Genomic DNA, 60,948 nt, shown 5'->3' with positions numbered 1-60,948 from the left:
TGGCACTGTTAGTAGAGTTGCACCTTTCCAAACTCAAAAACTGATATGATCTATTGTGTGCTGAAGTGTCTTTGGACAAGAAACTCTCCTCTTTAAAGTTATTTTTGCTTGATCGTGGATGTAACATTCATGCTTGGAGCATGAATACAAATACCTAAAATCCCTTTCCAGAACCCGCTAAAACTATAAAAGGTGCATCATAAATATAGTAAATATTGAATGGAAAAACTGCAGCTGAAGTAGCTCAATTAAAGACAACAGAGTGGTCTGTGAAATTTTTTTTTAGCGAAACAAAAACACTCAGCCACAGCCATGTAAAAATCAAAAACAGATATTAGGGTTTGAAACACATTTAGATTTAACATGATATGTCACAGGTATGGAAAATCCTTTAGTTTTTAAAGCTTTCTTTTACATGTTATTGTAGTTAAAGCTTTTTTTATTAACAATAATTTGGTTTGTGCTGCCAGAAAAGCACACATGGGTGTTTTCTAAAGATGGCTTTTAGTTTGGTTTTATGGAAAGAACCTTTTTGCTTAGTCAAAAAAAAAAAAAAGATTGATCAAAACGCCATGTCACACAGCCACAAACGTTTTTCACATTTTCCATGTATGAAATTTCAGTTGTTTGAGATACGTGAGTGATATACATCATTTACAAGTGTTACTTGTCATTCGCTAATGTGCGCAGATGTCCATTAAGGGTTTTGCAGAACCTTTTTGTGAAATCAGTTTTGAGCTGTTCAAAATGTTTGGTCAGTTGAGAATTATGCAGTTTACATGTTTTTTTACATAGTTGTTATGCAATATTACGTGAATTTTACGTCATTGTGCGTGATTTTTGCGAGATGCGAACGCAAATTTGTGGTTTTCCACGACCGTTCCTTATACGTCTAACAGACTCTTCAGGCATGTACCACCGATGTAGAACTCCTACATTGTGCATTGTACAAATGCAACAATCAGTATGAATGAATTGTATTTAAAGAGCGCAATTATAACACATGTTCTTGTTCTACGTTGATTTACATGTTTTTTGCGTGGTTTCTTCGTACTTCTTCCTTGGTTTTAACGTGGTTCATTCAGGATACATCTGTGTAAATTTCACGTAAAGACCACAATTTTTCTTACTTTTTTCATGCATATTCATGTATGACCAATTTTCATCTGTGCAATATGTGCAAAATGTATGTAGTGGCTGTGTGACATGGTCTTATTGAAGCGTAGACCTGTGAGTATCAAGAGTATGGGTAAACATTCAAATCGGCAGTCATGTTCATCAATGACAAAATGTAGATTTGTCTGGGATACAAATTAATTGATTCCTGGACTGGATTGAATTCACTAATATGCAGATTAAGATGTGAAGCTGAGTGACATATTTGGCCCACAACTGATGTGGCGCCAATGCTGCATTGCTGTGTTTCAGTGCTGACAGCAATTAGCCAAAAAGCAATACTGTCACTTTGCTTTCCAAAAAGCATTTCACGAGAGCACAAATGCTTGAAACAAGATCTTTCCAATGAGTTTAGTCTTAGTGAAGAAGTGACCAGCTTTGACATTTTAGAAGGAGCTTGTTCCTTTGCGCTAAAAGGAAGCAGAAGAAGAGCTTTGGCCATTTAATCTTAACTGACTCCCTGTGTCAAAATTTGAAAAATAAAAAGATGGTTCCAGTATCAAATTCAATCGACATGATTTGAAGTTAGAGAAAAATTATAGTTTTATCAGAAATTTTGATCAGTAAGTCAAAGCTCTGCATACTCACCAACATTAAAACAAAGAGCCACTGTTGTCATTAAATGGCAAAATTGTGATATTCTTAATTTAATTTCTTCCAATAAAACCTGGATCTATAAGTCCCATTTTGCCTAAAGGAGTGATAGGAGAAAATGGAAAAAAAGGTTTTCAAAACAGAGTAAGAGGAGCTCTAAAAAAAAGACAAAAGCACAAGAGGAGAAAGAACAACATGTAAAGTCAGAGCGCTGGCGTGATGGAGTGATATGACATCCAGCAGATGTGGAGTGTGAAACAGATGCTGCTCAGTGGAGAGTGAAAGGCCAATGGAGCTTGTAGAACACTTAAAAAGGGCGGAGGCTGAATCGATTCACGCGCACACATTTATCTAACTATACGTGTGTTCACGTGTGTGTGTTTGTGAGTGACAAGAGTGGGAATGAGGAAGAAAAAAATGGAGTGGAGGAGGGTGAATGATAGAGGTGGAGAAATGGATCAGAAGAAGGTTGATTATTGCAGAGCACTGTCAGAATAAAGGCCCTGTGGGTGTGCTACAAACCCACGAAAGTGTCAGCACACACACTCACACACAAAACCATGAAGATGGAGATGCCAGAGTATAACACAGTTAAGTCCCCATTTCAACCCCCATTTGCCTGCTCTCCCACAGCTGACCTTCCTTCTTTCTGCCCTTGTTTTTCCTCCACACTAGTAGCCTTTTTGTTCTTCCCCACCACACCCCACCATCCAATCATCAACTCCTCCTGCCATTTTTCCAAACAGCTCCTCTTCCTCTTATTTTCCTTTTTTTTCCCTTCCAGTTTCCCTGCCTCTTCCCTGCTCATTTTATTACACTTTCTCTCCACATGTGAGGATTCTCTAGACCTTTAGAGCAGAAAATGGAGGGTAGTGGAGGGAGACGGTCATAGATAAAACTGAAAATCATAACAGAGAAAATGTCACAGACACACATGTACCACGCTGGGCTGCTTTTAAAGGCTCGATATAAAAAAAAAAAAAAAAAAAAAAAAAAAAAATCAACATATCTGCGATTTTAAGGGAATTGTTATATTAACTCCCCATGAAAAACAACCCCAAAGTGGTATTCATTCATGCATTTCTGAGTATTCCCCTAAAGTCTGCGCTGAGCACTCACCCTTCCCTATCCACAAACAAAAACCAGTGGATTCTGACATTGTGACTTGAAAAGGGGGATCAGCCCCTTCCAGGAAGAGTCCCATTTTCGCCCCATTTTCTCTCCACGGAGCTAGCGGTGATCAGCAAAACGCTTTTATTTTATATGCAAAATATGCACATCAATCTTTGCAAAGGTTTGGATGTTGTTTGTATCGCTGCTGGGACAGGTGTTCTATAAATCCTTTCCAACCATGAAATCTTTATTCAAACACTCACTGTGCATGCACAGTCTGAGATTAAGTCATAATTTTTACTTTTGGTAGATCACCCATAAATCCGTGCTACCGCCACTCTACAGTTTTTGGCAATTTTGTAACTTTAAGTTACATTAATTTGTATGCCTAATGCAATTATTGCAATGCTACATTTGTCAACTTAGCTCTGAACTTATTGGCTAGCTCACAACTAAACTTCTGGGACTCATACGTTTTTTTGTTTTTTTTTTAGATTCATATATTTATTCGATACAGGGACAGTGTATATCGATAAACATTCCTGTCAATATTTAGCCAAGGGGCTATTTTTCATCTGCAGTCCCTATGTAGATGTTAAAATCACCCTAAAAGATCAAAATAAAATTACAGATTAACATAATATTACGTACATATATTAAACCATACATTCAGTAAAATAAGCAGTTAACCTAAAAATAAATTGGCGATAAAACAATCCAAAATCAGACAAACGTATGAACATATAAACACAGACAAGAAAAGATGGTATACCGGGGATCGGTGAGAGGAGATTTACTTAGTGTTGACTGCTCTGATTGTCAATGAGTCATTTCTTTAAGTGTGTATTAAATCAATTATATGTGTTTAGATTTCTAATAGTTATAGAAAAAGCAGTCTGACAAAAACCCTTTTTCGAAAGGGAATGATACAGTCTCCTCTGGATGCGCTCCGAGTTCTGTTGTGACTTGCTGTCCGGATGTTAACAAACTGGTGAAGAGGAGGGGATGATGAAGCCATGAATGATTTTGTACATGAGACAGAGATTTGAAAATTTGAACCATGTTTCCCCAATTCAGTAATCCATGTTTTAGTAATATTGGACAATATTGGACATTGGTGAGCAATGTTGGGTTTCTTATCCAAAGTTTTAACGGTTTGTTTTTTCACACCCCACCATAACTCCGGGACAGACCTGTGTCCACAGTGCCTCTCTGTCCACGTGGTAAACGTTTCAAAATCTGCAAAATCCGAATGACATGAGCGCAGCGCAGAATAAGAATTAAACATTGGCTGAGTGGTTCAGCTCCAGCAAAATTTCATATCCTGCACCGCGCTCACAGTGTATCTGATAAGGTAGGACAATTGGATGGATATAACTATTGCTATAGTGCCACTAAGTGCTACAGGTATGAAAATGACACAACGCCATGAAATGGGCGGCACCCACACAGAGAAGGGCGGTGCCTCACAGATTGAGTTGTCTTGCTTCCAAGTAGGAAAATGAGCTACAAAATAACTAATGTTTTATTTTAAAAATGGTTTCTTAGTGTGGCAAAGGTGATGCATTGTCCTATATAAGGGTATAGTTCACTCTGAAAGGCTTAAGAACAGCATGATACAGACCCTTCTACCAAAAAGTGATGGTTTGCATGATGCATTTATGGCTTAGCATTTTGCTGGTCCATCAGTGATCAGAGCTTCTTCCAGCTGGTTGACTTTGCTGATCCTTTCTGCACGGATCTCATTTTTGTGTTTCTTCATGCTCAGATGTGTCAGCTTCCTCCACTGCCGATTTATGACATATCAACCAGCTGCTTCACTTCCTACTGTTTACTTTGTTCTTTAAGTAAATCTTTAATGTTTAGCCTTTGACTTTGCAGTCACTGCACTGTTGTGTAGCCTCTGATTTGTCTTTCCTCTTTCAATTCAATGACTTTTACAGAAGCACCTAAGAGAATGAGAATCTTTTGATCAAGCAGAGCCATTTCCCCCCTCTTTGTCAAGGCGGTGTTTAGTTCTGTGAAGAGCGCCGTCTTTTCCTTTTTGTCTTCCAATATTTTATTCATCAATGCCAAAATCAAGTGAATTCTAAACATGAGCTGCAGCAGAAACAAGCAGAACGGCTTTCATTTTTAGATAATGGTAGACGGAAGGAGTCAAAAAGGTTGAATTGTTTCTCTTGTTGTGGGATTGCAAGCGGCCGATGCAGCAGTCACACAGAACAGGTATTTTTTCTTTTCATCAGATGCCAGAACTTCACAGGTTTGATGGTTTGAGTTCCTTCTTCTTAGTTCACCAAACCTCTTTTTTGGTTGACCAAACAAAAGTCTTGTGGTTTTATTCATCGTCTTAATGACTCGTATAATGAAGTCAATCAAAGATTTACCAACATCAGGCAAAGCACTCTTCATTACCAGTCCCCAGTTTGGAAGTACTGGCATGGAAGGCTTTTTTAAACCCTTAAGGATCCACACTAATCCTCTTTTTATCTATTCCAAAAGCATTTCCTTTTTTTTTTTTTAAATAAGAATGTTGATGTTTTTAGTAGAAATTAATCTCAGAGTTGTTGCCTGTTGGCACGGAGCAAGCCCACCACCATTTCCCATCATCTATCTGTTTACATGCTCTCCCGCTGGCTTACAGCCCCTTAAAACCCCAATTTAATGGTGCAACAAAAATGACGAGCAATTTTAAGCTCCATTTTCTTTATAGATGTCTTCCATTACGAGAAAAATGCCACAAGAACATGTTAAAAACACCAAAAACAGGAGTTTGATTGGAGTGGGTCTTAAAGTTTACAACCTATGTTTTACTTGTATTTTAATTTTTTCTATGTGTTGTTTTCTGATTTTTATCTTTTGGTTGTTGTCTTTTTTACATTTGGACCTTGAGTCCGTTATAAAGATTCTATTCTATTCAAACAAAATAAATATTGTGCAAAAAATTGATGCAAAATTAAAAGGCTCAGATATAAAAAAGGAAATCAGTTTCATGTAGGCCAATGAAGCAACATTGCATCTTCCCAAAATCTGCTGAGAAATTTAAAACATTGTTGACCTAAAAGAGAAATTGCAGTGAAATGCAGAACAATGTGAGAAAAAGAGCTTTAACTGAAATATAAAACTGAGAACACTCAACTGTCACTAAACTCACTGCAACCCTTTTCTCTCCTTTTTTCCATTTCTTCTCATGAGAAAGTAATCAAAATCTGCATGAAGCTCCAGAATCCAGTTTTTAATATCCATTAAGATTATAATTATGATAAGGCAGAGTCCACCAGGAAATTAAAACACAGTATACTCAGTTTCCGGTCGTTCATTGCTCTTTCACTTTGTATTCTAATATGAGAACAAGAGGTTCAGTTGGCTCAGCTAAAGAAAACAAAACAATCTCTGCTGAAGTACCTGGGCTATAAATTACAAAATAAAAGGACAATGTTTTACGCTCTGACAAAGGCACAGGCTGAGGGAAACAGAGTTTTATCAAAAGAGGAGGATTATGGAAATCAGGATGTGATCTGTGGCTCAGTAATCCTTGCCGCAGCTAGCAATCCCATAAAAAGTGTTAGTGCGATTAACCAGCAGATTAGACACGTAGCCACGCACATATTTAACTGATTAAAATCCTTGAAAATCCAGACTCTTGGGAGGACTCACACTATTTAGGACCTGTGTTTGGTGTTAGCGCTCTCCTGCAGGATAATTATGGAAAATATGGTGTGATGCCCTCTTAATGTCTTTGCAGTCGCCAGCTAAATCCTAAAAAGAATAACGATAGAGGATTAGTATGGGAGTGATAAGAAGTTTTAATTTCCTTTGCGTCTTGATGATTGATGACTGTCTTTCTCATTTGATCAAATGCAAAGTTTCAGAGGGAAAATAAAGGTGTGCTCAGTGATTGGCCTCAGGAGTTGTGACTCAGAGTAGAAGTAATCAGAGTTTCTGACAGGCAAACTGTATTTTTAAACCACAGATGTTTGATGTAGCTTTGAGTTTTCAGGGATTTCGGTTGGTTCTGTCTTAAAAAGCTCAAACATTTTACAACCATTGCAAACATAACCTGGGTGAAGTTGCAGCTTTCATGGAAACAACAAAGATGGTGGCTGATGGTTGTACAGAAATTGAGAAAAATAAAGTTGATAAAGAAAATGAAAGAAGCAAAGCAATAACACACAACAAAGGCAAATAGGTAAGCAACATTTCAGTGATTATACCAATAGTATATTTAGAATAGGAGCTTCCTTTAGCTCATTTCCATGCATTGACACTGGAGCCGTTTGCCCATGTTTTACATCCTTGAATAAAAGTCTGCCTCAAAATAAACAGGAAATAAATTGAATCTGGAAAGTGATTGTATTTATCAATAGATGAAACAAGTCCTGGTACTCACACAAATCAGTTTTTCTACTTTGTGCATTTGTTTCCTCCGCAGGGGTGCCCAAATTCAGGCCTTGAGGACCGGTGTCCTACATGCTTCCAACCAACCTGCCATTGAAGCTCCTTATTGGCTAAGCACATCTGTTCCAGGTAATCAGCAACAGACAAGGCAGGTTTCCTGGGGGGGGGAGCAGGAGGCCAACCCTTGCGGCCTGAAGTGGGAAATCCCTGGTTTAAACTCTGGAGCAACATTTTGACCTCAGGTTTGGGGTAAAAATCATTGTAATGTAACAAGATGGACTTTTCAGATTCACAGATCAGAATTTTTACAACAAAGTAAAAAAAAAAGTCCAATTTAAATTTCAATTTATTAGTTTGTAGGATTTCAAGGGGGTCCTTGACATACAACAAAACAAGCAAATACCGACAGATACAGTTGAGCAAACTTTACATAAGTCAAAACAATGAAGAACTTAAAGTATACAAGGCAACGAGCAGGTACACATGCACACACACACACAAACACAGACATTTATTGCACTTCTTAGCAGTTAGTTTAAAGGTAAGGGAATAAAAAGCAGGAAAGAAATCAAATTCAATCAAAAACAGTTACATGAGTGTTGAAGATGTTCTAAACAGGCATTTTTAAATGCAAAGAATGAGGTTAAAGAACGCATAGATAGAGGAAGAAAGTTCCAGTCAGAGGGTGCTTTTTTAATAAAATGAATATTTTCCGATTTCTTTTTTGACTCTTGAAACAACAAAAAAGATTTGATCCGCATGACATAGATTATAAGAAGACTGAAAAGGAATTAGATGTCGTTTGTGATATTCTGGGTAACTCAGGTTACAAAATTTGAAGATGTACAATAGCCTGTGAAGTTGACGTCGGGAGGACAGGGGAAGCCGGGACATTTGCTGATACATTAGACAGTGTTGAGTTCTAAACGGACAACGGAGAATAAAACTACACAAGCTGTTATAAATAATAGCACCAGTCTGAGTATAGCACATTTTTAGCCTCTGACGTTACTGTGAATACAATACAAAAGTACATTAAAGTTAATTTTTTCATTTACATTTGAGGTTTCAAACTGGTTTAAGAAGTAGGTGTTGAATCTTGAGTTCCATGGCCTGATAGGGAGTGTTCCAACTTTAATCCCTCCTACTTAAAGTTTTGGTGATGACCGGGAATGTGATGACCTGAGTAACTGGTATAAAACATGCATGAAGGAATAAAATTTAAAAAATATTAAAAGTATTCACAAGGAAAACAGAGAAATCCTGCATGACATAAACCAGCTAAAACCATTTTAAAGAAGACAAAATATTTGTATTTACATTTTTTCTCCTGGGCTGAAGTTGGCAGCGAACAACTATACTAACATTGTCAGTTTCTTAGAACTAAATGAGGCTTGAACAAGATGTAGTTCTTAATTAAAGCTGTCTTGCTTCAGCAGGCAACGTCACAGCGGTTGCAGTTTCTCAGGGAGGAAGCTGAGATGATGTTTTACTGTCAGAGTACACACGTGCATGGGAGGGATTCTCTCTTTTTTTTTTCAATTATTCCCACTGACAACTCGCTTCAGGTAAAGATGCATATTAAAGATGGTGTGTACACACACACACACATGCACACAAATATGTACACACCTTTATCTCTGTCCTATTGAATAACTCTCTGATGCTTTCCATATTCCAAGCGAGGGATTATTACAGCTTACCCACAATCCCCAGCAGCTGATTATCCTGTGTGTTGACAGGACGCAGTTATGCTATCAGCCTTGCACAGCAGTCAGCCGCGTGCACGTGTGTGCAAGAAGAGAACAAACTAAATTCAGCATTTGTGTGTGTGTTTGCAAAACTGTACGAGACAGAAAAGTAAAGATTTACTCTATATTTACATTTGCACAAGTGAAACAGAGGAATGGAATAGTTTTTCTTCTGCAGTGTGTCAGTGTGCATGTGAGCAAAAGGAAGTGAAAAGCTCCCGTGTGCTCGTGTGTTGGCATCAGGGTTGCACACTTGTGTGCAGTAGTGCTCAACCAGGCAGGTGTTTGCGGTTGATACCTGCAGCTCCAGCAGTGCTGATCACCTCAGCGTGGCACCTCACCTTGGGGGAGAGACAGCTCTAAGCTCATTAGCACACACACTTTCATGCACACGCACACTAAAGGGGCTTCCTGAGGAATCTGGGGGAAAAAAAGAAAAATGGGAGGGGTTTGCAGAAAAGGGCTTAAAAAAGGAGGGGAGACAGTCGGTTCAACACAGAAAAAAGAGAAAGATGAAGGACAGATGAAGAGAAATAGAAAATAAAGAGCAAAAAAAGACAAAGGCTTTAAAAAAAAGGAGGGGGGATGCCTTAGTGAGACCAGGAAGGAGGAGACAGAAAAAGAGTTGGAAGATCAGCCTCTTCAAGACATCATAATAGGATCTAATAGTTTTAAGTCTTGGGTTTATTCATCCAAATTATTTCAAAATCAGATTTGATTTTATTTCACCTATATGTACTGTAAGTCACATACCTTCCACTGCTGTAGTTCTTGTATTTGTGCACCAATTCTGCAATTCTTTTTCATGTTGCATTGCATTCTAAATCAAAAAGCAATTCATTTATACACCACCAGTAGAAAAAGGCACAACTTAGGGGGCTTTAAAAAGCCAAATTAAAACCTCAAAGAGACTTTAAAACATGATGGAACAGAAATCACATTGAAAAGATGTTTTTATTGGTTTTAACATGAAAGTACTGAAGCTGTTTGCTGAATAGTTTTGAAATTTTCTTTAAAATATTTGGAGCTTAAAAAACAAAATGCAGCTCCTGGTTTTGCTTTCCAACTAAGGATAAAGAGAAATGAGCCGAGAGGTAATCAGGAAGGATTGTGGGACCTTATCACACTTTTGTCATGATATTTCATGCTCAGAAAAACAGAGCTTTCTTATGATTCTGGAAAAATTTGATTCAAATTTCCTGTGTTGACAACAAACAATTTTATTCTGAAAGACATGAACATTGTAAAGCTACTTGCTAACCCTACCTTTAACCTTTGTAAATGGTTACTGGCAGAAATGTTTGCATCCTGTAGATCTCTTTTTTTTTACAAATCCTTTGAAATCCAAAGTAATGGTCTTTCTGGTTTTCTAAGGAAACTCTAAATTGACCTTGATCTGACTCGTGATGATCATCTGTTGAACGGGAACGCTCTTGAGAAGACATAATTCAAACCTAAATCACGTGAGCCAAAGTACCTGCTGGCAGGTGCAGAGGTCTCACTGACAATTATATCAATAGCATCAAATAAGTTGAAAGTACCGGTACTTAACCAAAAGTACTTTTTTTTTAGCCCTGGCCTATTTCATTAGTTCCATTAGCTTTCCTTTTTTTTAAGATTCTGTTTATTAGATATTTTTCAGAAAATTTGTACAAAATGAGCCAGTTCTTAGTTTTTTTTTTCTTCCATTCAAAGAGGGTTAACAGTTTTGTCCACATGTTTTTCTGTGGCATGCTATTCCTGAAATGGCACTTACTGACTAGAATAATTCTTACAAACTGCTGTTTAGACACTGTTATTGTACCCTGTTTCTCACTGTTCTAGGTTTCCGTTCCTTTGCTGTGAGAGCTCGTTACTTCTTGAAATACTTGCATTTGTTAGTCCCACTCCCTGTCACTGATTTGTTCTGCAGTTGTCTCAAAACATGTGACCAAAAAGTGTGAGAAAACTTTGTAAAGCTACACACATTGTGGCACGCGCTCAAGAATGCGCTAAACACTGGTTCATGGACGTGCATTTAGCCCAAGCAGGGAGGGGCTTCTTATTTTTTACCTAATGTTCACTAGCGCATATCCACCATAGTTGATACAGGCTTGGTGCAAAACAGTGCAAATATCAAGAATCTTACTCCAGGCTTTTTTTCACAGCTCTATGCCGATATATGCAAGACTTAGTGTCATATAATTCCAGCCGGACAAAAACCTCAATTAGTAATTTCTCCTTCGTGATCAACATTTACAAACGGTTAGGATTTCTATTAATTAAAGAGCCATACATCGCCACCAAATCTATACCACTGGGTTGACTTGCACTTTGCGCTCAATGGTTGTGCATTTTGTACATAGATCCAAAAAAAATGGTCGTAGAAACTTGCGTAGCGACATGTAAATGCCAGAGTTTTGAATGTGGAAGCCTGAAATGCAGGCTTACATCGATTTTTCACATGGAAGTTGCCGTTTGAACGTGAATGGTGTGAATGTAGCTTAAAGGTCTGGTACTGACTGGAATTAAAACTGGGAATGTGACATTTTGAGCATGTAAAAACCACACAACATTTGTGCAAATGTCATGCAAATGTTTTTGCATGAGCATATCAAAAACTATGAGTACGTGGGGTAACTCAAAACCAATCGTCCAATTCCAACTCAGTGAATTTCAAGTAAAAATCGTCAACAGAAAGAGTTTTTCTCTCATATTTGTAACCTTAACTGGTTACAAGCAGTTTCACGGAGGCTAACTTTAGCCTTTTCAAATCCTGTAAAAGATGCTCCAGTGTTGATTCTCTGGTATTTTTCAGTCAAAAATCTAGATACTGAGTTTTTTAATGCAAGAAATCATCATTTTATAGATCAAAATTCTTCTTTTAGTTTATTTTGTCAGTTAACTGTAAAGAATATTTTATTGCCAAACAAATTTGGTGATGAATGGCATCGATTTGGAATCAAAACATGAATTGACTTGTGAACTTGCAAATGGAGGTCAAATAGTTTTAGTGTTGAGGCTGTGACAAGCCGCAGCTCTAAGGACCACGTGCAGGCATTTAAGGAAAATCTTTAATAGGCCTCATCCAGTGACACTAAAACTGATCATTTCCAGCCTGAAACACAACTATGAACAAGGCTTCACAAATCATTCTGACATACGGTACTTACATCCATACTGTACACATAAGCTGAGCAGTAAGCAGAGAGCACCTTTTTTGTGTGGCGTACAGATAAATAGGATTAGGGATTTGGGAGATTTAGTGGGAATAATCCCTCTATGTATTGGAGAGAAGCAGCAGTGGTGATGATTAAAGAGAACGTTGGGATTCGGAGCCCAGAAATCTCAGGATTGGCTGAAAACTTGGAGTGACATTTTTTCCATTTTTTCCTCCAAGCATCAGATTTTGCTCCATCACTGTGACTGCTGTAATTGCCACATAATTACCTCATTCTGTACAACATTTGTGCGTTCGTGTTTGCGCAAGTGTTTGGGAGCTGGGGACAGACAATTAGAGAATTATATATTCACAGTAATTAATCTGATTTGCAGTTTACATCAGGGGAGAGACATGGAGCTCGTCTGTTTGTTGTTCGAGTTAGTATTAAGCAGGGGATCGGATTCAGTTGTTTAATGCGCACTTGATTTGAACAGCTGCTGTGTTCTGCGCCTGCCTACACTTGAAAAAAAACAAAAAACCCTCCACTCATTTGTCACTTCTATTTCCTGCAGACATTTTGCTTGAGAGGACTACTTGCATCCATTCAGTGCAACAGCAAGCCGAAGATCAATGCAGAAACAACACACAAAACCTCTCTGCAGACGTGCACGCACAGGAAACGAGAGTCTCACAGTGTCAGAGCATCGACTGGAACTGGTTTCCATTGTGGTTCCAGAGAAATGTTTTTGATTTGAAAACAATGTGTTCCTGACTGTTAGGTGTGAGATTTGGTGAGAACTACATGAAGACATCCCACACACAGACCAGCTTTGACTTTACAAGTCAGACGCAAAAATTCAACAAGTTCTCTTGAAAACCAACTGGAAAAACAAGCCTGTGCCCCTTTGAAAAGCTGGTGGCAGCTTTGAATGGGATGTGCTCAGAAAAGACCACAGAAAGAAAATACTGTTAACCATAATGTTGTGGTTGACACTATGAATGTCAGGAAATTATATTATTTTTTTTAAACCTATTTTGCTTCATTTTTAACCCCTTAATAACCCAGACCCATTTTTCTTAGAATAAAATTATGTGTATTTTACCACAAACCAAGTGGACCACAGAGTCGATTTCTGATATTTTTCGGTTACAATGATGTCACCATGGGTTCTTATAGGTTAAGGGACATGTGTTAAGAGAATTTAGATTAAAACTGCATTACTGAGAAATTCAATTAAATTCAATTTATTTATATAGCTTAATATTACAATAGTTGTCTTAATGGGCTTCATACCGGTAATTACCGGTAAAGGAACAGGAAATCAGTCATAAAATTCAATAGGTAACTGCTAAACATAACTGAACAGTCTAGGCTAAACTGGGCATCCCTGCCCTTAGACCCTTCTTCTCTGTAAAACCTCAGGGATGTCCACATGAAGGAGGGATCCTCTCCCAGAATCGACAGGCGATTTACCAAAACTCCAGAAGGAGAATTAACTTCTCTAACTCTACAACTACACGTTTAAATAGTCCAGCAGATGGGCTTCATCCAGTAATAAAAATATAATAAAAATCATAATTACTACCCCAAAATTCATCACAGTGGGTGAGGTAAGGGGAGCAATAAGGTAAATATTCTCTGAAAACTAGTTAGTCTGCCAACAAGCCTGTCTAAAGAAGAATATTTTAATCCTAACTTTGAATGTAGAAACTGTGCCGGCCTCTCTTACATGAGCTGGGAGCTTATTCCATAAGACAGGGGCTGTACTTTTACAAATTCTAGGAACCACAAGCAGTCCTACATTTTGTAAACAAAGTGTTCTGTTTGGGTGGTAAGGCACTATGAGGTCTTTAATATAGGATGGGTTCATACCATGTAAGGCCTTATAGGTTAGGAGGATTTTGAACTTGATTCTAGAATCAACTGGGATCCAGTGAAGTGAAGCTAACGCAGGAGTGATGTGTTCCCTTTTGCTAGTTCCTGCTAACAATCTTGCTGCTTCATTCTGAACAAGCTAAAGACTTCTTAAAGAACTTTAAGGACGAGCTGCTCGCAAAGAGTTGCAGTAATCCAGCCTAGACGTAACATCTCGTAGCATAATTTTTAGATAGTATATTTCTGATCTTATCCCTATCGCGCAGGTGAAAAAAAATGCAGTTTTGCGAGTCTGTGATATGTGAGCCTTAAATGATAAATCCTAGTCAAAAAAAAAACAAGGTTTCTAACTGTGGAATTGGAGAATATACTTACATCACCCAGGGAGACTTTCTGAGCATACAGAGCATCTCTCAGGTTTTTAGGACCTAGTATTATGACCTCAGTTTTTTCTGGGTTTAGAAGGGGGTAAGTAATTTTCCTCCAGGTCTTGATGTCTGTGTTTCTTTATATGGTCAGTGGTGATTCAATGGAGGTGAATCAGGAGCAGACAACAAAGTGCTGTTTGAAAAACTTTGTTGCGAGCAGCTAGCTCCCTGCCCCTCTCCACTTGCAGACAAATAGATCCACATAGTGGTACATCTTAATTTTCATTGTCTGAACTGGCTTAAATCTGTAAGGCTGGATAGCCTCAATTTTGCTTTCCTCTTCTTTTTTTTTTTTTTTTTTTTTGCACCGGTAATGTTAGGTTGGGGTTTTGAGGGGCTATAAGATAGCAGTAGAGAACATGACAACAAAGAAATGAAGCTGACAAACTATTTGTGGTAAAAAGTAGCTGAAACAAAAACGAAAAAAAACAAGAGAACTTGAATTTGACCATCAGCAACATGATGTCCTCATTTCAAAATAAAAGTCCTAACACTAGAGCGCAAAATGTTTGGTCAAAGACTGGTCAAATAAAAAGAAAAATATTGTGTAAAAAATTTTTTAGTTTTTTTTAACTCATTAGCTTGAATCTGTGAATTAAAAACCCTAGGGGACTTATTTTCGCCAACTTCATTGCTCAGCTTTTTCCATGCAGAGCTATCAGAGTTGGATTATCTCGCTTGCTAAACTGGCTAGCCTTTCCCTAATTCTACTTGTGTGGAATAGATAGAAATTCACATCCTGAACGAATTTAGGGCTCGAGAGTTGAAGCTTTTTTACCCTCTGACTTGTGCCCTTTGTAGAATCGCTTGCAGTTTATGGTAGATGGCGTATACTTGTATAGCGCTTGTTTTTACCTTCCTCGAAGGCCCAAGGCGCTTCAGTCTCAAACCCATTCACATACTGGTAAGCACTGGCGCCAACCTTCCACCAGAGGCAAGGTGGGGATCAGCGTCTTGCCCAATGACACTTCAATGCATGGACGGGTGAGGCAGGAATCGAACCACCACTGCTGCACCACGGAGGCTATAAAAACCACTTTGATTTTTCCTGATTACATGTAAAAGACATACAAAAACTGTTTATTTCTAAATCATGTCTTGTAAGAAAACAAAATGTACAATTTTATATACAGACCAAAAAGGACAGAAAAACATGACAGAACATTACCTGCACAACTTTAAAATACTTTTAAAACAGTTTTATCTTGATCTTATAATATTCTTTATGTCTCTGTTCAAATGTGCTAAAGGAGGTTTTAGTTTTATTTTCCAATAGCCGAGCACTAATGAACTGCTAAAAGATTTGTAATTGGATCTTGTTAAGGAAGTGGAAATAACCATTTACACAATAAGACATCGAGTGTTGGACTGATGAAGGCAGGGAGATGATGAGGTTAAGACCTGTTGATTTGATGTGAAGGCTGTGTCATATAAAGAAAAAAAAAAATCACAGTATAAAAGCTACCAATGACCCATTCTTATGCTGACCATCCATCAGAGCCTGAAATCACCAGTGACATCTCAAAAACTCAACTTCATTAGAAGAAAATAACTTTTTCTAAACTGAATGCAACTAAGCACTGTTTTGACATTTGTGTGCATTGAAAAGACAAAAAAAACTTTCCAATTATTTGTACTTCAAAATACTTTTTCAAAGTCTGAAGTTGAAACAAAGAGCGTGTCTCAACTCAGAGGTTTTATAAAAGAATACCGTTAAACAACCAATCTCCCCTTTCTGTGCCTCCACCATCACATTTGGGAATTTTCAGAATTTTAGGCTTGTTTCTTCGTTTTCACCCCTTTAGAGAAGTTAGTATAAAAAAAAAAATTATGAAAAGACAGGAAAAAGTTGTAGGTCCCTGCTTGACTATTTCTGGAAGCGAATGTGAAGCTTTATATTTTCTGCATTCGTTCTTCACCCCTTATATTTTTTTTTTTTTTTATATAAAGTCTTGCTCATGTTTACAGATTGGCCACTTTGACGCTGGCTGAGAAACCAAATATTGGCTCGAGTTCATTCAAAGATCTGTATCCAGTCGCCTTTTTGTCACTAAACCCCCAACTGGTCGAGAAGCAGATGATCCAGAATCCACAGTTTTTCTTTGTCCGCTCCAATAATTTCCCTCAGATGTGGAGTCACGTTCACAGGCACAATAAATATCTGCAGGTTAAATTTAGCCTCCTTTCAGCGTCTCTGCAGCAGGCGTAAGAAAACAATAAATAAATGTCCTGGTAAAGTTCCTTTCTTCTTGTGATTTCTCGCTCCACGAGAAGAGTTCCATGGAAACATTTGTAGTAAATGGAAAGCATTGCTGCTTTTTTCCAAGGGTTTCAGTAGATGACTTCATAAACAGTGGCCTTCTTATCACCTGACCCAGTGACGATGTATTTGTCATCCACAGATATGTCACAGCTCAACACTGAAGAGGATTCTTTAGACTGAGAAAAGAAACAAGAAAAGAGAGAATCCCATTATTACCAAACACAAAAGTTTTTAATTACATCCGAAATAAAAAGTATTTGTCGTTATGTAAAGTGATATTTACATATCAACACTATGTACTTTGTAAAAAGTATTATTCATATAAATGATGACGTTTCTTAAGAAATAAAAAAGCTAAACAGGATTAACCTTTAAGTGATGCTTATGCACCGGAATCAAACTAAATGAGCTACTTTTAAACCAACAAATGCACAGGAGTCAAAGACATTATTCAGAAAACTCTTATTTTTATGAACCAATGCTTGAAAGAAACTGCATTTGTGAAAATGCAGAAAAATTAGGGGTTTAAATTGAGTTTAAATTAATCAATTGATTAAAAACAAGCAATATTGATTCAGTTAATTAATTCATCTATGTTTTTTTCTTCTTCCATCTTTTATTTAGTGTTTAAAGATAAGAATTTATTTTTATTTTTAGAAAATGTTGTCTTTGTTTAGTTTTAATCAGTTGTGTAAAAACTATTTTTCTTTGTCAAATAAATTGGTAAAATAAATTGTGAAATGATTAAATTAATTGCATTAATGCTCAACCCTGGTTTCATTTGTTAAATAATTTAAAAGACATTTGATTGAATGAACAAATCCGTTTTCCCAACCTGGAATATGCTGGCTCCATAGGGTGTTCTCCATGCGTTCAATAAGTTGTCCTTTCCGGTGCTCACAAACCATTTGCCTAGTGAAACACAAACACACAACAGGAGAAAAAGAAAAGAGAAAATGACATTTTCATCAGGAAAAAAACTTTACAGTACCGGTAAATAAAAATGTTTTGTATCGTGAGGAAAAATTCAATCACTACAGTTTCTTTATCCAGACATAAAATTTTAGGATACGTTTGTTTTGAAGAAGTCTAAATTGTTTGCACAAACAGTGAGACACTGGGCTGCTTACCACAGTATGCAAACTGTAGAGAAAGAACACAGCTCTCATGTAGGTGAAGCTGATATTTATCAGGCTTGGTGACATGAAGGACCTCCACATTGCTGCTCTCCATCCCAACAGCAAGCCATTCTCCTGTGGGACAGTAGCCCAGAGAAAAGATCTGGACAAAGGAGAGGAATTAGGATTAAAGTTTTGATTCGTAATTTACGCCCTGACTTTTAACACAGAACAAATGGGGGGAAAAAACTCAAATACCTGTGAGGTGAAGTCGTGCTGCTGCAGCTGCCGTCCCTCCCTCAGGTCCCAGGAGCGGACAGTGTTATCCAGGCCTCCTGTCCACAATTTGGTGCCATCGTTGGAGATGTCAATACAGCTGGCCCCATCGGTGTGGCCCTGGAATTGCCTGAGGGACACACATGCAAGTTCCATTTAGAAAGCATTGTTTGAATACATAGATAAATGGCTTCAGCTTTAGCTTAATCAAGTTCAGGCCGAAGCAAATGTGAGTCATATTTAAAGCTATCGATACAACAATGAGTAGCATCTGTTTTGAAAAGAAAATAAACCGAGTGGTTGTAGATAACCTCTACATAACTATCCATACCAGGCATAAGTTACAAATGACATTAACACTAAAAAACAGAAGCTCTGGGCAATAAAATCTATTTTTACCTGACAAGGGTCTGATTGTGTAGATCCCAGACTGCGATGTTTCCATCGCTGCAGCAGGAGAAGCAGACCTTTGAGTCTGGACTGATGGCCAGAGCGTAGCAGGCTGGTGCCGATGACGTCAACTCTGCTTTAATTCTAGGAGTGGGTGTGGCCAAATCCCAGATTGACAACGTGCTGGCCTCACCACCTACGATAAGCGTTCGACCATCGGGGAGGAGACGACACGAGCGGATGTAGTTATCCCGGTTCTGAAGAAAAAAAGGCATAGTTTATGAATACGTTTGTTTAAAATATTTTGTCTGTATCCATGCAACATAGTACAACAACAGCTATTAAAAATTAATTGAGTAAGAACTATAGAATGAAATACTCTTTAAAAAATGCTTAATGTGGCCATCATTTTGATTTGTAGCTTTTCCAGTGGCAAAAAGAGAAAAAAAAACAACAGTTATGAAGATAAAGAACCGTCAAAAGAAACAAAAGGCAGACTGTCTTCATCACTGTGAGGTTGTTTACCAACTATGCAAAAGAAATGCAAAGTCAAATTCACGTTGAGCTTGGAATCAACTGAAATGGTAATTTCTTACTTTATTAATACACATCTGTACATTGCAATGTGTTCAAGACAGAGAGATGCTTGTTTCCAGCATTTTCATCCTAATGAGAAGTGTTAGGCTAAAGGCAAAGTCCATGCCAACTCCTAATTAGTCTGAATGTTGTCCCTTGTCCTACACAACAGCATGAAAGAATTTAAGGAGTTCAGTTCTCCCAAATTCTACGTTCACACCGGGAATGTAATGTGCATTCTTGAACATGCATTTAGCAGGGATGGGCTGCTTATTCTTGTTCTTTTCCTACCGTTTACTAGCACAAGTCTTCAAACTATCATTGGAAGAGGTTAGGTGTGAAATGTCAAAGTGGAAATCTCACAGACTTTTTCTTTCACAGCTTTATTCCGATATATGAAAGACTTGGTGTCGTATCATTCCGGCCGGGAACAAAATGCAATTATTAATATCTCCTCGTGATCGATTTTCAAATGGCACTTGAATGTAAAAGGAACACCATCCATACGTTCCTACCAAATCAGATGTGCTGATTGGTTTGACCTGGTTTGATTTTCTAGCTTGGCGACACGTTTTGTACATGGGGCCTGAAAACATGAACATGAGTTTTTTTTACGTGGAAACAAAAAACGCGCATTTACAATGGATTTTTATAGGAAGAGATCACTTGAAGTCCCATTGCTGAGGACGGTGTGAATGTAGCTAAATAGTTTTGTCATTCAGACCAACTTTAAATATTAATTCTCCCCCAATTGTTTTTGAAGCACGCTCAACATCTGGAATCCTCTTAAATAGTACTAGCGCTGCACGATATGCGATATTATACCATGGTCTGGGTAAAAACTCGATTCTGATTGGCTGCTGGGTGTGCGTTAAAAAGTGAGATACCACAGGATAACTGCAACTGTGTTAAAAGAAGTTCCGTCATCTAGCTTAAATGTTTTGGATCACTGCGCCGGCTTCTTTAAAACAACCTTTTGCTTCATCATTTGGACAAAAACGAGCGGTAAGAGGTGAACTTTCTCTGAATTCATGCTTCAGATCAGCAAAAGCGACCCAAATCGGAAAAAAAGCCCACAATTAAGGACTAAAAACTGGTTACTATTTATTCCTTTTGTAAGTGACCATGGTATAAGTGGGTTAATGGCCTTCAAAGCATGCATTATTACTTTTTAACGTCTCCGCTTTGCGTCGGACGGTTCAGGCTTCCACGGCGTGCGTTTAAAAGTGATAATGCACACTTCGTCGGCCATTAACCCCTTACTCAGTGATCAGTATTACGTTGATGTTATAACTTGCGGTACCTGAACAAATAGCAAAACACCCAAAAACATCAATTCCATTTCACTGCAAAAGCTTAATTTAAATAAGGGTCAACATAACTTCAATCATACTCCAAATGACCGTATACATAGGAGGCTAACATCTAACATAAAAAAGATCCATCCGATTGGTCAACAACGTGAAGGCGTCCATCTGATTGGTCAAATGCATAAATGGATTTATTTGATTTGTTAAATACTTCATGCTGCCATAAGATTGTTTTTTCGCACTTATTGTAATTGTCGCCGTCTATTGCAATATGCATATTGCACAGCGTGATATCACGATAACAATAAATTTGCGCTTTATTGTGCAGGCCTAAATAGTACTTGTTCTTAAAATGGTCAATCACACAGTTGATAAATAATAAAATAAATATTTTCCATCAATGCTAAATAGACATTTTCAATGCTGTAACCAATAGTTTCACTAACCAGACAATCAAGCTGAGACACGGGGCTTTTGTTTCCTGGGTGACTGATGTCCCAAACTTTGACACAACCTTTTCCTCCCGTGTATACGTGCCGGGTGGGGTTGCTGATGGTGACAGCGCACACAACCTCTCCGTGGTTTAGGGTGTTGATCTGACGGGCATGGCGGGGAATTCCTGGTCCCACCAGAGCATCTGGGGGAAACGGGACGGGCTGCATTTGTCCATCGGCCGCGACATGAAATGAATAAGCACTGATAACACAAATGGGGAAAAAGAAGCGGTTACACATTTCAGAGTAAACATAGAGAGAAGCTAAATTATAGAAAAAGTACACTAACTGAATAAAATATATTTATTCATTACTTCTACGTAAAAAGACTTACGGTTTGCCACCAGGGATCCCTGTGAGACTAGGAGGCATTCCAGGAACCCGCATGTGAGGATGAGGGTCAAAACCAACCTTCAAGAGGGAACAGCAACAGTGACAACACAAAGTAAACAAATGTCAGTAGGAAATGAAAAAACGCTTACAGGATCATGTTGACCTGTGGAACAGAGCACTTATGAGCACAGAGCAAACAGATCCCCTCAAGCGCACACACCCCTATGAATCCAGATGACGACTATAGGAAGCTGCAAACACAGGCAGAGCTGTGTGTGCTGCAAACCCCTGCTCTGATTCGTACAGCAAGTAAACACACAGAACTGGGTTGCTATTAAGTGTTGCCCAGACACAGCTGTGGGTCCACTGAACCTATGTAAACTGTTTAATGAACACTGTGCAAACACAGTCAAGAAGGATGAATTGACGGGTTAAAATGCTCAGCAGCATGCACACTTTTTGAGGAATATTCCAGAAGAAGCTATTGAAACTTTATTCATCCTCTAGTTATTTAAAATACAGTGGTATTTTCAACCACTTCTTGCACTCAACACCCCAAAGAGGCCAATAATCAAACAGAAATAGTTCAAAACAAAACAACAGATACTTGTGATTAGAATAAAAAAGCACATTTAAAGCACAATGAATGCACAGTGGCATTCAATTGTTCTTTTTTTTTTACTTTTCTAAATTATATTTTAAAATAAGCATTACCCAGTTAGCAAACAAAAAGGTTTTTGAGAAAAAACAGCAAGTAAAAAAAATCATAACTGTTTTCACTGGTAAAAGATTTGTCCCACAGGGCAGAATTAGTAGCTTTAAGCTTTAAAGTTGTTTTACTTTTATTTCTAAATTTGTGTTTACCAATTGCTTTGCCATTACTTTAATTGTCATTTATGCTTTATTGTGTGCGTTTTGTTGTCTGCTCCTGAAATGCTCTTACCATTGGAGAACGACCATATGCAGCCACGGCGGCTGCAGCCGCAGCACTCATCTGAGGAGACATGTTGTGCAGCCCAGCAGCATAGGCTGCAGCACCGGCTGCACCAGCTAGCTCCCCGTTCATGCCTGCTGCATGGGGCAACATACCAAAGGCACCAGGATACGGGCCCGGGACAGCCAGGGGAGTTCGCAAACCTGCAGCTAAACACAAGAGGAAAAGTTAAGAGTCTGCCAGTTAGCTTTTCCAAAATATAAAGTTTGCAATAAACACGCTCAAACAAACTAACTGGGAGGGTGAGGTATATCCATTGATGAAGGTTTTGAGAGACTTGGTCGGATTCCAGGTGTGGAGCTTGGTCCAGGTGTGGAGTCACCCCTGGGAGTGGGTGTGCTCGACTTCAGTCCAGGTGTTCCCGCCTTATCTCGCTGTCACACAGGAGACGACTTTCCTTAAATATTTTTCTAAGTGACTAGGACTCACAAAAGTGGCGGTCCTCACCATCGCCATCTCTTTGGACTTTAAGGAAGAGGAGCTGGCTGATGAAGCTGTGGAGGCTGGACTGGAGGGGTCTTTCTTAAGGAGTCGGGCTTTATCCAACCCATTCTCTCTTGGGGAGGGAAGAGGTGTCCCACGCGGCGAAGCAGGATCCTACAGAACACCCACAAAAATTCAGTTACACACAGTAACATGCACAAAAGTGAACAACAAATTAAAAAAAAGAAGTATAAATACTGACCTCATTTGAAACATCCACCACCAAATTGTCGTCGCTTTTCTCTGCATCACTATCCTAATGGAGCAAATCACAGAATAATGTAAATTAGAGACACAACAATAAATGTTTTCCTCTTTATTTTAAAGTCCCACTCCAATAAACTTTTGATCTATTATAAAAGTCTTCCCAGAGGTCTTTTCATTATGATTATGCCGTTTATAGCCATCCAGCTGAGAAAAAACAAAACCTGCCCATTGTATTTTTTACTAATGCACACTTTTTCAAACAGCATCAAACTGTTTTTTTCTTTTCATTTGCTTTTGATTCTAAATTATTAAAAAAAAAAATACTCAAACGTGCAATCTTCTTGTATATGTCCTCCATTGTAAGAAAACTTTTTAAAATATTAAATACACAAAAAAAAGGATTTTTATTTGGGTAGGTCTTTAAAAGCAAGACAGATCAAAGTTAAACCCAATCCTTACATAGTGACTGGAGTCCTTGTCATCCACCTTACGTTTCTTGTTGTCGTTTTGATAGTCTGGCCCATTGCGCCGCTTATCCGAGTTCCTAAGACTTTCCGGCAGCAGCGAGTTACTCTGCAGGAATGAGAACAGATGTAGATAAGAAAGGTAAGATACCGCAAACAGAAAAAAAGGTTTGCAGGAAAGAAGGGATTCTAAAAATGCAAAGGGTTTTAGTTTAGCTCCTGCCTGACTGTGTGTTTAATCTGCGTGAGCTTACTAAGTGGTCAGATCCATCAGCAGTTATCTACAAGAGCTTTCAGCAGAGCAGGTTAGAAAAACAGACTCTTGCTTGCTAATAAGTTAACAGCTCACATGGACATGAATTAAGCAGCACTAACATTTTAACAGCAACCTCTTTTCACACTTGACCAAAGACAGTCACAGCTAAACACAAACGGAAGCCTCTGAAGTTGATGATTACATTAAGTGGCTCTCAAACTCTATCAGTGCTCCCTCTTCTGGCTCTGACAAGCCGCGCTAGCTAAAGCCTGATTGTGTGTGTGTGTGTGTGTGTGTGTATGGAGTTCAATTGTCTGTGAAAGCCTGTGTGTGTGTCATTACATGTGCAACAGACTGTGGTTGTGTGTTACTTGCATAACACTTTAGTGTCCTAAGACTAGGCATGCATGCAAACACACACACAACTGCTAAGCAAACAGGCACACAAACAGAGTCATCTCTCTCTGGCCTCCTGACCAATGAATCCTTTTGTTAATGGATTAAAGCTTCATGCTGAGTCCATTATAGTCTCAGCCTGTCAATGAAATGTTCATCCAACAAACACAAACACATGCGCATGCACAGACTCAGCGAGGGAGTGAGCACTTCAAGGGGGAAAGGGTAAATGAAGGATGAACAGCTAGAGGGGAGGGGGGGCTTAAAAAAAGAGGAGGGAGGACAGAGAAGATGGAGGGAGGGCACAGAGGGGCAGAAAGGGTGACAACAGACGAGGGATGGTGGAGAAAAAAAGCCTTGTGGGTGGGAGATCTTTATCCAGTCAAAGCCCCCCCCTACTTCACTCCCACCTCTTCATTGAAAATTTTTAGCGAGCTGAGACGCACTGACCCGCTAAACATAAGCAATCGTGCACTCCGTTGCTCCGCCCCATTCGCTTTTAACATGGTGTGTCCCCTCTCACACATGAACACAAGCTCAGTGTCATATGACTGCCCCCCCCCACCCCCCACTCCCTCCCTTTCTCAAGCCCTCCCCTCCCAGAGGTGGTGATATTAAACACAATGAGAGTCTTTAAGCGCAGGATCAGGGGCGATGGGAGGAGGGGGTAATCTGCTCACTGAGGTGTTAAATAGTCACAACAATGCAAGCCAGGTTGGACAAGCTTGTGTGTGAATGTGTGTGTGTGTGTGCCCGCATGCGCGCACGTTTGGGCACTTGTGACCATGGTAAGAGGCTCATTTGGAGGAGAAAAGAAGCCAACCAGTTCCGAGCAGATCTAGGGCATAACTAAACAGGCAGGCCAAAGCCCTACCCCAGAGACTCCCGATATACACAAAAACACACACACACATGCACTGAAACAAGCATTCAACAACATATGTCAGGATGAAAGCAGTGCTATATTAATCAATTTAACTTAGATTTTTTTTAATCAGGTGATGTAGTCATAATGTAATTATAATATAAATTCCAATAACCACTGAAGAATAGGGAGTCAATAATAGTTATTTATTAAAACTTATTAGCACCATGACAAAATACAATAAATACATAATGATTTCACCTTCCTTGCATTTAATTTCACAGTGCTCAACCAAAGTTGACTCAACACGACAACACAACTTCCAACAATAGTGAGGCGATTGCCACTTACATTTGACACAAAATGTATTTGAGCCTCACAGTCAACAATAATTTTTTTGGCTCTTTGAGTCCTCAAACCCCCAAAGATGTGCTTTCAACTGAGCCAAAAGAATAAAACTCAAATGTATTACCAAACTTCAGGCCCCCACGATTCAAACCACACTGACTGACAAACAGAAAGGAAAAGTCGGTTGTTGTTCAGAACAGGAAGTTTTTACGGGCAGAAAGAGGAACTACTCACTGTGCCGGGCTCTCGCTCTGTTGCCATTGGAAAAACATGGATGCAGTTAGGGTCACAGGGTAGAACGTTCAGCCACATGGAAAACCACAAACGACAAGAAACAAAAAAATACAAAATTAGCTACATTGAAAATAATTACTCAAAAAACTTTTAGTACGTGAAAGGGAGTGGGAAAAGCATTACATATACCCCCCCCCGTATGTTAACATATTTCCATGGTTGCTATGATATAAGACACAAAACTTTAAAGGTTAATAATAGTATCCACAGTTTTTTACTTTTTCTTTCCATCAAATCTCCTCACCTCTAAGGAGTTCGGCCGCTGCAGGATGTGAGTCCGGTCCGGACAGATGAGGCTTTTTATCTCCGTCTTTTCCTACCAGATGGGGAGGAATCGCACCAAGTGCTCCCGATAGAGCGAGAAGACCCGCTGAACCACCCAGCTGGGAGGGATGGAGGCCAGCAGGGTGAGGGGTTAGTGGAACAGGGGCACCCCCATGGTTATGGGATAGATGTTGTTGCTGTTAAAAAAGGAAAACAAAGTGGGATGAGCTCAAAAAAATATACATATATATATACATATATATGCAGAGTCATAGCAAGCACAACATGTGTAACTGCATGAGACTTTAGCTGAAATAAATGCGAACCACAACAACACCTGACACCAAAAACTTAGGACACGTGAATGAAACATAGCCACCAGTTAGTGAAAAAAATCAATAGCACTCTGCAATTTAATCAATAAACTTCTGGCACTATTGAAGTCATCAGCAGAAGGAACAGTATCTGTAGTGTCTGGGGTTTACAAGCTGCTGCTCTCTATGAGAGGGAGAACACATCCTCTTCCTTTAACCACACACATACATACATGCATGCACACACACTCCTTCCACTGAGGTCAAACACTGAACAGTTCTGACAGCTGGGATCACAGCCCAAAGCCTAAGATGTGGAGGGAGCAGCAGAGGGGGTTGGAGACGAAGAGAAAAAGGAGGAATGACGAAGAAAGAGCAGGAGGGGAGAAAGTCAGGAGCCCCAGCTGCTGCTTGCGCTGTCAGTTCTTGCTAGGGTGTGAGGCAGTTGAGGAGAAAGGAGATGGAGGGAAGGAAAGAAGAGGGTCAGGAAAAGAGGGAGGGCAAGTTTGGCAGGCAGCCCTGCTCTCTCTTTCACACCAAATCAGGCGCTCGTCTGAGCGTGAAATGCCTTTGTGTTCCAAAACATCATTATTGCCTCTTCAGACAGCAGCCGCGGGAATCCAAGCTCACTGATTCGCCACAAGAAGGGGAGGAGGAAGAAGGGAAAGAGGAGAACAAGGGGGCACAGGAGGCAACTCAGCAGGGGAGGAAGGAGTGCTGAAGGTCAAACCGACTTTTATCTCACCTAATTGACTAACCCCATATGCCCCCCATCCCCACCCTACAACCGCCTTCTTTCTTCCTCTCCGGCCATTTTTCACTCCGTCTTTTCGGAATGAATGAATACAACAAAAAATAGCCTTTTCTCCTCAACCCCCATGTCTACCTGACAGAAATGCCAAAGGTAGGCCACATGCCCTGTCCATTATTCAGACAAACACACCCAGGGGTAACATTTGATCACACACGCAGAAACGGACTGGATAAACTCGCCAGGCACCTCACTACACTGCCCTACCCTTTCTGACTGTTTTCTAACCGAAATGCATGCTCTGCTACACATAAATGCTCACAAAAACAGATGCAAAAAAAAAAAAAAAAAACCTCACACATACATACGCGCACACACGCAGAGAACCCCCCGATGAGAGCAAATGGAGGGGAAGTATTGGTGGAGGCAAGGGGAGCCCAGTTTGTCAGGGGATGTTAGTGTGAGCTGGTGCACGTAGGGTGTGTGTGTAGGTAGGGCCAACATGCTTCATTACCCTCATTTAACTCACAAACGGGGTGAATGACAGGCTGGCGTGGGAGACGAGAGGAGACTGGAGAGGGGAGGGGGTGTTCATCTAAGAGCAACGCTGTGAGCCACCCCCCTCCTTTTACAAACACCAAAATCCTGCAATTAAGACTCAAACAACAACCGCCAAATCCCCATCTCATCACACACAAATTGGGAGACCCAGCTCAGTCCGCACCAACCGAAAATCCCGCCCCACATTTGAACAAACAACACCCCCGATCTGAGTGCTTACTTTGTTCATCTACTGAGGTTATGGACCCCCGCCATGTCCCAAATTTACCTAAACGCCCTTTCATGAAGCAGTAAAGATCCACGAATAACATCACTCCAAGAAAACAGAGTACAATCAAATCTACCCCCAAATTTGTTAAAAAAAAATCCATTTGTGTATTTTCTGCACTATAAGGCACACTTAAAAGCCTCTGTGTTTTTCAAAAAACGACAGTGCGCCTCTTAATCCGGAGTGCCTTTTATATGGATTAATTCTGGTTGTGTTTACTGATGTCAAGACGATTTTGAGAGGTACACGACGCTCTGTCAAAATGTCAGTCTTTTTTTTAATGAGTTGCAAACAGGACCGGATGTTCTTATGAATACCGTAACACGAATGGGGAGAAGTAAGTCAGACTGTTATTTTATTTAGCGTGTCGCTAACAAGGTTGAGGGAGTAACGTTTGTTTAAGAGGTATCAATCCGTTTATGTGTTGTACACACTCTAAACGCAGAAATGTAGCGGTGTCTGACTTTTTTTTTTTTTTAGTTGGGAGTTTAGTTTACGAAAACAACTTAGTTCCAATGACATATTTCCCCATTAAATAGCAATAAAATATAGGTATATTATTACATTACATTAGGTTGGGAGTTAGCGAAGTCACAGTAATGTTTGTTTTAACGGTATGGGTCTGGTTTTTTTGACGTGTTGCAAACAAGGTAGGGAGTCCCAAGTATTGTAAATATTCTAACGTGGCTAACATGTAGCGTGTTACAAACAAGTTCTAGAATTACTGTGAGCAAAGTTAATAAAAAGCCTGATTGACAGACGGATTTATCTCCAACGCTTGTCTTATATTCGATGTCCCTTATAGATGACAAGTTAAAAAATAGACCATTCATTGACGGTGCAGCTTATAATCCGGCATGTAGTTTGTTTTTAGGGCTAATTGGAAAAACATTGTATTAGTAATTTAAAAATAGATTTTAAAACATTGACTAATAGCCTTTGAAATCTACACAATCCTCATACAGTTTCTTAAGATCTTCCAACAAAACACACAATTCCCAATTTAAAGAAAAACACATAAAAGACACAAATCATTTACATTTAAAGTGATCATAAATAAATAAAATGAGAGAAATACACACTGTTGGTGGAAGCCCTGGCAGTCCTCGTACCCCGATGACAGCATTAAGCTCTGCCATGGTCACCTGTTTGGCTCGCTCGACAGCTTGGACGACCTGCTGCTGATGCTGGGAAACGCACAGACACACACAGGGAAACTTAGCGCCAAACAAATGAGACGTGCACTGGAAAAGCTTGGAAATAAACAGTTGGGAGAGTAAAACTGGCAAGGCCAAACTCCTTTAAGTAACGCACAGCTGAAAGTCACACGCATACTTACCTCCTGTGAGAGGAAGGGAATGACTTGAGCACAGATGGTGTTTAGTCTCTTGGCAATCTCCGTCTGATGAAGGAAAAAAGGTGGAGGAACAAAGACTTAATTGCATACAACATCAATGTGTTCATTTAAAAAAAAAAAAGACAGCTGTTCAATTACACAAATACAACAAGACAGGTACACAGGCATCTCAACTTTAACACAAATACTACACTTGAAGCTGAAGTCTCCACAAGACCTAAATACTACCCCGCAAAACAATGCAATTGACATTTTTGTCTATTTATTCCAAAATGTCAGCATTAATAACAAAGGCCTTTTCTATCTGAGGCTCCCTCGGCTGACCTCATGAGCAGTATGCGTCTCACCTATCCCATTTCTTTTCTCCCTGCGCCTCTTTGTCGTCTATGTTTCCATCCATCTTCCCATCAGCACTTAAACATAATCTAATCAGCCTTAACTTGGTTTAGTATCCCCCAGTATCCATGCCAACACATACATGCCTCAAATAAAATCCTGGAGGTGGCTAAAACTGGCTGAAACCAAACACCCCTTCAGAGCCATCAAATCAGATAAAGGGGCTCGTGTTACTTAATACAATCAGACAGATACAACATCATCCAGGGATAGGAGGGAATCGAAAGGCCTGACAACACACATCTCCATTCATTTAAACAAGAATAGGAAGGGAAAAAAACGGTTTGCTAATTTTAAAGTGTTTCAAATTTGTGACAAATTTATGAAGCTAAAGTTCAGGACAAAAGTCCAAGAGAAGCTAATATGTTGTCAATCTGTAGCAGCAAAACATTATAAAACTGAGAGGAAATTATTTAAGTTTACGAAAACAACTTATTTCCAATGACATATTTCCCCATTAAAGAGCAATAAAATATAGGAATTAGGGTTGTGCCGATGGACGATACCATCGTCCATCGTGATGGGTGAGTGACATCCCGATGGAGAGTAACCATCGTGATGCCACGCCCCCGCCACGCTGCGAGTCGACACCATAAGCCGCGGTTACATGTGAAAAATATCTTGACCGGATCAATGGTCGGATTAGAATCCAACCGTGTAGATGGTCCCAGAAAAATATTTTCAGAATATAACAAACGTTCACATGGGTCACACTTTCGGTCGGAATAAATCATTCGCACATGCGCAGTAGGGTTTGAAAACCGGAAGGGGATATAATTTCCGCCGAGCAGCAATTTTTTTCTCAAACTTTATTGAATGTAACAATTCAATACAAAACAATGTTAAACAGTGCCGAGCGGCTATATACATTTATATGTCAGCTCGGTAATATACAAGACGATCTTCTAAACGTGCTTTTAATAATGTTACGGTTATTATGAAGCGTCTGTTTGCTCATCGTTTTATTTTTAATCCGTGTGGTCAGTGCTTTTTCTGTTGAAAAACGGAGCCGGAAGCCAGGATTAGCAGTATGCTAACACGGGCTAACAACATTAGCATGAACATAAAATCCATGCGTGAAACGCTACAATCTGCATCTTGGCTGGACGTAAACATGTGGAAATAACATCAGCCTTTATTTAGTCGGGACACGACTGGAAACACAAATCCATGTGATTGTTTGAAAGGTTTCTAAGGACTGAGCGGCATTTCTGCTTTGAAGCTTACACCGCCCCAAAGCGCTGTGTGTGTGCTCACGATCCTCTGCTCAGACACACACTTTTAGACCCGGTTCTGTGTTCGGTAGCCCGTTCCCCTAGAGCTGCGGAACGGATCGCAGTTCTAAATCTCCCACATACTACCACTCATGTAACAAAGCATCCCCCCCTTCCCCTCAAACACAAAGCTGTAAGTCCGCGCTCCGTCGGTCCACTTGACTGCAGGAGCGGACCACTTCTTTTCTAGTTTGTTTGTTACTTTTTTTGTTAAAGTCACTTCCCTCAGTTTATACTGGATAATCGCGGATGAGTCATTAGTTGGGAAATAAAATAAATAAAGTAAAACAACGAATAGCAATTATATAAGACCGAAATATTAAAAATACCCCCCTCCCTGCACGACGATGTCATCGTCCATCCCGATGGTTGACAGCAAACATCAACGGCCAATTTAAGGGACATCGCCCAACCCTAATAGGAATATTATTACATTACATTACATAAAGACGAGCATGAAACTCATTCAATCCTCACAGAACCAACTGTTGAGATCAAAGAAATGAAATGTGTTGATGAATCATAACTTACAGACAGACTAACCATGTTTTAAAACTGTTCTCAGAGGTATTTTAAGTATGATTATGCAGTTTTTAACCACAATTAAAACAGAAAAACAGTCGTTTTCTAGGACAGTTTCAGCAGAGCGGCTGGAATTTGTTAGAAATGTCCCTCTGAGCAGTGCTGGGACCGTTCGTGCGCGGAGCAAGTCCACTCCCCCTTCCTATCACCCATCTGTTTACACACTCCTGTTAGCTTACAGCCCCTCAGAACACCATTGGAGCTATCCAGCTGTATTTCGGTTTCGAGACAGACGCCACGTCAAACGAGGAAAGCAAAGACGTACATGGATCTAGTCATCTACAGGTGGATGCGTCAGTCATTGTTTTTTCAACATAAGAAATAAGCTTTTTCAATAACAGCCTTTTTTTTTTTTACCTGCTCCTGATTTTTAAGCTTCATTTTCTTTACATATGTCCTCTATCATGAGAAAAATCCCACAAAAACACATTAAAAACACTATTTTCATTGGAGTGTGTCTTTAAATAAAGAAAACCTTTTAAAATTCTGTCATTGATCTGTGGTTATTCTTATAACACAATAATCAATAAGATATGTAGGATAGCTAAAAACCAGAAAAGTTTATAAATTGTTTTAAAAGTTACATGCAGACAGAAAGCAGCCGAACCACCACCGATAAAAGCCTGATGATGGGGGAACTTTAAATAAAGATCTATTTCAGGCATAACATACCTGTACATTCGTTTGCTTAGTCTTGTTGTAAGCCTTTAATTAGCTTTGTTTAAAGGCTAAGTGAATAAGACGTCTGGGAATAGTGTTGCCATTTACCACCAGGAGAACCAAGCAAGCCTAACTAACTAACTAAACAGACCACAAATAATCCAAGTTGATATCAAAGTAAATCCAGACAAGAAAAACAAGGGAAACCAGATACACATGTTCACCCAAAACACTTGCAAAAAGTTTGTGTTTTTTCTAAACTACAGAGAGTTTACTGTGGTGCATTAATCCACATGACACAAGTTAAGAGAACAGAGGGAAGCTGAAAGCATCAAGGGGCACACACTGCCCTAAAAGGGAATAGGCCTCCCATTACACATATAATTGGAGCATTAATGCCACACTATACAGACCCCCCCCTCTGTACATCCCCAGCAGGAGGTGGGTTGTTAGTCTGTACCCCCCTTACCCCCCGCCAAAGAAGCTTGTTGCTCTGACAACTGCAGCCTCAAGCTAATGACCTCCCTTGGAGCTTTAGTGCATGTGTTTATGTCCGTGTGGACAATAGAAAGAGATGCATCTCCCTCGCAATGAAAGAACAGCAGCTTCACATGGACGTAAAATGAAAAGAGAGAACCAAGTAAAAAAAAAAAAAAGGACAAGAGGAGGGGTGGGGTCTGGGTCAAACCACAAGAATGATCCTGCAACCGTTATCAGAGTGGGCAAGCCAGACAGAAAAGGACAGAGGTGGGAGGAATAAAAGGAAGAAAACAACAGAAGAAAAGAACATGAGGGGAAATGCAATGAGAAGGGGGGAAAAAAAGTGTAAAAGAGACGGGGAACCATCTCGATTTCTCTGTGAAGTAGCCAAGCCAATTCACCCCTAATTTCCTCTGGTCTGACTGGTCGATAGCAGTGGTAATTACTGATGAATGCTCTGAGCTCTGCACCACTCCTGTGGGGAAATGTGTGTTTGTGTGCATCAGGAAAAAAAACAAAAGTTTCCACAGCTCTGAGTTCACACTTTTTAGACAAAAATGTGTATATTTCACCATTAATCTGCATTTTTATGTAGACTTATTACCCAGTGTATTCTAGTGTGCATGCAGTGACCTTGCTATACCATAGAGCACCTTTCCATCTACTTTAACCACCAGTTTAAAAAAAAAGGGGGAGGGCACTAACACTGTATATCCTCCATCGGCTTCAGGTTGATCGATCCCTTTGCCTCCCCGGCCCTGCCCCTCTAATGTAATAAACCATGCCGCTCCTCTAGACAGCACCAATCAATCTACAGAGCCATTCATTGTGCCTCTGGGCTCAGCCGGCCAGCCCTAACTGGGGAAATGGAGACAGAGCCCCATCAATCACAAATAAACACACAAACACACACACACAAGCATTCAATATATACAAAAAAAAGAATACACAAACGAATAAACACAAATATACAGCATCTGTGTGCCCACACAAACACAGGACATGTCAACACGTACACAACAAATACCACAAAACCCCTTTCGATAAGGAAGTGGAACACAAAAGAAGGAAGAGGCTCAAACATGAAGATGTAGACGACACAGATAAGCAGGCGTACCTGTTTGTGCATTTCAATGTTGAGGCCGTACGACATCTCATAGTACTAGAGAGAGAAGAGGCACATGTCAGTGAGATAAACCCCGAAAACTTTGAAAAGTATCAAACTAAAAAGCACATCTTTAAACAACACGGGCAAATTTGTCAAATGCTTCAACTAATAAAATAAATAATTTTTCAAATGAATACTTCAGCTTCCCCTGTAGCCATTTCTAACTGAAACTTACAGGGCTACAATTAAAAGGTAAGACTTTGATAAAAAATCATGCAGTTTTTGCTGTTGTGCATGTTTTACTAAAAAAAATGTCCCTTGATCATTGCCAGAGGCAGTTGTAGTCCAAGAAAGTAGATTCGTCAAATGCTGTACTTCAGATTCCAATGTATTTTTAAACAACTAAATTAAACTCCACTGTCTTGTGGGGTCTTCATCAATGTCTGAGTAAGACTACACATAAAAGACGCGTCTGAGGCGTTTTCCTTTGAGTGTCAATGTGGCTTCAAAGCACTTACAGGCTGTTAAGACTTAAAACACACCTTTCTGTAAAGGTAAGGAGTGTTTTAGGTATTTCAGTTTAACAATACAGTCAACACAACAGCTTCACCTGAACCAAACTGATATTTTTTACGACATTTTGTTGGCTGTAGTTTTTTTTTTTTTTTGAAGTTGCACATATTCTTGGAATGTTGTTTTAGTTGTGCGAAAAGCCTTCTTGTTGTTGTTGTGATTGTTGGGTTTTATTACACCTTTAGGTAAAAAGCACAGTTAAAAAGACAAAGACACCATAGGAGCCTCAAAAACCCAAAAAACACCAAACGCTATATGGATCTCTGTTAGGTTCAGGAGCAGAGAAAGAAGCTTACCATCACGTAGTGTCTCTGCATCTCAGTTTTTTCACTGGCCAGCTTCTCACACTCCAGTTTGAGACTGAACAAGAAAAAAAGGAACACAATCAACTCTGTGACAAAAATTCAATCATCTCTCTTTTCTACCATCAAAGTTTAGATTCTTGTCAACAAAAGAAATGAAAAAAAAATGTCTGTTTTATTTAAATGTTTGACGAGGATCGGCAGTTTCCACCTGCTGTGCCCAACATTCCATAAAAACACAAATTACAGATCAACTACTGAAAAAGTACACCAAATAATACTTGGAGCACTATCTACACATGCAGGGACAGAAAGGAAGATTTATGAAGCCTCCCTGTAACTCTCACCCATCACTGGACCTACCACAGTGAAAGTACTAACTGCTTATGTTTTTGCTTTTCACTATGTGAACCCAGTCAGGGTTGGTGGTTTTGTCTGTAGCTAGAGTTGTGTGTTTTTGTGTAATGTGGCAAAGGAGGGCAGCTGTGGTTAGATGTTGAAAGTTTGTATTAGCGGGTGGATGACAATGTGAAGAAAAAAAAGAAATTCCTCTCAGAAACAACAGGCCATTCAGAGTGAATCCCGTCTCTGTTGTCCACCTGTGGTACTGTGCCTGAAGAAACTGGAACTCCTCCTTGATGCGGTCAAGTGACTCAGGGATGGTGAACTTGAAGGGCTGGCCCGGGGCCTGATGGGGTGTCTGAAACACACCAACACACAGGATTAAGCCGTCTGCTGCATATGATCTCCTCCTGCAGCTAAGATGTTAGATCAACAACTTCTCAATTTTTGATCAGACAATATTATCAGTTCTTCTTTGATGCCCCCAGGGCAGATGTAGAGCAGAATTATCAAGGGAAAAGGAGATAAGCAGGCATGGAGCCTGAGAGAGCTTGTGGTGGTGGGGGTGTGTGAGACGTGCAAATCAAACAAAGAGGCAATACTTCCTGTAAACAGTTTCAACCTGCTGAAGTATGGAGCAAAAAGAGGAAGTAGCTTACCGGGTGTCTTCCCTGGGGAAACATTGTTATCTCCGGGGAGACTGCAAACGCGTCTTGTCCTGAAACCCCGCTAACGAGGGATCAAATGAAGCACAACAAGGATGTATGAAGCTCCTGATTAAGGAAACTAATCCATCCGCCTTTCAGTTGTCCTTAAATATTCGAACAGAAAACCAAATCTATCCACTGCTCGGTCTACGTTCATGGGCCGTTAGCGTGAATCCCCGCTCCTGGCTGGCTGTGGTCCCGGGTCGTTGTCCCTCGTCCGCTTCAGCGGCAGCGTCCGTATATAATCAACCGGAAAAAACACAGCTCATTTAGCCGGAGCCAGCTTGAAGTTGAAGGAGGACGGCGAGAACCAGGTGAGAAGGCGAGGCAGAAACCTCAGTCACTCCTGTATTTGTTTGGCAATTCTCCGGGAAGGAACCGTCAACCGAACGGGCAAAAATAACAAAAGAAAAAAATAATGGAACCGTAAAACACCGAGCTTTAGGTTAGCATCATCACACATAAATACAAGTTAGTTTCACTGAAGAGTTTCCACTTGGCTAGGTCGGTAGTCGGCGGTGAATAAATCAGGGAAAGATGTATCCAAGTCAAATTTGTACGTAAGCCTGTGTCCAAACTAGATTTTACAAAAATTAGGAAATATGTCGTTAGTTTTGATAACAAAAAACTCCCACAGCGGCACGTACACTCCTCCGTCTCGCTCTGCCTTCCATCAATGGCAACTTTCTCACGCGGTGTCACGCTTTCCGTCTAACCGAAACTCTGAACCAGCCCTCTAAATGGTCTCTAGCCAATCAGAGCCGCCGATCCACGTGGGGCCAACGACGTAGCGTCGGCAGTCGACCAATAGGAGTTCGGCAAACTTCCTCTGGTCCGTTGACCTCGATCAGCTAGAAGGATTCTAGCCAATGAGCATTCGATAAGGATGTGGAACTTTTGAGGCTTACGGGGGCGGGAATTGTGGTGTGTAAAGCAAGTTTTACCTGTCAATCAAAGTAACGTGGGCCAAAAGGAGCCGCAGATGCGTGCGCATGAAACACATCCATAAAGATGCTAACGAGCATGGGCATGTATTTAAACAAACAAGAATAAACTCTATCACATATGCGCAAAAAATAAAAAACAACAGAAATCCATGTTTCTACCCACAGAATTTCATTCTGCTACTCTCTTCCTCTCCAATTGGAGCCAATATTTGCACTCATCTTATACTAGCACTTACTCCATGTCCCACCTCCTAAAGGAGAAATCTAATGAGCTAACTCATATGTTGCATTCATAATAAGTTCTAAATTGGTGAGACAGCACAGTTATTTCATCAATGACTTTTAAAGTTTTTGAGATATTTTAGGGTTTTGGTAGCAGATTTCTTTATTTCACGACAAGATTTTGGTCAAATATTTATACACTCTGTCATTAAATAAACAAACTAAGAGCTATATTTTTGTTCGTTTTTTTCTGACCAGATGTGACAAACACATTTTTATTCATTTTCTTTTTTAGGGGGACTTGAACTATACGAAAATATACATTAAAAATGCAAAAAAAATATGATTATTAATATTGTTATTATTTGTTTATTTGTTTATTTATTTATTTATTTTTATTATTTGTAGTTTTCCCAATGGTTAAAAAAATTGTTTTTTTTCCCAAATTTCAACAAAAAACATTAATAGAATTATCAATAATGGCAGTATAAATAATAAAAATTAGGTTTTGACAAAAAAATGAATAAATAAAAAACGACAGCGTCTGATTTACTACTTGTTAGACTCCAACAGATAAAGTATATTATCCAGCAAATGTTTATTGGCTAAATAACACATAATGTTGTTTATTTGGCTAAAAAACACATAATTTTGTTTTCTTCTGCATATTTACTCTGTAAATTTATGAAGAACTTGATGTGAAAACATGAGTTGACCGTCTTATGTTCTGAAGTTTTGTCAACAAGCACCCCCTAAGTGGCAGTTGGCTCTCAAGTAACAGTAAATAAGTAAAGCGCACTTATTGCTTTCTCTACCTAATTAATTTATTTGTATCTGCTTAGTTCTAGTAAACCTGAGCGGTTTCTTATGTTGTTGGATAACAGCTAGCGGGTTATAGTGACCACATGACGATTGAGGAGGTGACTGAAACTGGGGTTTAAAAGCAGGCTTAGTGTTTTCTCTGCTCCACTTATCCCATCTAAGTACCCCTCACTTCACATAGAAAGCCCCTGAGCCCCATGCTGACCTGTGATTGGCTTATCCAGCTCAACCCCTGACCCTGCGGCCTCTGACATCTGCAGCGGCTGATTCCTGACTGTGACTAACCATCTCCCTCTCGCATTTGCAAACATACACTCCCCCTCGCATAAATACATGCAGGTGCAAGATAGTAGTTGGCACTAACTCTGTGTAACTCACAGTTGTGCATGTTTCGTTTTTATGACCTTCTCTTTGCTTTAATGTCTAAATTAACGGTGCTGTAATAAAGCCAAACCAAAAAAAATATATATATTTTTTAACCAGACTGATCAGATTGGTTTGTCTCTTCTTGGCCCAATTACACTATCATTTTTATCTTCTTCCTGACGACAGCAACGACCGGATGTGACAGAAATAATTCTTGTAAGAGTTAACGTATCTGCAGCTCATTTTACTTATTTCGCTTCCGAGAAAAAAAGAAAATCAAACGTTATCTCTAGGTGGCTACAGAACACACAAAGATGTGATGATATTGTCTCAGTTTTGAGACTTTTGGTAAACTTGCCATCTGAGAAACATGTCTGAGCATTTCCTGTTACTCATTTGTTCTGTACCATTTCTCAAAATCATGCTTTTCCCTTGTGTTGGTGACATACCGGTACACATAATATGTCCTAAACTTTGTACCACTTGCTTCTCTGGTCTTTTTTTTCCTTCTATCTCAACACAGCTGTAAATTGTGTAATTTTCTACTCATTTTGTTGACGTGAAGCATTTGAACATACCAGACACATTAACCTGAAGCAAAGTCAAATAACATCTCCCTGGAGTGTGCTGATGGGTTTAAAGCCAAACCCAAACCAATGGTTACACAGTACATTACATCTCAAGAGGTTTCTAAACAAAAAGTAATGATTAACATTTTTCTACCAGTGCCTTTTCCGCTTTCAAAGTCTGGAAAAATAAGAGAGAGTATAAAAAAATGTTTTTTTTCATCCAAGTCTATGAGTTTATCACTTGGTGACTATCATATCATAAAACAAAAAATCTAATTTATCTTGTTAAATGTGTTTACAGAAAACAAATCTTTTAAAACTACCATGAGGAACGTATGTTTTCCACACCAGTAGACTATGGACTCTGCAGGTTTTTAGTCCAGATTAGAGTTTGTTTTCCCATTTAGCCTGCTAATGTGAGCTGGTGTCAAAGGTCATCTGAACCAAGCAAATGGACTCCGGTGTGTCTGACAGTTCAGTCTTTGCACGCAACCCAAGACCTTGTCTTCACAGACGGATCAGAGTTCACTTGTTTAGTCCACACCTGACATTCCAAGAAAACAAACTCTGGTCTTTATCAGACACCTTTGGTGCAAATCTGTTCTAAACTGCTATACCATGATAGTGTGATTCACTGACTGTCACAGATATGAATCTTGTGACTTGTTCCGTAGAGCCAATTTGAAACGGCTGGATGACTCCGTTGGCTACGTGTGGGACTGGGACCTGGTTGGATGCCCAGGGGGCGCGGTGAGCTTCATTCAGTGTTAGTCCTTGGGTAAGACCTTTTGCGCTACTGCCTGTAGCCACAAGGGGGTCAGAGTCTGGGTCCCACAGCCCAGATAAAACACAATGTTATGTCAGGAAGGTCATCAACCGTGAAACACTGCCAAACCACCTGTGCGAACCAGTGAAAGCTGATTCGCTGTGGCAACCCCTAAAAGGATAGGCTGAAAGGTAAATAACATTTGAGCCCATTTGAAGCCTTTTTTTTTTAGGTTTCGAGTAGTCGCCATTTTGGTCAAATTGTTAAATGCAGCATTTCCAAAGAAATAAACAGAAATGTGACACAAACAAGCCAGTCTGTTGTCAAGACACACAAAGACCTGGGTACCTGTCAATCAAAAGGCCACATCTCATACTCTTTCCAGGAGGGTTGACCTGAATTTTGAATCTATATCCACGAAAATGAAAAAAAAAAGTGTTTGGAATCTATGCATGTAAAAAAGAAAATTGGAGCAAATCTTGCTGAGTTTCTTTGAGTGGTTACTTGTTGAATTGATTTGTCTCCAATAGGTTCTTTTTTGCAAATGTGTTTCAATTCAGAAGCTAAAGTCCAAACTTGATCTGGCTTAAGATGCCTTTCATGACTGAGAAAATGAAAGTGTAAGTCCTCGTGCATAAATACAATCAAACTGCATGTAATAAAATGCAAAAAGATCAGGGTGTCATGAAACTGTGGCTGCCTCAACTCCTGTTTTTCAGACTCTTGTTGGGTTCTGCAGTTCTGCTTGGGGTCAGCACTGTTTCTCTAATCTTTATACATATGAACTGAAATTACAGCATCGATGAACTCAACTCTAAATGTGATGTTTTAAACGTGACATATCCACCATTCATTTTTTTTTTTAAATATTGAAATTAAAAAAACGAATATAACTATTTTAGGAATCAAAAGTTTCATTATTTTCATTATTGCCATAAGTATACATTTTAAACTGCCAAACATGTTTTTACACGATTTATCTTCAGCATGTTTTGATTATCCAGCCTTAAGTACTCGTTCAAGTGTACGTTTTCTTGCTGTGTGCCATCCATTTTTAACAAAATCATCAGAGATCGGAGCTGTGAGCGCTTTGTGTTTCTTTGTTGTGCTTCAGTAATCAAACAGACACATGAGCTCGCCGGCCTCCTGATTTCCTTAACAAATGGCCATCCTCTCATTCACTCCACAAGTCTCTCCCTCCACTCTGTCCCAGTCATTTGTTTAGAGTGGCCAAGCACACAATTAGCCTCTGCTTTGGATGAGGTACAAGAACCTGCCATTCAAGCCTCATTTGGTTTGCAAATGTCCAATTTCTTTCGGATTTTAGTGGTTAAAACAAATGGTTGCGCTTGTTTATAAAAGGTGTGTGTGTGTGGGGGGGGAGAAGTGGCTGTTTCAGACCTGACCTGGTCATCTCGCCTGTAGAGGATAGAAGAGGCTCTCCTAGATAATGATTCAACAAGCAGCTTTGTGCGAGACAACGAAGGGAGCGATCCCACTCCCTTCCTGAAGAAGAAGAGTGTGTGTCTGTTTGTGTGTGAGCTCATATGCAAACACTTGCATTCTGTTGGGCTGTGTGTTATTTGAATGTGTGTATATACTTATTTGGTTAGTTTGGTTAGTGTTGGCGGGTGCGTGTGGTGGCGCACATATGTGTGTCCGGATGGGGTGTTAAAGAGTGTATTCATGGTCATGAGGTGGTGTGTGCCAACAGCAGAGGATTTGCGTGAGGGTTCTGGCCAAGCTTTCTCACAGAGCCCTTTTGTTTTGTTTGACATTTCTGTTTTTATTAGACAATTAAGAAAATTATTTGAATACTATTTTTGTGTCACTTCTCTGAATTTAGACAGATGAGGTCACGATTCCTTGAATTTTGACTGATAAAGGAGCAAAGAGGTGGAAGGATTTAAATGCAGCCATGCGGAGTCAAATCTTCTGCTGATAATGAGCCAAAGCGTTACAAAGAAGGGATGGATGAAAGGCCAAAACTTCTAAAAGGACAAAGTTACTGATTAGGCAACCTGCAGGTTATACCTCACCCTTGCCCAGGAGTGGCTGGGATAGGCTCCAGCACCAATAACATCAGAAGGAAAAAACCTTCAAAGGCCAGTATACATCGCACCAGTTGCATCCACGATTGTGCGGTCTAGCTCATACTAATGTTATTTGAGTGGCGTTTATACTTTTCAAGCAACACATTTATTCTTGACATGAATGACATCCTGTTCATTCACTTGTTGTGTCTGCGAATGAGCTGAGGCAGAGGAGGTTGGTCTGTTTGTCCAATAAGCAGAAGGAGGCAAAACTGAGGCGGAAAAAAAGGGATGAATTGCATTAGTCTACTGCAAACTATGCAATTTTTTTTCTAGTCTATTTTTTATCTTGTCCACTCAGTATTAACTTCTTCAGTTAAGTTTTTATCATCTTCAGTGTTAAAAATACATACTTTTGGGCAGAGTTGCTCTGTAATCGCGTATTCTAGTCGCTCGAGATAAAGTCAGGTTAAATGACGCAATTTGCTGCACGGCGTAAAATTCTAGTCGCAGATGACGTCACTATCAGGTGTCACATTCAGCAGCGACTGGGGCAATTCCCCTCCGATGGCCATGCGACCACTGCGATGCGAGCAATTACAAATCGCTTTGAAGCATAAACTGGCCTTAACACTGAAGATGTCACCAGCAAGACCAAATTAACATACGCTCTTTGACCTAATTCAGCTACTCTATCGTTTACTCGCTAGATATGAATTAGTGAATTCTGATGCAAAGAAAAGCGTAAACTGTTGCATAACGAAGACAAGCTGCTTTTCTCCGCGACAGAAACAACTGATTTACGTCAATTGCATAAACACCTCACAGCTGTACAGGGTTGCACATCAGCGCATGGCTGCTTTTCTCTGCTTCTGTACCTGTTTTACACTACGTTAATTGCGTTAACACTGGAAGTAAAGCTCCGGTGTTAAAGGGTTTAGCAAATTAGGAGGATGGATGGAGTACAGAAGAAGATTGGGGCCATGGAGACTTTGACTTTAATCTTAGAATTGAAAAAGTCAGTATTTTGACATTAAAGTCAGAATTATTTGAAGAAAATATTTTTATCTCCCTGGCTTTTTTTTCCCTTTTTTCAATGGCCCTAATCTTGAATCTAATCGAAAAGAGCAACTCATACAAGAGCAGCAGTCCATTATTTGTCAAGACCTATTGAATGTCCAAAAGCACGCAGCCAACAAAGGGTTTCATTTGCAATGTAGACTCAACATGCTGCAAATGAAAACTTACTGTTAAAAGCTCAGGAAAACAAACCCTCTTTCAGTTGGAAGGTTTTCTATATCAATAAACAAAAGTATAAAGTTACAACTAGGGATCAAAATTTTAATTAAAGAATGACAGTTCTTTAACTACAACACAAAAAAAGCTAAAGCAGCTTGTAGTGGTTTTTGTAGTGCACCATAGAAACCTAAAGACGAAAACAGTAGTAGAAAACTATCAATGGTAAAGTAAAGGACACCTGACATTTTCTTTGAGTATTAAAATTATTGCAGGCAATTGATTTTAGGGCTCCAAAAAACCAAATATGAAATAAAGTTTAAAAAACAAAACAAAGAGTGACGACTAAAATAGCAGAATGAAGGAAGAACAGCTAGGAGACCGACATTGTTCACCCAATGACACCGTCAAAAATCAACTCCTAAGATGTTGGTATATCTGAATTCATATAGATGGATAAACAGACTCACCAAACATGAACATTTCTGGATCACATGTTAATGAGCGGCCATGATGCAGAGGTGGAGCAGGTGTCCTCTGATCGGAAGATCACAGGTTCAGTTTCTGCCTTCCCTGCCCATGTGTCAAAGTGTCCTTGGGCAAGACACTGAACCCAACATTTCTCCTGGTGGTTACAGATTGGTGCCAGTTTTCGGCAGCAGAGCCACCATCAGTGTGTGTATAGATAACTGTGACTGGGACTGTAGAACGTTTTGGGACTTTAAAGACGGTAGTAAAGTTTTATAGTTGTATACACCGTTCACCATGTATCAATTAATCACATTCTATGACTTTTTTATGAGAATTTGTTGCAGTATCTACAGTGCACATTGTAGTGTATCTTTAAAGTCTTGCTCTGATCATCTTTTGATTTATTGTAAAAGGGTTCCCAGTGGTCTTTTTATTAAGATTATGCTAATTTTAGCCAAAACCAAAGACCTGTGTCCTTTTCTAGGACATAGTTTCTGCAAAGCAGAAGTAGTTTATTAGTTAGTCGCCTCTCAGTTGTAAGAAGGGATTGTTGGTGTGTAGTAAGCCCGTCCCCCACTTACCATCATTCATCTGTTTATGCCTTCTCCGCAATCTAACATTAGCAGTCCAACAAAAATGGCGAGAAATATTGGAGCTATCCAACCGTACAGTTTTGAGCCAAATTTCTGATCAGAAGAGAAAAACTAAGACATATATGAATCTAGTCATCTACAAGTAGATGCTTCGGAATAGAGCTGAGCAGGGAGGTTGTAGCTTGCCGTTGTTGGTCCTACATCACAGCTACAAGCTCTTTCCAACGGCATTTTTTCGTCCGCGCCCAATTCACAACGTTTTTTTAATAGACAAATGCACAGAAAGGCAAATTTAAGCTTAAGTTTCTTTATATATATGTCCTCCAAGACTAGAGAAGGAATTGTGAGTTACAGGATTACTTTTTACTGTTATCCTCTGTGTGTGTGTGGCACACACGTTAGCTGATGATGTGTCTTGAGAGTGTCAGGAACCAGGGGTGTGTGGTACCCAAAAATGCAGGAAAAGGAAGAAACTTATCTGAAAGGGGGGGTCACATTACTTGAAAAGAGAAAATAGCATGATCAACCAAGAAAACCTAACTGAAAACAAACTAAACAAGAGCTAAATTCTTACAGAGAAATGTATCGAAAACTACTGAGATGCCCTTGAGCAAAGCACCTAATTGACGATAGATTTTTGAGCACCTTCCTTTACATGATCATGACAAATAAAGTACATTTAAAAGGTACATTTAAAAGAAATAGCTCAGCAGCACTTCACACAACTTGACCATATAAAAATACAATAAAAGTAGATTTTAAAAGAGAAAAAAACACTTTTGGGAAACGAAAATCCAGAGGTGAGTGAGTCAAAAGTCGAAATAAAGATAACTGCAGCTATTCTCATTTGTTATAGAAGTGCTGACTGTGGTCAAGACCCACAGACCAAAAGTGGATGTTTAATGAGTAAGGCTTAGCATACAAAGATAAGTGCACTCATTTCGCTAAACGATTTGTCAAATTGCTCATGGTAAAACTCTCACTTGTTGCACTTGACGAGCATTGTCGGCTTCACCATCTCCATAAAGAGCATCTGTGAACGCAGCCATGCCTCATCACTCAGAGCTGATCTTCTGTCATCTTTCAGTGGAAAGAAATTATCTGGAACTGAATCATTATCTAAATTCTGCCTTTCAAATCCTTCTGCTGCTTTTTGATGGTTTGACTTCTCAAAAGAGGAGGCAACCCAGAAAAATTCATCTGAAAGTTTCTTTCTCTCTTTCTTCATTTCCAGAAAAGTATTTGACGTGTTAATATAAAAAAAATTCCAATAAAGAAGTGTCCTATCTTTTAGTCTTCAAAAAGACCACTGGGTGTTTTAAATGTGCTGTTTTTTTCTGAATGTAAAAATGCAATAATTAGTCGAATCTTGGGTAAAAGCTTTCCAAAGTTACTTGTTCTGAAAAAAAATCAAATAATATATGTATAAGTATAAACTTTATTACATGTAATAATCAACTTTCCATGCATCTTGTTCATTTTTTTAAAACCTTCAGGGACCCCCAGTGACTGATTAAAAATGTGTGTTTAGCTGATAACAATCATACATTTTGTCACTGATTCTCTTCAAGATTATTTTTGTGCGGTTGTAAAAAAGCAAAATATAAACAAGCTCCTTTTTTTTCCAAAACATTCGTGCTTATAATTGAATTTCACATAGAACATTAATGGCTAATCCAATCAAATAAAAATTAAAGTTACAGATTTTTTTTATCACAACTGTGGAGTCTTTTTATTATCAGTTTCCTAAAATCTGGGAATCTGGATTCAGTTATGTGAAACAGGTTTTTGGCAGTGTGGTGTTCATTCCCAATGTGTGGAGATCTTTTATAATTTACGACCGTGCATTAAACAGCCTAGCACCAAGCAGCCCTTCACGTAAACAGATCAGGGCTTTTACAGGCCGCTTGTCGGCTGTTTAAACAGACGAAAGGAAAAGGAGTGAAGGAGGGATATTAAAACTCTAAATGGAAAACATGTGTGTGTAACCGAGTGAGTGTGTGTGCCTGTCTGTGAGGGGAGGATATGAAAGGAGACAATGTGGAAGTGACACAGTGTGGGGCAAAAATGCACTCACAACAAAATCTGCAAACACGAACAAACACGCAAGTACAGATTGTAAAAAAAAAAAAAAAAAAAAAAGCACACAAAAACACACACCGTGAAGCAGAAGTGCTTCAGACCTCCTGTTCTATTAATTCCAGCTGTGAGCACAGCTGTATCAAAGGCAGCATGAGGAGCATAGCTGTGGTGCTGCAGAGCACATCAGCTCCGGATGGGTTTCAGGGTGCCTGAAAATCTTACTTCAACTGTTTTTTCTGGCTCTGCTACCTCGTACAGCCGTCTTGTAAAAAAGAAAAACACACCCTTCTTTATTTGTGAAGTCTTACATATCAGGTCCGAAGGAAACAATCTGGATCTAATCAGGTTGTAAAATTACATAGATGTTGTTTGAGAGCAATAATGGATAAAAAAAATCAAATTATGTTTTGATTTATTTTGAAAATAAAATATTATCCGTTACACATGTGGATTTGGGTACATAAACTTCAAAAAGTGTGAAAAGAAAAGTTTTGTTACATTCCAACGTGACATTTTAGCTCTTTTAGTTGACCATTTAAATTAATTTGGGGACATTTTTATTAAAACTGCTGACCTTTCCGGGATTAAAAACTCACCCCGACAACAGAAAGAAGCTACATTTCCCACTCCAAAGGCCAGAGCAGATTTTTAATTTTTTCCATTTTGGGAGAGTGTAATCCCGCTCTCTAGGTAAAAGGTTTTTTAGTTGAATCCTAACAAAGAAAACGTGTTACTGAGCAATGTTTTTTAGAATAATCAGACTAACAGAGATGCTTAGCTTTATAAAAAAACACAAAAAAAACAGAGTACCATTAAAGTATGAGGCCAGAACAGTCTCATAATTCAGAATTGCACACACTCCATTCTGAATTATGAGACTGTTCTGGCCTCATATTAAAGAGCTCGGAGTAGACCTGCTGCTCCTCCACATCCAGAGAAGCCAGTTGAGGTGGCTCGGGCATCTGGTCCGGATAGCTCATGGACGCCTCCCTGGGGAGGTGTTCCGGGCTTCTCCCACTGTGTCAGGCCCCGGGGAAGACCCAGGACATGCGGGAGACTACGTCTCTCGGCTGGCCTGGAAACGTCTCGGTGTCCCCCCAGAGGAGCTGGAGGAAGTGGCCGGGGTGAGGGAAGTCTGGGCATCTTTGCTGCGACCCAGTCCTGGATGAGCAGAAGAAGATGGATGGATGGATGGATGGATGGATGGATGGATAGTGTAGTATAGTTCGAAAGTGAATTCAATTGTTTTCCAGAAAAACAACTCATGGAAAATAAAATCATAAAACCCTAAAAATATGATTTAATATCACAATAAAACATAACTGAAGAAAAACAGTGCTGATAAAACCATTATGACGTTGAAATATTGTAGTTATGAAATAAATCATGAACTCTGATGAACGCTAAAGAATTTCTTACTGGTATGTACCTTTTTTTTAAAGCAACAACTTTTTAAATATTCAATGTTTTTTTTACTTCAGATTAGTGTTAAGTACAACAAATGGCTAAAAATGAACAATTTTAGTCATCAAAAAATATAAAAGAACAGAATTACTGAACTAAGGCAAAATTCAATAGAAAAATGATCATTGTTATAAGATTATTATTAGAACCTTCTTTTATTGTGAGGAAGCAACCTTTAGAAATTTTTATATTATGATTGTTGTTACTCAAAGTGGTTTTGCATGGTTGTTATGCTTATTTTTTCTCACAAAGTTTTGACTGTTAGTGTGTTAAAAGTAAATACTATTGTGGACGTCAGAAATATCTCTTATTTTAATTTACTTTTGCTTTTTTATGTCCTCACTTTCTTGCTGTATTCAAAAGCTAAGATCAAAACAACCATGGTGATGTCAAACCAGGGCTTTGAGGTGGTTTTCACTGAGAATGTGTTGTGTGTGTGTGTCTTTTGGAATTGGCCCACCAAAACATTTGTCAGTGTCACTGATCACAAACACGGCACTAGAAATTGTTGAAAGAAAATAAAAAACTTCACAAATGAGTGAATTCTGTCTGTTTCTTTGAGGGTTTTTGTTGGTTTCCTTCCGTGTGCTAACATGCGTGGTGGCAGTCGAGCCATAATCTACAGCAGATGGTTCCACCACCATCACCGCACGCACACACAAAACCAGTGGAGCAAAAAAGTTAGGTGGTTAATAAAGAAAGGGACTTTGAAACACCATTTTTTGAGAGCCGTATAGTGTTTGTGTAACGGGACGAGATCTGTCTTTTTGTTGTAATCACACAAAATTTTGGTTGTCCCTAAGTTTCTTTCCCCCCTGTATTCAGTGTTGGGTTGGTAGCCCCTCGTTGATGTTTTCTTCTTCGCTGGTTTTCCCTTTATATGGTTGGTGAGATGGGTGGGTGTCCTGTAACATTAGCAACATGAATCCTGATTTTATCTCAATTATGTCCAATATACTGTTATTATTTTAGATCTGTTGTGAAAAAATACAAAAACTATATAGATGTTTGATGTTTTATTTGAGTGTAAGGATTAGCTGCTCTCCATCTAACTGTCACTCTCACATAGAAGCTAAAACGGGATGCAAACACTGTGGTTTTGATTTTCTTGTTTTCCGAAAATTATCAGATGCGCAATAAATGGAAGTGGTCTCCAAGGGTGCTGCTGTGTCCCAACATCTTTTGATTCCTTAAACACAACGAAGAAGTGATCTGGGTTACATCTGCATAAACCTAGACACATTTTTTCACAGTGCCTATGTGTACAATGCAGAAGTAAATTTTACCATCAGATTCAGATAAGTCAAAACTGATAAAGTGTGTCTTTTTCCATTCACCACATTGTTGTATTTATTTTTTGGAGGGGGGGGGGGGGGGGGGGGGGGTATTGGGTAAAAACCCCTACCTGTCCTTTGCTATCCGAATCCTATTTTTGACTCTTTCTATATTATACAAAGCACTTTTGTATGAAGTTTTTGATGCAAAAAGTTGTTTTGCCATATGAGCAGATAGGTAAAACTAAGAAATAAATCGGGTGTGACCGATCACTTACTTAGCTAAACGACTGATTTAAATGGAGAAAAAGTTAAAGGAAAGCCAGTTTGTTCTGCTAATTCTTCTGTTTTCACATAGTAATAAGTATTGCTTCTGACTGTATTAACTTTCCTCTGTTTGACATTTTACTTTAATTTTGTTTTTGTTTTTTTCAGTTTCAGTTTTGCAGTGTGGGCTGTTTTGTTCACTCTTTGCATTTGCAGTCCTTGAAATTTACTATTCCGCTTCCTTTACTTCTAGGTCACATTCAAGTGAATACGATTGTAGACCTTTGTAGACCAGGGTCCAGGTGAACTTTTATGATTTATTGTAGGGAATGCACCCTTATGTAAATGTGCCGTCAACTAGTTGCCAGCGTTACTTTAAGGGAAACCGTTGTGACTGAATCTGACTCAAAACCACAATACAATAATAAAGGAGTCATACTTTCATGATGAAGCTTAATTTATGCATTTTAATCACATTTTAAAGATTTAAATCTTGAGATACACCAAAAAATGTGGAACAACCATCTTTTTTTTTTACAATAAGCAAGTAATCCCTGAAATTCTCTAAAAGGCTGTGGTAATCTTTAAAAAAAAATGTTGTAATGTAAAATGTGCATATTCTATTTGAGCTGCAGGGTCTATTTTACTGTGTTTATATTTACTTTTTACAAAGTGTTCTAAAAAGTGACTTTTTTTAATCATTTACTTTTTCGCAGGACACACTCACTCACTCACTCACTTACTCACACATTCATGCATTATTGAGTGGTGAGGAAAAATCAGCTTTTGCTTTTTTTTTTGAAAATCTTAACATAATGTGTGTGGAACTGTGTCCACTATAGAACCATGTCTCGTGATTCATGGGTGTTAAATGTCTAAAGCTGATAGTCAAACTTCCTTCCTCTTAGGTTTTTAATCTGTTTTTTCAATCTGCATGTTTGATCTGCCGCTTCTTTTTGAAGTCTTTTTTAACTTTTGACTTTAACATTCAATCGGACTGAGACCTGAACAGTTTCCACCAAGTCTAAGATAAAAAGGCTCCTTCTGCTTTTTTAAATTATATAAGTCCGTCTATTGTTTTAATGCTCACACTTAACACATATTGCTTAGGGAGGTTACCATATTTGTTTATGAGGCTACGCTATAAAGCCCACACATGCATCCGAACGGAAGGTTGACCCGTACAGGTTTTGGTGTTGTCTGGGCCCATAGAGGGTCGATGAGAGGAGGAGCTGCATCTTAAGAGGAGCACAGGTGTGTCTTGCAGTTCCCCTTGAGGCTTGTGTGGCCACCTTAAGAAACGTCATGAATATGGAATGTACCATTGTCATGCGTGTGGTAATCAGATCGCAAAGTATTTGTAAGGACAATGTAAGTCACATGCACTCATGATCTATAAGGGATGGGTTGAAAACATAAAAAATCTGTATAACATGCCTTACCTGTTGTTTAAGTGTTTACTACAGCCTGCGTGCCTGTACAAAAAATGTGCATGAGCATTTTCGCATTATGGGCTCACCGGGTGGTCTAAGATCTTTAAATTTCCTCCAGGCCACGTACAGATTTGCCTATTTTTCACCTGCAGACATCCACCTGTAAGGCCATATGTGACTTAGGCATTATATGTGTGTGGCAACAAAAAACGTATTCATTCATAGTCAGGTGTGTCATTTTTGTCAGCTTTTAATGAGCCTTATCAGAACATTATTTGTGGTCTGCATCATATTCACAGTAGGCCCTTTGTGTTAAAAAAAAAAAAAAGAAAAAAAAAGAAAAGCAGATGTCTCTGAAGATACGCTAATACCGGGTTTGTTTAACAGCCATGCAAACAGGCTTGGGGGAAGTGCCCACCACAGGTGATAGTCAAAGACTTTTTATGTTAGTGGAATTGCAAATAGAAGTTTGGGCGTATGTGTCAATGTACCAGATGTGTGTGGTAAACGTGTGTGCATCATCAGCAGAAACATGTTTCCATAGTTTGTCGTTAAAATCTTCCTGTTTTAGTCATTTGCACATCATTTGTATGACAATGGTTTGTGTTTTAAACAGTATGCAAACGGCATGTTTTTGTGCATGCGCACGCCCACCCTTCTCAGTCGAACACACACACGCTCTCTTCTTTGTGATAATCCAGGAGACAGGCTTAGACACTGAGACTCTCGCGACTCTTTAAGCATGCACTAATACAGTTAAACCACAACTGAGTTCTTACACATACTGACAGAGCAGATAAAGATAGAGGCCATGTGTGAGCACCCCCAAAAACAAACCCCAACACATGCACACAACTGCATGAACCTTGGGTTTGCCCCCCGTGTGTCTGAAAAACCCTGCTTCTTAGTTGTGGTGAGTTTGAACATGTGCACATGAAGGACCTCCACATCAAAGACCAATCAGGTGATGCTAAAAAAAAAAGGGAGGGTCTTAAACCAGATAGCTGGCTTATGTGCCTTTGAGTAACATTTTAGGTTTATATAGGTAATAGAATATTTAAATCTTGTCTTTTTACATATGATTTAGTTAGTTTGTTTTTTTTATTGCAAGGAAAATCACAAGAGAACGATTATGTTTTTGCCTTTCTCATTATGAATACCCAGAACAAAGCTGAAAGCTCGTAGTCACAAAAACAAGAGAAAGGGGCTGTGAGGGAGGAAAAGACAGAGTGGTGGGAGACTTAAGAAGATTTACCGTAACTGAGTTATTCAACGCTTATGGTAAAGAGGCTTATGATTCCTGCAACCAGCTTTACAGGCACACACACACACATATTCATAGCAAGCATATACAAACAAACACAAATAAATAAAATGCTCTGCCTCGCATTAACTCTCCCCTCATGAACACCACTGTATGGGTGTGTGGTGGGGTGTTGGGGGTGTGCACACCTCGCCATGCCAAGGCTCATGAAATTAAGTCCAGGGGCCACTTCTTAGTTCAGTCTAATTCACACTGATCCTATTATACAAATGCCATGCTGATGCCACACACACACACACACACACACACACACACACACCCTCTCTCACACACACATGGACTCAGTAATTGATAAGCTTTTTTTCCCCCCAGATCTAATGTGGATAATACATTTAAGAAGGCTTTCATTTTTTATGCATTCAAGACCCACACCAATGAAAATTGTGTTTTTGGTGCTTTTAAAATGTTCTAGCTTTTGTTTTGTCGTTCCTCCAGGTCATTTCTTTGCAAATGTTGTTTTTGGGCCTCTGGGATCTGCCCTTTTGTGGAGGGGTACTTGGTTTTAAGTTGTTTTTGGTCCTGTTCTGAGTTGCCTTTTATCAGTCACACCAATTTCACGTTCATCGTGATCCAAAGCTGGCTCATTTTCAGTCAATTGCCCTCAGTATATTTAAGTGTCTGGTCACCCTTTTTGCTTTTTTGTCATTCATTTATTGATCTTCTAAACCGTTTTTTCCTTTTTGGGGTCACAGGGATGCCGGAGCCAATCCCGGCCACTCGTTGGCAAAGGCAGGGTTCACCCTGGACAGGTCGCCAGTCTGTCCCAGGACCTGTTTTGTCATATTCTGCTCAATTTATTAAAAGTTTCTGTCACCAAAGCCAATGTCCTGCATACTGGGTTTTACACCACCATTTCCTGACAATTTCTAATGCTGGAGGACGTTAGCTGGAACTAGCAGAAGAGATCACATCACTCCTGTGTTAGTTTCGCTCCATTGGCTCCCAGTTGATTCTAGAATTAAGTTCAAGATCCTCCTGTTAACCTATAAGGCCTTACATGGAATGGCCCCGTCCTATATTAAGGACCTCATAGTCCCTTACCATCCAATGAGAACACTTCGCTCGCAAAATGCAGGACTGCTTGTGGTTCCTAGAATTAGTAAAAGTACAGTTGGAGGTAGAGCGTTTAGTCACCAAGCCCCTGTCTTATGGAATAAACTCCCAGCTCATGTAAGAGAGACCGACTCAGTTTCTACATTCAAAGCTAGACTGAAAACATTCCTTTTTGGACAGGCTTATTGTCAGACTACTTAGTATTCAGAGATTATTTAACTTAATGTTAATTTGTTTAAATTAAACTTAATAACTATTTCTTTTAAAAGGCTGCTAGAAGTTGAAGCTGGGGTAACTATGGTACACTGGGGTTCTGTCCTCTTTCCTTTTTTACTTCTACCCTTCCTCTCCTCTATTCTTGATCATAATTTATCATTTAGTTCTCCATGCCTCTGTTTGGTGCAGTGCGATTCATGTATTGTCCCTCTTTTCCTCTCCCCTCCTGGGGAGTGGGAGTGCTTCCAGACTCCAGTTGGCTCATCCGTGCTCCAGTTCCTGACCGTTTACCTCGCCTTTGCTCGCGGTCCTACATCTGGCTGTGGATCCTGCCTCTGGCTCATCTCTGCTCTGTACCTGACCGAGTACCTCGTCTCTGCTCCTGCTCCTACACCTGGCTGTGGTTCCTGTCTCCGGCTCGACTCGCGCCTTTGACTGTCCCCCCAACCACGGCTGGATGAAGCTCGTCTGCTGGACTTTTATATATGTAGTTGTAGATTTAGATAAGTTAATTCTTCTCTAAGAGTTCTGGTAAATCGCCTGTCCGTCCTGGGGGAGGATCCCTCCTTCATGTGGGCACCCCTGAGGTTTCTTCGTTTTTTCCGGAATCCGGTTTTTTTGGTAGTTTTTCCTTACCGCGAAGGGGGGTCTAAGGGCAGGGATGCCAGTATAGCTTAGTCAGTTTGTTAGTTCATTTTAGTATTTTTCTATTGAACTCTTTGTATTCGTGATCCTTTTGATTTCATGTTTTACTTCGAAGCCCATCGAGACGACTGTTGTTGTGATTTTGGGCTATACAAATAAAATTGAATTGAAATTGAATATATAAAGAAAATTAAGCTTAAAATTGTATTTCTGAGGATTTCTTTATTCAAATTAGGAGTGAATCAGGAGAAGATGAATAAAACGCCACGTCCAAAAGCCTGTAGCATTGTCGTAGGTTCTACAGTCGGTGGTCAGCAAGTTTCACTCCATTCTGATGCATCCACTTGCAGACAATGGACCCGTGTACATATTTGTTTTCCTCGTCTGGATAACGTTCATACTGCTTCCTGTTTTTGTGCACCCGTAATGTTAGGTTCGAGTTGTGAAGGATTGTAACGTAGCGGTAGAGCGAGGAAGTGGGGACGGGCTTGCTCCACACCAATAGTCCCTCCCACAACTTAGAGGTGAATTTCTAATAAACTGCTGCTCTGCTGAAACTGTGTCCTAGAAAACGACCGTTCTTTTCAACAAAAAACAGTATAATCATAATTAAAAGACCACGAGGAACTCTTTTAAAATATATTAAAAAAACGATGGAAGTCTCTGTGCAAAGGATTATCTGCTCATATTACTCTACCTATAATGTAAAAAAATACACAGAAAGGTTGATGGCAGGTGTACAAACACATTTCTAGAAAGAAACATCTATTAATTAGGTAGGATATTTATTTTTGGGGATATGTACGAAAAACGTAAAGACACTGCTTCTCTAAATTAAGCATCTTAAATAAATAAAAAGTCATAGAGAAAAGAACGCCATTCCATAGTCTCAGATTAGGTTTTTCACTGCGGAATTTTCTAGTTTCTAGCTGGATCCTGCTCTACAGCCATCAGATGATGACAAATCTTTTAATGTCTGACACAAATGAAAAATGTACAAGCAGTAGTCTGTGACACTCAAAACACATTTCTGTGGTCTTCAGTGCGGGTGGCTTAAGGCTTCTTGAATGGAAAACATTCATTTGTGCAACAGATGGAAAACATTTGAAGCCCTCAAAATCACACAAAAGGTTTGTAGTTTAAAGTGTTGATGTCCAAGACGGACACAATGCATCAAGAAAATATAAAACTTGAACTAAGTTGGTAGATAAATATTTTAAAATATGGAAAATTAATTGTCCACACAAAAGATTTTTATATTTTCTCTGGCTTCATCTTCCTTTGGACATTTATTTCTTTACTGTAACTGCCGATGGTTTCATTTAGACTTTACTCTTTGCTCCTCTTGCAAAGATTTCAGTAATATAAACTCAACAAAAAGAGAACAAAAAAGTTTTAATCGGTCAAATAAATCCTTAAACTTTCTCACACTAATGCCATAATCCCTAAAATGGAAGAAAGGCACACTGTGAAGAAGAAAGCATGACTGGGGCTTAAAAGAAAAAACAAAATTCCAGAAAACTCAGAAGGTTAGACGGTGCATCCACATGAACCCTCCTAACCGCTTTACAGACTTACAGATCAATGCTAAATCTATTAGAAGAGATTAGCATTACAGCAATTTATAATGGCTATCCGTGTGTCTACGGGGATCTCAGGTGTAAATACAGATTTGTGCTCATGCCAGTGCAGGCATTAGCCAAGCCGTGGCCAGAGATGAAAGCCATTATAAAGCCGGGGTAGTTTGAGGCCGGCGCATGTGGGCCAATTAAGAGGCTCAGAGAAGGTCACATTACAAAGACAACAAGAGCAGACGGGCAAGGAGCGATACTGACAGCATAACAAACGTGACGTAGGAGACCAGACGTTTTCATATTCATTCGATTTTAACATTTTAAAACAGACTCATCTCCTACACAGTCCTGCAGTCTTCTCCTTTACCAAAACAATATATTGAGCTGCAGGGACTTAAAAGCAGGGCACAAACCTTTTCTGAATTAGGAGCCACTCTTTAATGTGGATGATTGAGAGATGGACAGGAAGGAGAAGATGAGAAGGGAAAGCAGAAGATGAAGCAGCTTTGTGGGTTCAGATGGAAAACCACAGGCTGCATTTTTCTAACCAGTTAAGTGATGGCACATTTGTATACGTGCAGCTTCAGACACATATAGCATATAGCTATGCAAGAGAATTTCAGCTGACACATTGTATAAGCATTTTAAAAGTGTGTTGGTCACTTGTTTACTTAGAATGAGGCTTTAAAAGATATCTATATAGTTTTTTTAGATTTCCAATTTTGTTTTGCATAATTCCTATCATAAAGGAGGCACTAAGCACAAAGATGAGTTTTATTTTACTTGTAAATTCACAAACTTTTAATCTGCTCAGTTAACTATTTCTAAATCAAGTAGTTTAAACAGTCCTAAAGTTAGCATTTTAATTCCCAGAAAATTAATCCTTAATTTCTTCAAATCTAAAATTTCCAGAAGCACCTTTTTGTAATGCTAACCTGACCTGCTTTTTGGGGCGGGTCAGGATAGAAAGCAAACAAAATGTTGTTCTCCTCTGTCAGATCAGCTTCTCACGTGGTGTGTTGTCAGTCACCATTGTGTCAGTGTGCGGTTAAATATGCAAACAATAAGCAAATGAAATACTCACAGGCACTACGTTCAAATGCAAACTGAAAGAAGATCAGCAGTTGGAGTTCTGGATCGCAGCTTGTTATTAGTATGAAAGAAGTCAGAGAGTTTGGTAACCCTAATTTTACATCGATAAATAAAAATAACAACTAAAGAAGAGTTTTTTGAGGTGTATCTTTAGCTGTGGAAATCCTCTCTAAATAAGCACCATCAACAAGCAAAAGATCTGCAAATCTATTAATCTAGTATTTTCTGATTTACCTTAATTAAAAGAATTAAATAACAATTTCAAACATAATCAAAGTAAGCAATCCTGATTCTGATTTTCCTATTTAAACGGATTGCTACTTTGCATATTTTTCTGAAAATTAATAATAATAATGGATTAGATTTATCTTCGCTTTTCCAGACGCTCAAAGCGCTTACAATGTGTCCATTATTCATTCACTCCTCATGCATGCTTGGTGATGGTAGGTGTGGCTTAGGGTTGCACGATATGAGGAAAACTTGCGATATGCGATATCAGTGATTAATATTGCGATAATGATATAATTTGCGGTATAAACAAATAGCAAAATAACCAAAAACATCATTCCCATTTCATTGCAGCAGGTTAAAAATTAAACTCCAAATGACCCTCGTGGACATAGGTAACAGGCCTCCATCTGATCGGTCAACAACGTAAAGGCGCCCATCCGATTGGTCGAATGCATAAAGGGATTTCTTTGACTCGTTAAATGCCTCAAGCTTGCATATGATTGTTTGAACACATTTAAGGTTTATGATTTATTGCGATTTTTGCGATACAGATATTGCAGAGCTGTCTATTGCGATAACGATAAATTTGCGGTATATTGTGCAGGTCTAGTGTGGCTGCCAGTTTGCGCCTACGGTCCCTTTGACCACCACCGGGACATTCAGACGCATTCACACACCAGTGGAGCCACACTGGAGGCAGGGAGGGTGGAGTGTCTTGCCCAAGGAAACAGCGTCAATTGACTGGGGGGAGCTGGGATTGAGTCACCAACCCTTTGATCATTGGACGACCTGCTCAACCTCCTGAGCCACTGCTGCCCCAATTAAACTAAGTACAGAGTGTTTAATTCTGTCAGTCTTTATTTATTCATTTATTTTACTTAATGTTTATTTCAATATGGACAGTCTACGTTAATAAACATTTTTGTAAGTGTGCCGGTGCCAGGTGCAAAGCTGAATTTCCACTGCAGTCCCTGGGCAAGGTGTAGATTTGCCAACAACAAACACCAAAAACACATAAAATCAACAGTAAAAGTGAAAAATATTACAATAAGTCAGTAGGAGTTTGAAGGTTAAGTCATTGTTTCAAACTTTTGTGTTTGTGCAGTTTTGTGGGGGTGTCAAGACCCTTATTTGGTCTAAGGTGTAAACATTCAAATGAGCTGAAACTGTTCTGTGCTCAGAATTTAACAGCAATACCCGACAACAAAAATCAAATGAATGAGACTTCCTTATCACAAACAAAAAAGATATAAAAACATTAATTAAGGAGGTGTATGGAAGTATTTAAGACTTAACAACGAGCAAAGTCTCACTGGTGTATAAAAATTAGTGTAGTGTTGTAAAAGTGAAAACACTGCCTGAATGATTTGCTACACTTAAAAAACTCCACTTCAAAATCAAACTCAGAAAAGTGCGCATTTAACTATTGGCTCATCATATTCATGGCTCATCAGGGACATACAGGTATATTTACTGTAACGGCTAATACCTTATGCACAATTCAGAAAATGTTTGTACGAGTGATTTACTTATATTGCAGATTTATATTAGTATTCAAAATTGTATCTTATACACATTTTACATGTTATAACCTTCAATTTTATTTGTATTTTTTAGGTTACTTCAGTGAAATGGAGAGGTGGAGACAGAATAAAAACGGGCCTACATCTGCCAAATACTAAGTTTTTGAGCTTTTAGGTGTATCATAATATTAATTCCTCACAAAATAACACAAAGTGTCATTTTGATCCATTCGAGCCTGTCTGAGTATTCCTCTAAAAACCTGCGCTCTGAGCACCAGCATCTCCCAATCCACGAAAACGAGTGGGTTCTCACTTTGTGACTTCACAAAATTGGGAAACAGCCCCTTCCAGGAAGAGTCTGCGCTGCCAGCACTGCCCCCAGGCTAACACACACACTTTCTCCACAGAGCTAGAGGTGATCAGCTAAATGCTTTTATTTTATATGCACAAAATGCACATCCATCTTTGCAAAAATGTTGGTGTTTGTTTTCGTGGGCGGACGCAGACCCAAAGCCGACTCAAGCCACCTTTATGACAGCGTCATGAAATGGGCGGCATCCACGAATGGCGGTGTCTCACAGATCGAGTCGTCTTACTTCTGGGTTGGACAAGAAGCTGCAAAAATAACTTATCATTTAATGAAAAATAATCCTTTGGAGTTCCAAAGGTAATGTTTTGTCATATATATGGATATAGTTTACCCAGAACAGGCTTAGGAACAGCATGATATAGCCACTATTACAATTGAGCATTGTGCTTTTGAAACTGGTATAGGTGTGTTTTTTAATCAGACAGTTCTTTTTAGGACATTTTTATGTATAAATTCAATAATGAAGAACATTGAGGCCTAGTTGGTCACAACAGCTACGGTGTCCTGTTGGGGGTTTGCTTCTAATCTTCCATTTAGTAGAAATTCTTCTCTCAGCTTTGTCCTTCCCATCACAGTGATCACACCAAAAGGTCTCAGAAATAACCTGCTGATCACTCTGTGATAAATTGGATTAACACATTACTAATGAATTAAACTCAAAGCTGGTGTTTCTTTTGCTTCTTGTGTAGCCCTTTGAGACACCCTCAGCTGTGAATTGAGGATGTAAATAACCTGACATGTTTAGTATTTATTTTAGCTTTTATGGAGCCCAATCCAGCACTGAAAACTTGGTTCAAATTCTATTTAATTTGTCCTGATGCTGTCTGTCAGCAAAAGCGTGCATGCTGGCACCATGACACTTTTAATTGTAACTACACCATATCAACAAAAGAGAAAAGGCTCAGTATTGGATGAAAATTTCAACTATAACACTCCCATCAGCTGTCTGTTATCACCTAAAAAAGCTGAGAGTCAGAAAGCTAAGCATCCATTTTTTCTGTAAACGTGTTCAGGTAGCTGTACATTGCCACACATTTAATTAAAAAAAGGAAACATAAGAAACATCAGTTTTTCTTCCATTTACAAGAAAATGTTAATTGCCTCAGGACATAACTGGATGTGCTGATATGCATTAGCCATGCTGGAAATACCAGGCCTTCATTAGGTGTGTGTGTGTGGGGGGGTGCCCACTAACAGGCAAGGCACAGAAATGATGGGGCCCCCTGATCAGAACAGGGTGACTCACATGAAATCATTATAAATTCACTGTCCTTTTTTTATTTTTCCCTTTTTGGGGTTGCTTATATCAGCACAAATATTTATAAGTTCTGTTCTGATCAAATGTTAGTTTTTCATAGGTCTCACATTGATTGTTCGAGTTTTTTCATTTATTTTAACCCCGTTACTTTAATAAAATTGACGCATTCGTTTTCTTTGTGCAAAAAAATGTACATGCACAAAGAACAAAACCAATTCTAAAAGATGTGGCCACAAGGAGAGCCAGGGATTGATTTTGACAGGAATGTTTTATCCTTTAATCCAATATTTATTCGTTGTGCTGTTCTAGAACACCTGATTCAGCTGATCAGCGTTTCACTTCGTTCCACACCAGTCTGGCAATGACACAGTCATTTCAATTAGGTGTGCAGGGAAACATGTCAAACATGCAGGCAGTTGTGGTTTAATGGCCACGACTGGGAAACCCTGGAGAATTGTCACAGTAATAGTCAGGCTATGAGTGAGAACCTTTAAAAACATTTAAAAAAAGACAAGCCAATCCATTAGTCGCAGCCTATTTAATTCTTCTCAAGAATAAAACAAAATCCACTACTTTTAGTAGAAACTAAAGTGAAAACTCTTCCAAGTTTCTTTTTTCCCCAAAAGGCCTCTTAAAAGTGGATTGCTATGGAAAGCTATGACTTATTGCACATATTTTGAGTTGGTGACATCTGTATGAAGGTTAACAGCAGTTTGGTGACACATACAGAAAACAATTTTACTCTGTTCATAGATCATTTCAGAATTTCAAATCTTAGGATCTCTGTATCAATTCCAAATCAACAAATCTGCATGTATTATTGAGAGATTGCAATGTTCTCAAACCATCCAGACTTCCATAAAGTGAATTCCATTCAGGTTCTTGTTGTTCCATAGTTTCTACAGCTCCTTTCAGGTCTGAACTGTGCAGCTCAGAAGGGTTACTTTGTCCACTGCCATGGTGTATTAACTAAATATATCTATCTAAGACGTCTCAACAAGTAAACAACTTGAATTCAACTGTCACATCTTTCCATGAGGCACCGTTTTTTTCTTTATCCAGACTATTTTTCTGCATCCAATAAACTAGTATTTCTTGGTAGAATGTAGAAACAAAGAATTGATGAGTTGTTTTATGTACAATTTGTTTCTGTCCTTCACTTGCAATCATCCTGGTTTACTTGTTTGTCTGTCTTATGTCTTCACTCAGAGTCATGTTTAAAACATTTTTCAGACTCAATGAAACGTGACCAGTTTAGTATTTTTCGGAAAAGCCCAGCTCAGTAATTCAATGAATAATAATTAATTGAATAAATTCAATAAACTTAGGAACACAGCCTTGTATGCGTTCCGTCTCATCAGTCTTTGTTAACCATCAGGTTTAGCTGTTTTGACCTCAAGTCTTCAAGGAAAAGGGTACTCTTCTTTTCCAGTCTTCTTACAGATACCTTCAGAACTCACCGGCTCCAGGTAACTAACATTTAACATTAAAACAGCAGAAAAAAACACTTTAGAAAATCCAAGTGGACAATGGGCTTTAAGGACTGGAGGTTAAGACCCTTGAAGAGGTCAGAGACTGGAGTTTTTTTCTGATACAACTTTATAATTAATATCTTTAGTTGTGTTACTTATTT

At 39.2% G+C, this 60,948-nt stretch overlaps 1 protein-coding gene across 2 annotated transcripts; it reads right to left on the bottom strand.

Moving 5' to 3' along the window:
• Positions 1 to 15,697: 15,697 nt before the first annotated feature.
• Positions 15,698 to 36,178, bottom strand: LOC100125463 (transducin-like enhancer protein 1). 2 transcript variants are annotated; one of them, XM_023958375.1, is made up of 20 exons: positions 35,437 to 36,178; positions 35,035 to 35,135; positions 34,430 to 34,493; positions 33,570 to 33,614; positions 29,043 to 29,105; positions 28,786 to 28,890; positions 25,790 to 26,006; positions 25,486 to 25,502; positions 23,382 to 23,495; positions 22,918 to 22,971; positions 22,680 to 22,829; positions 22,468 to 22,606; positions 22,182 to 22,381; positions 21,240 to 21,316; positions 20,858 to 21,107; positions 18,535 to 18,782; positions 18,118 to 18,265; positions 17,872 to 18,022; positions 17,577 to 17,653; positions 15,698 to 16,917 (listed from the first exon to the last, which is right to left on the bottom strand). In XM_023958375.1, exons 1-20 carry the CDS (start codon positions 35,458 to 35,460, stop codon positions 16,810 to 16,812), a joined length of 2,352 nt encoding a protein of 783 aa, XP_023814143.1. In that variant the 5' UTR covers positions 35,461 to 36,178; the 3' UTR covers positions 15,698 to 16,809. The 2 variants fall into 2 exon arrangements, with proteins under 2 accessions (XP_023814143.1, XP_023814144.1); XM_023958376.1 differs by lacking the exons at positions 28,786 to 28,890; positions 29,043 to 29,105; positions 33,570 to 33,614; ... (1 more) ...; positions 35,035 to 35,135; positions 35,437 to 36,178 and adding an exon at positions 27,404 to 27,776.
• Between the last annotated feature and the right edge of the window lie 24,770 nt (positions 36,179 to 60,948).

The sequence above is a fragment of the Oryzias latipes genome, chromosome 9 (assembly GCF_002234675.1).
Source record: "Oryzias latipes chromosome 9, ASM223467v1".
NCBI classification, from domain to species: Eukaryota; Metazoa; Chordata; class Actinopteri; order Beloniformes; family Adrianichthyidae; genus Oryzias; species Oryzias latipes.
The sequence above is the reverse complement of the archived record's forward strand: the minus strand, read 5'-3'. Positions and strand labels throughout refer to the sequence as shown.

Excerpts from the sequence above, each read along its gene's own strand:
- LOC100125463 (XM_023958375.1), bottom strand. The coding sequence starts at position 35,460 with ATGTTTCCCCAGGGAAGACACCCG. Across the intron at positions 22,830-22,917 it reads TGGTGGATGTTTCAAATGAG|GATCCTGCTTCGCCGCGTGG; the intron begins GTCAGTATTTAT and ends GGTGTTCTGTAG. Across the intron at positions 21,317-22,181 it reads CATATGGTCGTTCTCCAATG|GTTGGTTTTGACCCTCATCC; the intron begins GTAAGAGCATTT and ends TCCCTCTTGAAG.